General features: G+C 45.9%; 1 protein-coding gene across 3 annotated transcripts; it reads left to right on the plus strand.

Annotated features, from left to right (window-relative positions):
- Positions 1–20494: 20494 nt before the first annotated feature.
- Positions 20495–59347, plus strand: CD82 (CD82 molecule). Of its 3 annotated transcripts, XM_058862440.1 has the most exons (10): positions 32259–32365; positions 39293–39425; positions 39501–39582; positions 44925–44997; positions 48329–48453; positions 49590–49664; positions 54313–54420; positions 56076–56267; positions 56561–56644; positions 57155–59347. In XM_058862440.1, the coding sequence occupies exons 3-10, from the start codon at positions 39520–39522 to the stop codon at positions 57230–57232; spliced, it is 798 nt and encodes a 265-aa protein (XP_058718423.1). In that variant the 5' UTR covers positions 32259–32365; positions 39293–39425; positions 39501–39519; the 3' UTR covers positions 57233–59347. The 3 variants fall into 3 exon arrangements, with proteins under 3 accessions (XP_058718417.1, XP_058718422.1, XP_058718423.1); XM_058862434.1 differs by lacking the exons at positions 32259–32365; positions 39293–39425 and adding an exon at positions 20495–20638; XM_058862439.1 differs by lacking the exon at positions 39293–39425 and having other exon boundaries at positions 32224–32365.
- The last annotated feature ends 4964 nt before the right edge of the window (positions 59348–64311 follow it).

The following is a 64311-nucleotide window of genomic DNA, read 5'->3' on the forward strand; positions in this document are numbered from 1 at the left end:
CTGCCTGATGTCCCTGTCATGTCCCCTGTTCAGCCTTCACACAGACACTGCTCATGTCTGCCCAATGCACTGAGCAGCTGCCCTGTCACCTGGGAAAAGCTGGTCCCTGTCTCCGTCAGGCTACAGAGTAATGTTTTGTTCTTTCTGAACTAATTAGTTTCTGCACCACTAAAACTGGCATTTTAGAGTCACTAAATTGCAGCTGCTTGGCATAGCGCACCCAGACAAGCAAGGAGAAAAGCAAAAAGAGCAAGGCATTAGTGCACACAGTGCCCAGGTCAACAGTGGTTTATTAGGTCCCATTAACCATATGGTCACGATTATAATAAAAGTCTGAGTTATGGCCAGTGACATGTGCAAACCACCCCCCCTCCTCAAAAGCCAATATATATATGATGGGTGTAGATTCAATGTGAACACAGACCTATATCACAGGAGTTTTTTAACCCTTTCTGGTCCCTAGGGGAAAGGAAGAAAGACATGAACACAACCTGGCTATATCTGATAACTTTCGAGGTCAGCAAAGCCTCTCAAAAAATAGAAACTCTCCTGTTACTGCTTTCCTTTCCTTCGAGGGTTTGCTGTAGCTTCTTGGGATGGAAGGCCATTCTTATACCATCAGGCCTCAGAAAGTAGGATAATCTTTCTTTTTGAGTGGGCCTAGCTCCTGCTCCCTCTCCATCTTCCTTGTGAAGAACCTGAGTGGTTCTGAGCTGTGTGAGTGTAATGCTGAGCAGAATTTGCCCCTGCATATTCCTGAGCAGTTTTGTAATGGCATAGCTCAGGGTTGGAACACTTGCATACTGATACTGGCTGATGAGAAAATATTCTTGGTGCTGTGAAGACATCCCATTTCTTTAGTACCACTCATGTAGAGTCCTCACAGTATTCTGCTGGCATGTCATGGTTGGACATGTGAGATGCAAAGGCTCCTCAACTATTTCATGGCTCAAAGAGCCAAGGCAAAAACAGGCACTGGCTAACATAAGTGATAACACTGGTGTCAGAGCTAGAAAGAAAATTCAGAGGTCATGAGTAGGAAGAAGTAGAAAAAATTTCAGAGTTATTTTCCTGGCCAGGCCAGAGAAAGCAACAGTGCAAAAGAAATATGCAATTTGAAAAATTCTTACCATTTTAATCATTGTGGGACTTATTAACCCATGGAATGAAATCTAAATGTGTGACTTTTTGCTTAGGCGGTGTGCCTTTGAAACACAAAGACCGAACTGGCAGCGAAGGGCAGCGGCTCCTCCTCCAGTGCGCTATGCAGCAGCCAGCAGCAGGTCTGCGGCTCCGTCTCCTGCAGCTGTCGGACAAAAGCTGGGACAAAAATCAGTTTTCTGTCAGCCTCCCACAGCTACAGACAAGGGACACAGAGGCTTGGAGGCCCCACAGAGCCCACGGCCAACCCAGCACCATCCCTCCAGCCACTGCTGCTTCCAGGCTCTCTGGAGAGGTGATGGTACCAGCAGATCTGCCGTGTTGAGTCTGGCTCTTTGCATCAAGGTCTCAGAGTCTGTGAGAGCTCCAATGACATCCACACTCTGTCCTGTGTTTCCAAGTAATTAATTTGCTGAAGAGGTTCTCTTCTCTCAGTGCTCCTTCCTTAGCCTGAGTGTTAGCATCTTGTCCTCCTGTGTGAACATACACCAGGCAGATCTCCAGCTCTTCTAAACTGGGACATGTCTGGTGACACCCCACCCTAGTTATGCCCTTTGACCATACACGATATTATAAAATATATTTCCATTTCCTGGCTCTGGGGAGAATCCAAATCTAGCTCTTCATGGTTTGGATACAACATCACTAAGGCACGGAAGGACTCTCCTGCCTCTATGCCACTGTTATAGGGCTCATCTGAAAAGCAACAGAGTTTGTTCCCTGATCAAGGCTTGGAGTGAGGCTGGTGGCAAAGACCAGACAGCAAGGCACAGAAGGTCACTGCAGGCAGAGGAGCAGTGGCTCTTGTGACTGTTGAGCAAGACCTGGAATTTGGGAAAGATTATAACAACATGCAGAAGTGGTTAACATGTGAAGCCCACCGGGGGCAGGTCTATTCTCTCCTCAGGCATCTTAGCAGTCTGAAAAGCAAACACTACAGCCAATCAATTCCCAAAGTGCCTCCATCATGCCTAAACCATGTACTTATCCATCCTCTCTCCCAACGTGGCTGCATGTTCGGCCTCAGCCCAAAGTCACGCAAAATTCAGCTGTTAGCACTTATCTGAGCACCCCCTCCTGACACACAACCTAACCATCCCCTGCCTTCAACAGCTTCCTAAATCTCTGTCCAGAGGAGTGATTTGCCTCAGGGACTTCAGTTCTCTTGGAGAAAAGGCCCTGGTCAGGAGCTCATCTCACCTTTCCATCACTGGGAGCTGGAGAGTTTCAGACAGCAAATCCTAGGACATAAATAAAAGTTTGGTCGAAAATTGGAAAGTGCCGGATGTGCAAAGAAATGGCCTAAAAGGTAAAAGTCAAAGATAAATAAGAACAGTTCGTGTAAACTGTGTGCTCATCTTAACAATAAACAGAGCGGCTGCTGCAGAGAAACTTGAAAGGACTCCACTCTGCAAAGATGAATGGTTTGCTGAGCCTGCTCTGGGCTCCGTTTGAGGGGCTTCAGCATGAGTAATTGGGTGTGAGAAGCACTGGCTCACCAGGGCCGGAGCAGGCGAGCTCCAAGGAGGGGAATGTAATGATCACTGGGGTTATTTATTGTTGCGTTTGCTCATTAGCTTGGCATCACCTTAAGTCTCCAGCCGCAGCACGTGACAGCTTTGAACTGGCGCCCCGGGTGTCGCGGATGCTGTGACATGCGGTTTGATGTGTGCCCCGCAGCTCCCGTAGGATTTCCGCTCTCCGCTCTGCTCAGCCCAGCCATCCAGCCGGGGATAAATCACCCTTCCCTCCCCAGAACAGCTCAGGGCTTTATTGGTATTATCTATCATTGTATAGTCCTCGTCTGGACGCGTGCAAGCTTACTGTCTCTCAACAGTGAGGGCAGGATTTCAGAGCGCTGGGAGAGCTAAAACATAGGGAGCTAAAGCCTTGTGCATTTCCCCGGGCTCACTATTCATCACAGGCAGCATGTGGAACTGGAGACAGGCCTGGGATGGATGTAGCATGGCTGGTTCTGGCTGAAGGCTCTTGCAAGCTCTGCAGAATGCCCATGCACTGCTCCCCAAGAGCGTGGCAGTCAGTTCTGCTCTCTGTGGCTCTTGGCTGGAGACCGGCTGAACTCCCTTTACCCCCTTGGCAAAGGCAAATCTTCCTTGGCACTGAGCAGTGTTGGAGAAGATGCGAAATGTTAAAAGACAAGCTCAAGGAGAAAAGAGGAACTTAAAGAGAAGTTGCCAGTCCAGGGACACGTGCTCCAGTCCAATACAGCTGCAGAAATGCCAGCTGACTGCTTATAAATATAACATATAACTGAGGCTTTGGACTCAGCTATATGTTATATTTAAAAAGCAGTCAGTTGGCATTTAAAAGCGGTCAGCTTTTTACAGGCTTCAGCAGGCCATCTGCACAAAGGAAGGCTGCCAGTATCAACATCTTGTGCCATTAGCCACCTTCATTCCTTTTATGTGGGACCAATTTTTCCCTAACCTAAAGAAAGCCTGTGTTAAAAGTGACAGATAGAGACCACAGGCTTCCTTAAATCACCCTGATGTGACTTGTGATCATGACAATGTGTCATGTGACTACCATGATGAAATACAAGCTCAGCCAAATTACATTGTCAGGACAGTGCCAAGGAAACACCTCTGTGGCTTTAGAAAGGTGAATAAGCTCCCAGACTGCAGTAGCATTTACACTGTCCTTGTTCCCTAGCAGATCTGAGATCTGGCCCACTTGGCTTTCCCTCACTTTTCATTAAGAGGGCTTGACCACGTTCTGTTAATGGCTTGCTAGACCCTGTTGCTTAAGGTGAGCATAAGGAAAGTACTTATGATCAGAAATTGGCACGTCATTGAATGTGGGTAGGCAGATCCACTGCACAACCTCCTTTAACCTAGTGATGAATATCAGTTAATGAACTGAGAACTCAGGGGTAAAGGAAACACAGGAATTCCTCTCTTCCTCCTTTCAGGAAAAACATCTAGTTAGCAAAAGCTGATGTAAACAACTAAATGTTTCAAGATCCAGTAAAAGGCATCAGGCTTTCAGTTCTGCTGGGGTAAAACTCCAAAGTCCTCTGTAAAGAAATTTGTCTACTCAGACAGGGAAAACGGGGGACTACAGGCAAGAGCCTTTTAGAAGCTCCTAGTTGTTGGTAAAGAGCTCAAGAGATCTAACAGAGAACAGCAATAAGCACATGGCTTAGCTATAGGGGCAAGCTCAATGTCAGTAATATGTCCAGGGGGGCGGATGTGAGAGGCGTTAGAAGGCAAAAAGGTGTTTTTGATACTGTGAAGCCACTCACAAATATAAGGTGGTTTTTCTGTGAGTGCCCACCCAGGAGACATCCCCCTAACTTCTCTGGAGGTAGAACTACAATGCTCCCATATGTTGTTCTGAGCATCCATCCTGGCACAAACCACCCTTCAAATACCTCTGTAGTCTTACCAGCAGTTTTCAAGCTTTAGATAATGCTGACAGCTTTTACCCTGATTTCTCCCTAACTGCCTTTCCACCTTCCCATCTCAGCTCGATGCCAGACAAGCAGCAGGTCTCCTTTTCCAGGGCGGTTTTCCCATTTTTTCCTGTGACGCTCTGTTCTGACATGTGCCCCACATATGGGCCAGTGTTTGGCCCCCTGGGGTTGCAGGCAGGGGGGCAGCTGTATGGCATGGATGATACCCTTATTAACACACTTCCTCTCCACATTCTTGAACTGGATGTCTCTAAAATGCTTTGGGTGACAGTCCCAGCTCTCTGCCACACCTTACTGCCACCGGCACAGAGGATTGCTAGGAATGGCAAAGCCAGGTTTTGCAACAGTGGCTCCATTCCCTCCTTTTCAGCTGTAAATGCACAGTGGCTGTGTGTGGGCTTCCTCCACTGTTCGACCTGGAGCCATCCAGGTGAGTGTGGATGCAGTACCCAGGTAAGTGGACCCCAAGGAAGCCCTGGAAGCCTGCAGCAAAAGAGTGCTCCAGCTGAAAACCCAAGTGCACCTCTGTGATGCTGGCTGACAGACACATTAAAGGCATCTATTTCAGCTCCTTGGAGCCAGATGCCTCCTCCTTCCTCTGCTGGGCAGAGAGCCGGCTCAGCATGGAGTTTTCTCTCCCATTTCCTAGGGATGTCAGTCAAAACCAGGCTCTTGGAAGTTCAAGCGTGGCCAAAAGGAAGCAGATTTCAAAACACACCCCTCCCTCCATTCCCCCCTTCCTAGGCCTTTTGTTTCCAGTTCCCCCTCCTCCCATCAAAGAAAGAAACAAGAAAAGATTCTGGAGTCACCAAGCCATGATCTATCATTCTTTCAGGGGAGTTTCTTCTAATATTAATCAACACAAGCCTCTTTCCCCGCCTCCCCTGCCCCAAGGGAACAGTGGGCTTGGAAAGCTCAAGTGGGTTTCGAATGGATCTTGCGGCAAAATTCCTTAGTTCTCAGCTGGAGCGAGATGGTGTCGGTGCAGTTGCCAGGCTTTCTGAAATTCTTGGAAGATAAATGAGATTCACTGCCTATTGCCTAGTGCCATGAAGGAACAGGACACCCAGAAACTCCTCTGTTTTTGGCAAATTAGGCCCAGAGTCCCTGCTTTGCTGCAATTGTCCCCAGCAAAGAACGTAAGGCTCCAGCTGGGAGCTGATGACACCTTCTCTATTTTGCTTTTCAATCCTGAACTGGATTGCAGAAGCATAAAGATTGTCCTACATATATCAGCTGCTGACAGACCTCCGGGGGTGGCTTCAAAATGACACAGAGTGAAAGTACAATTTCTCAGGCCATTTTTTCCCCGTCAGGTTCGTCCCTTTGGTGTCTCAGGGATTTACAGCAGATCAGCACAGGAGTGAGCTGTTTTCCTCCCTGTGCCCTTGGTGACAGGTTTGCACTAGGACATGAGGAAAGTTTGGGCTGTTTGGAGGGTGCAAAGGGACTGAGGAGATGCAGAGAAGTTGCCTTGTCCTGCAGTCTCTGGCCCAAGTACAGCATGAACTCCTCTGGTGTTAAACTCTGCAGATGAGCCAAGGAATGTCCTCAGTGGCTGCCAAGTGGGACACTCTTGTCTGTGCAGTTCAAGATGCTGGCTGGCCTCCCCTCAGGCCAGGGCTTGGGCCCTTAGATCGCAAGAGGCATACAGAGACCTTCCAGCTCATCCTTTCCTGCAGGTAAAGCAGGTGTCCAGTCAGTGGAAATTAAAACCACAACTCCATCACTGCTGATCTGGCTCTTTTGCAGAACGTCATTTGCAAAACTTTGCACCCAGGCTGTTGAAATAATATTGTCACTAGATTTACTCCAGTTCGTTAAAGCCACAGCGGTGGTTCTCTAATCTTTCATGAACCCTTGCCAGCTTTGCTGACTTCACGGATTTTGGCATGACCTCTGCCCACACATCCCTTTGACTTTTTCTTTCTTTTGTTATTTATTTAGTTTAAGCATTAAGAACCACTAATCAACTGTGTTACTAGTCCTCTGGATAGCTCTAAAAACACAATAGATGAGGATGAGGGAGGGCAAAGGAAAATTTTCCAAAATCCTGAAAGAGAACCTGGATGCTGAAGCATAAGTGGACTGCCCCAACCATGAAAGATCTCCTGAGAGAGTCAAACCAAGTCACAGCAGAGGAATTTTCTGAAAAAAATAGTCTGACCTCCTGAATACTTTGTTTAAGACAACAAATTAATCTGACATATAAAGTTGGTAACACGAACCTCCTCCACTACCAAAAGTAGGGACTGAGTCTAAACTTTCAGAAGTCTCCTTCTGATGACACATAATCTGGCAACAATCCCTTCAGTACATGCTACCAGCAACAAAGGTGTCCTCTCTAGAACGTGATCTCCAGAATACTCCAGATATATTTTATTCACTTTTTATCTCAGCCTAAAGGGAGATGATTTCATACTCCCTGATTTCTGATTTTCCTTCCCATAGAAAAATACTTCATATTAGATTTTTATTTTCCTGGCTGTAATAATAATTGTGCTGGAGTTTCAGAAATACTACATAATTTTATTTGCTTTATGATTTCATTTATTTGTATGTTTTTCTTGCTTGCACTATTTCTTTGCACTTCACCATAAACACATGCTGGACATACACTTGGAAGCAGTGTAAAAAGGATAGCAAATATAATGTAGAAATGAAGGAAGACAAAATGATATTTGGAAATTTGACACATTTCCAAAACCAGAAGCAGTATTTTCCTGAAAGAAAGACTTTTATAAATGTCTGAAATTATTAAATTATTAAAATTCTACTTCACTGAAAATTATAAACATATTAGTTTTCATTTTTAGTTTAGACAGAAGGAAAACTCATCGGTAACGACATCTCCTGTACAAGTAGCATTCAGAGGCTGAAGCAGCCCTCAGACTGTGTCTTTAAGAAGGAGGGATGACAAGGGGCTGGCGTGCAGTGGCTGTTAGCATTTCCAAGATGCTTTGTATTATGGCAGGGCTGAAGAGTTGACAGTCTCTTCTCAGTTCTGTGGTTAGCTGGCTACAGGCATGCAGTCATTACTTTATATTAATGTGAGATGTGAACATTGTTTTGCTGGTTGTAATTATTCTCCAAGTGGTACAACCTTAAAAATTACAGTGCTGGAGGATCTCTTCCTCTGTAGTTCTTCCTGGGAGACGCTGCCTGGGTCGGTTCCCAATAATGAGATTTTCTAAGGAGGCTGGGAATGTATTGATTGATTTATTTGCTTTTGGATGCTAATTAACTTTGATGTTCAGCAGCCATGCTGCTGGCTGCCATACTCATGCAGGGGAACAGCAGAGCTGGGCGTCTGTTTAGGAACAGGACCACTGTGGGGGTTAGTGAGGAAAAAGTGTCACTGGTTTGTGTAGTATTTAATTCCTGAGCCAGAAGCAGAAATCCTTTTGAAGGGCCCTTCTTTTCACAGGACATGCCAGAGGACAGGAGCAGGAGAGTCCCTGCACACCAGGCTTTTCTAGAATGGGCACGACAGAAGGAGATGTCCCAGTGTGGGGCTGCCTTCCAGGGAACTGGGAGTGAGAACTGTCCACCCCCAACCAGGGAGCTGTACCTTCTGGCAAAGGTTGTCCTGCAGCCACTAGAGCCTCCAACTTCCACCCTGACCAGAACAAAAGCAAGGCAAAGACATCGGAAACAATTGCTTAAGCAGTGATGAAAGGGACCAGCCTCTCTTTATCTCCACAAAAGACACTGTGTCATCAGTCCTTGCACCATATTTCAGCACTATTCTCTCCACCGAGCCTGCCAGCGAGGGGCTGTGCAGCTGTGCAAGCAGATGTGGTGATGGGTTCAGTGTTGTTGAGTCTAAGGTTTGGATGAAGCCCAAGTGGCTTCTCTCATACAGGCAAGAGCCATCAGCAGTGATGACCTCTGGTAACACTCAGCTCTCAACGGGGTCATAACCAGAGCCTTCACCATAACCACTCAGTACACATTGAAATGAGGTGCTGGAAAGCCAAGAAGCACATATGAGCCTTGCTAGCCTTTGGGATCATGTTGCTGTGGTGCACTAATCCTCAGGCCAGCAGAGGGAATTAAGGAGTATAGTTGGCTAATGCCACACACTGATGTTTCCTCCTCAGCCCAACACTGACAAACACACCGAGGTGTCCGGCCTTCAGCTGTGTGCACAGTGCACTTCAAAGTCCATGTGAAACTGCAATGCTCAAACTCTTCACATGCTGGAAGTGCAAACACATTTTTCCTCTTTACTGCCTCCCTCTCCTCTCCTAGTTTTGTCTTAGTGTACATTAGGGCAAATAGGAGTGGAGTTGCACTTATTTCTTCTGGTACTGCCAAAGAGAGACGCGTCTTTTACAGGTACAGGGGAAACAACCCTGTACTTACAGAATACCATTTTAAGAGCTGTAACTCTTAAATGTTTTTACATGATGCTGCATCTACAACAGCAACACATGTGATACCCACATTTCTGGTAGCAGCCTCCTCAGCCATCATTTTGCCACACACATAAGTCAGCAAGACCTCCTGCATATTGCTCTTGGATCTCTGGCTTTGTGCCTCTCCCCCAACCAATTTATACCACACTCATATTATTTTGCAGCTCGCCACTGTGCCAGAGCCAAACCATAAATCCTTATGGGGAGTTGTGCTATAAATGTCCACTTGGACCTCTACACTGCCAGGATGAATCAGGCCATCCCCTGGGGCCACCAAGAAGTGGCCCCTTCCCTTCTCCTAGTCACACACTCACCCTTAGGGTGGAAAGGGCCAGGTACCTTCTGCTGCTGCTTAGGAAGGACCCAATCTGCTGGAGCATGGTGGTGTTGTTCAGCCACGTGATAGAATGTGCTGCCTGTCCTTCCAGTTGTATACAAGTCTGGGTAGTGGCCCCAGTTAGCAATAGGTGACATAAGGGTTTGAGATCTGGACACATCTTGGTAGCTGCCTTTTTATGTCATATCTTAAAAGTCAGTCTACAAATAATGCTACAGAAAAGGTGAGTGAGGAGAACCCCAGTTAACCTGGACAATTGACTCCTGAGCAGGATGCAGAGAGCCTCACTGAACTTCAAGTGAGACAACTGAAGCTCTGCTCTCTGGGGAGGAATCTAGCACAGACAGAGCAAAGTCAAACAGCTTTCACGTTGCAGCAAGAGGTGGTGAGATGAGAACAGGCAAGAAAAGCTGTGAAGACAATTGTTCCTGCTCCTGACATGGAAGCAACAGAGAGCTGGTGCTGCTCATCAGCAGGTTGGGTGCAATTATCCCTCTAGAGAGTAGGCAAGTAGTAAGGTGTAATCACTCATTCACAGTTAACTGATCTTTTGTCTCCTGCCTCCTCTCTCTTTTTAACCCTGGCCCTGATCCCCCATGATTATTCAGATATCAAACTCCTCTTTAGCTGCCATGATGTGCACCAGAAATCCAACCATGGGCCAACAGTCTGAGCTTAGAAACATATCAGTGGGTGCTGTGGGATCATTCGTTGAGCTCTCAGACAATGGAAGGACAGTTTTTTTCCAAACCTTCTTACTGACTGCCAAATTTAATGAAGATACATATTGGGACAGTCAGCACTTTAGGTGGTGAGACCATCAGTTGTCTTCTGCAATGAAAAGGGCATTTTTTTTCACCCCTCTAGTTACTGAAACTTAATGAGAGACACTGCAAGAGATTAATTACCCAGCTGAAAAGTCTGGGCCTGCTACATCTTGTAGGGTGGCTAGCTGGGCAGCACTATTGCAACACGAAGATGACTCAGCCACATAGCATCTTTGTTGGCATCCCATTAACTGCTGTGGAGACGATTATTCCTTTATTGCTAAACCAAGTCTGTCAGTGGCTTGGGGCATTTCTATGAAAAATGTAACAGAGGAATAATAATTCAAAACATGTCAGACCAGAAAGCCATGGCTCATCATATCAGGCTCCTTCCGCCTGAAAATCAAGCAGCTCAGATTGTTCAGAGTGGGTGAACCAACGCCACAGATGCCCATGACTTCACCGAAGGCAGCGCATCCTTCCAGGAAAGCAGGATCCTCTTCTTATACCAGTGCCCTTACAAATATAGAAACAGAGAAGAGCAGAGTAATTCTCAGAGTAGAAGCTACATCAGCAGAACTGACTCAGAAGAGAAATTTGCTTTTCAAAGTTTTCCAAGAGGCGTCAGCTGCTCCTGGGTGAAGTGATGCTAGCAGGCAGCGTCCAAGTTACTTTCCCACTGTGGGAACCAAACCCTTTTAAAACTGTTTTGACTGTAACCAAGGAATTAGAGAGATGGATGAAGCCAGCCGAAAGTGTGACAATCTCCTAAAGGCACACAGATGGTGAGCAGACTCTGCAAACTGATTCACTTTGAGCGATCACTTTCCTGAAGCACATTTTGGATGGTTTTCAACCTCTCTGAGGACCTGAGGAAACCCGTAATTTCTCCAAGGCAAAATGAGGGGCAGGAAGGGAGAAGGAAAAAAAGCATGATTTTCCTTGAAACTCACATTCACACATAGTTAGTTATTTATTTGCCCTTTGACATTGAGAGAAGCTCATCTCCAAGAATGATCACCCGTGGCTCAGCCCAGATGGAGGTGGGCTACAAATTTCATTGCTAGTGCTAACCATGAAAAGATTTTCTCATTTTACTAGAAACCACAATGTCCCATCGTTCCCATACTGTTCAAGTGATGTATAGCTTGGTAATTGTCCTGAAAGATAAGGGAAAGCCTCCTCTGTGGTTGCATTTGATATTGGTCTGATGTATGGGATTGCTCAGTGGAGGGTGTCTAGAGACAGTGTGGAATATGCTTCTCTGCCTCTTCTCGCTGGGGAAACTCTGCTGGTGGCAAGCAGGATCCTGAGGGTTGAAAATTGCTTTCCCACATCTAACAACCCTTTCATAGCAGCCTTAGTCAGTTTTTGGCATGAGGACTAGAATTAAAGAGTTGTTTATAGCTGCTCCAGAGCCTCCTCTGCGGTGCTACCACCCCTGTGGTACCCCTGCACCAGGGACTAAGTGGAGCTGCTGAGACAGCTCAGAAGGGTAGGAGTGAAATGGGGCATGGCAGGGAAAGTCCTGCAAGTGGAAGAGAGCAACATCTTCTAGAGAGGGAAACCTCTACCCACAGCAAGTGATAGAAGCAACTTCCTTGTGTCAGAGGAAGGGTGGACAAACCCTTGACTGATTATTAGAAACACTGATTGCTGAAAATCCAGCTAACCAGATGAAGCCTGATACAGAAATCTTCCAGCTTGGTGCTACAGGGAAGCAATGGACCAGTTAAGATTTTCAGATAAAACTCTGTGATGTATATTTTTTCACTTTCCAGAGACAGACGGGGGATCCTGCTAATTACTTGTGGTAAGATTGTCCAAGCAGTCGGGATAAGCAGCCGCTAGATGGCATGTCCATCCTCATCCAAACTCGGTGTTTCATAGCGATGAAAGTCCAGGACACCCCGCTCATCCCACACAAGCACAGCAAAAGCATGATATACTATCTCAGATCTTCTCTAAGAAAACGCTGGCACAATTTGCAGTTATTTTGCATCAGGGATCTGCAATCTGATGAACATTCCTCTGTGATTTTAAAAGGATTTAAAAATAAGCTGCACACAGATTTTGCCAGCTTGCTCCCACTGGTTTCAGTGAAGATGTACTAGGCCTGCAAGGAGCATTTATGTGCAAAACAGCTTGTAAAAAGAAATATACAGTGCTTTGTTCTCCCTCAGGAGGGCTAGTGAATTATTTGGATAGAACCCACATGAAGTAAGATGTTATTGGTAGATACTATTTTCCAGATCCTCAGCTGCTGTTATGTGGTATACTTCCCTCATTTATACTAGCTGAGAGTCTAGTCTCTAGGTCTCCAGATCAGAATTAAGCAAGACACCGAGCAGTCTTTGGAGAAAGCAGCTTTTATTTGAGGGGACTGCCAAACACATTAGATTTGGACAACTTTCTCTCAGAGATTTAATCTCAGAGGAACTGGCAGAACAGAAAAGGCCCAGAAACAGGAGTGAATCAAGCACATTAGCACATTCATGCCGTGAGCCACAGTGTTTTCCATGTAGCTGCAAATATCTGAAGTCTTTAAAGCAGAAACTCCCAGTGTAGCTTTAGTCACTGAAAAACTGGCTTGCACTATACATAAATTGAAAAGGAATCCAAATTTACAGATTTCCCTACCAAGTAATTCTTATATACCATAAAAAAATACCATATTAAAAAAAAATATTAAATCACCTCCCCTGCTTAATTTTTTCCACTACAATATGAAGAAAGTTTAAAAGTATCCCTTGCCTTTTCTGGTTTTGCACAAGGGCAAAGAGTGTGCTCTTATTTGGTGTTATTTGAAATCATCCTTTTAAAAAATATTGTTTTATTAATCCAGTGAACTAACACTTTACGTTTCTCTTGCATGCCTGTGACTTCTCTAACACTTATTAAAGGGTGAGTCAAACTAGCCTCTAGATCTCTGTAACAAATATTAGATCAAATTAGACAATAAATGTATTTCTTTCTCAAAGACAAACAGCAACCAAAAATAAATATTTGAATTTCTTAAACACATTTAAAACTGCTGGGAAGCAAGTACAGCTGGGAGAGGAGTCTTACATTTTGTGAGTTCTCTATGTTGCTAATCACGGGGGAGTCGTGGTGCACCACTGAAACTCTGGGGTGCTTTATATGGTGCAAATAATAAATACACGTCCCCAGGAGAGCACTATTGGAGATCCAGCCTCAGATTTGAGACTAAAGGGAGACACCAAGTGGAAGAAAGACTCATGGCTAATTGCAAGTTGCCAGCGGCCCTCAGGGATTTAATTCCTTTGTGTGGTTTGCTGCAGCTAAATGTGCTTAAGCAGGTGATGCAGGGGTGCATGTGGGCACCTCGCTGGCCATGTGGCCATTGCAGCGTGCATCTGTGTGAGAAAAGAGAGACAGGCAAAGGCAGAAAAGAAATTCTTTCCAATGCATGATTTAAAATGGCTTAACATAGCAAGGAGGTACTTGGATGCCTTCATAAATGAAATTGAAGGGAATTAAGTCTCTAAATACTTTTGTGGATCTGAGCTTATGTAAGGGGTATTAGTGTCATAGGATTGGTTGTTCCACTCACTTGCTCCTTGAGGCAAATTGTGCCAGTGTTGCACACAATTCCCTGGGAAAATACCCAGCCTGCCAGCACCATCTCCCAGATGCTCTCATTTACTTTGGCAGACCTTGAACTGGGTTCTCCTTCCTCGGGTGTTCTGAGGTGTTTATGTTAATTGGACTCGAAGGGACGAATTCTCACCAGTCTCTGGAGCTGTGGGGTGTGGAAATAATACTGCCTAGACAAGAGCATCTCTCCTAGCACACACCCCTCTCAGGTCAACGGGGATCAGCAATGTTCATTCCTCTCAATCCAATGTGAAAGAAAGTTAAAAGAAATTTCATTATATAGATGAGTATTTAAAAACATTTACTCAGTCTTCTATCAGATGAAGCTGGTCCAGGTCAAGGTGGGTGCCAGAAATGAATCATGTATGACATCTGCCCAGGTGTGCCCATGTTTCTCTAGTGCCAATTCTCTTCATATTTTGAAAGACAAGGGCATTCCACTTTGCATTCAAGCTATGAACTTAGGAAGAAAGCAATCTTACCAGCACTCTGACTCCTTCTTCCTACCATGCAGAAAAATGCATATATTTAACCAGGCAGCCCAGCGTCAGAAATACTGTTATGGAAAGATATTAAGCAAAACAGCTCAAATGCTGTGGGAGGCGACTAATCCCACAGTGCTTTGGCATTTTGTAACCTCACGGTGCAAACCTGCACATAAAACCCAGAATATCACTTCAGTCTGTAAATATTAGATCAAAAGAAGTTTATAGGTGAAACTTACTGTGCTCCAGCAATCTGCCTTTAGAAACAAGATTGTACTTGGTTCCTGGAAAAACAGTGGACATTCTTGTTGCTCTCTGAACAGGAGGTTGGGGTTCAAAGTAACCCCAGAGAGCAACAAAGCCCTGCGCAGATGCTTGCTTACTCCTCACCATCAGGATCAGGGGGAGAATTGAAAAGGTAAAAACTGGAAAACTCAGGGTTTAAGACAGTTTATTAAAAAAAAAAAAAGGAAACAAAGCCAGGCACACAAACAAATCAAAACAAGGAATTAGTTCAGCTCTTCCCATGGACAGGCAGGTGTTCAGCCACCTCTAGGAGAGCAAGGCCTCATCACATGATGTGGTTACTAAGGAAGATAAATGCCATCATTCCAAATGTCCCCTCCTCTTCCTTTTCCCCCACAGTTTATTTACTGAGCATGATGCCACATGGTCTGGAACATCCCTTTGGTCACTTTGGGCCACTTGTCCTGGCTGGGTCTCCTCCCAACCTCCTGTGCATCCCCAGCTTCCTCACCAGTGTGGTATCATGGAAGCAGAAGAGGCCTTGGCTCTGGGTGAGCTCTGCTCAGCAATAACAAAAACATCTCTGTATTATCAACCCTGTGCTCAGCACAAATCCAAAACACAGCCCTACACCAGACAACGTGAAGGAAATTAGCACTATCCCAGCCAAAATCAGCATGCCTGCAAAAGACACAAACAAAACACCTTGTATCTCCAAGGAAAGAGAACACACCTGAAAAAGCAGGATACTGCTGTGTAAGAGGAAGAGAAAAAAATTTGATGTCTACTATAGAAGCCTCAGGAATACAGCCAGATTCTTCAGGTGTTCATCCATGTCTACAGGTGTTTAAAAGGACTGAGCCTGAATGCTACCTCTTTGAAATTAATTTCTTATTAATTAATAAGAAATGTTAATAGTTACCAAAAATGACTGCAAAAGACACAAGGAGGATTGTAAAATTTGGTTTAAGTACTATATCCACTTAGTTTCCCAAAGTCCCACTTTGTGGATGTTGTTAGCCCAGGCATGTCTATGAGCTCAGCAATAACTAACTAGCAATAACAATAACTAGCAATAGCTCCATAGTGAGTGGGATGCATTTCTGAAACCCTTCTAGTCATTTTCTGTCTTATCTGCCTCAAACAAGCAAGCCTGTGGCAACTGTCATGGACTGTTCTCAATCCAGACATCTGTGACCTGCTCACAGACCTTTTGAGTTTTGTTTCTATAAGGAATTTTTTTTAAAAGGAAAAAATTATGGAAAGCACAGGATGGTAAATCCTGATGATTTGTTCCAGCCAATTTCTCATCTGAAGGGTCAGAGAGATAAAGTGTATGGAGGAACATGCTTCCATTCTTGCTACTGCTTAACAGATCACAAAAATGTAGAGTTCAATAGCTCCAAATCTAGTGCCTAGGAGGACACATCCCTGTGTGCTGGATTTTCCAGCACTTTTTGAGGGGAGATCAACATTTTCTCACAAAATACCAGGTTTGGGAGTGCAGTCACCTCTGTAATAGCCAGCTGTGAGTGACCCATACCCATACCAGCATCCAAAATAACACAGCTGTCGACAAATCTGCTTCCCAGTTGTATGGTGCCTCTGGCAGAACAGTTTACATTTAGCTTATCCGAGTCCAACCCCTGGAAACTTCAATTGCCTGCATTTCTCATTTCAGCCAGGGGAGGGCAACTGGTCATCAGGAAAATAAGATCAGTTTTCTAGAGCTGCCGTGTGCTTCAAAGTTCTAAAACACAGAATATTAAAAATATTTTAGTCCTGAAAACTTACCTTTCGATAAACATGTCTTCAACTAATATAAATTAAAATAGTCCCCTCTTGCCCTCCAAGCTTCGGCAACCACTGCACTTTTATTGTTGTTCACTCTGACCATTATTCTTTCTATATAGTTAATCTGATAGTAAATCACAGCTTGGGGCAAATAAAAGAGGATTCCAGTTACGGTGCCATGAACACACTTCAAATTAGACTTGAAAAAAAATCTGTAATTTTGAATTGTGCTTTGAATTCTGTCTATTTTATACTGTGCTATCAAACAGACATTAACCATGAACTTTGCATTGTTTGGTCATTTTTTTTCTAACTTGGAGTTTCAACAAAAACACCTCCCCCCCCCCCCCCCCAGCAATTCTTTGCTCTATTTTTGAAGTCTCTTCTCCTTGTCAAAGCAACTTTGAAAGAACTTTTTTTTATATTTTTTTTTTTAAGTTAGAATTTAGGCAGTTTGTACTGATAATTACAGTCCTCGTCACCACATCAACCTGGACCACTCAATGTTTCGGCCCTATCCGAAAAGAAATCCTTCCTCTCTTAGAGTCACAGTAATGTGAGGTCAATTCAAAGACTTTTTAAGGGAAATAGATATGCAAACATTAGAAATCCACGTGCCTTCCTGTTTCTCTGTTCTCCCTAGTGCCAAAGACTAATTTCCTCCTCCTGGTGCATGCAACGCAGGGCAGCAATCTGTGCCAGCTGCAACTCAAACCCTTTATTCTCAGAGATCCTCTAAGACTAAAGAAAAGAAGTTTGGTGCCTTCCACTCTGCAGCCTGCAGCCAAACAACCCTGAGACCTTTCATCCCAGCTTCAGAGAGACATGAAGAGCTGTCCATACATAAAATGGTGGAAAATTTCTTGCTTGCATCCAGCTGTTCCAGGATGGCCCCTGCCCAGCCTGACATGGGTTTACCAACAGGGAATGAGGGCCCCCCTGCCCCACCGTAGCTCCCTCCATCATTATCAGCCACCCATAATTAGCAGCCATCCATGCCATATTTGTGTTTTTCATTGCAAAGCAGTGGGGACTGTGCAGCTTCTCACAACGCTGGGCAAGGCTGTAAGCAGCCATAAAAGCACAGCCAGCCAGCTCACTGCAGGGCATAAGTATTCCCCTGTGCCCAAGGAAACAGACCGTGTGTACAAATGAATCAGAACCTGCATGAAGCTGCACCACAGGGACTGGGACTCCTGTGCAGACTTCCCTTGTTTACCCACAGAATAGGCCATGACTTGATTTGGTACAGAGATTAATTCCTCCTGAAAATAAAGTATTCATTTGACAGGGAATGGTTGAAATGGTTGTGTTTGAAATGAAGATGGCCCAAGGCAAAAACAGATTGCTTGGCTCAATGACCCATTGGCTGGTCTCTCGCTGTCTTTGAAATGGTATTCAGTTTTCGGCCTTACATGCCACATAATGGTGGGTTTCTCCAGCCTGGGTGTTTTCTTACAAGCACTTTTGTCTAATCACTAGCTGAGAATCCAGCCTGATGTGTACATTGTAAAAGATGCTGTTTATACTTGGGCTTTTAGTCTGCCATCTGTGCACAGCTTAGCTGCAACATCTCAGTAGATCTGTTTCTCCTCTGCTGCCAAGTCCCTGTTGCATGAAGAGTATGATTCACGTCAGACTTTCTAATAAAATTCAGGCACTTTGGAAGCTCTCTTTTAAAACCTATTCCCTTCCCTCAGCAAATGCAGTGAGATTTAATGCTTTTTCTAGACTCACTGGTTCATATCGGAGTGGCACTCGAGCATAACCAGTTATGCATGCAATCACTGATGCATATGTACTCCCACACTGTCCTTGCTAACATGTATCCCGTTCTCAAAGCCTCTGACACAAATGAATTCGGGCATTCGGGCTTCATTCGGAGCAAATGAAGAGCTGCTGGCACAATCCATTTGCACTGCACCTTGTAATCACTTTTTATTTAAAACCCATTTTCTTTAAGAAACAGCCTTTGCACTAATCCTCAGGGGAAATATTTTAAGCCCAGGCTTCCTTCCTCAAAGTAGGACAATTTTTGTAAGAATCAGAAACAAGCTACACGCTCAGTACCTGTAGGCTTGGATAATCTGTCAACACAGAGATAAGGAAGACTAAATATAAGAACAGGCAGATGTTATTTCACCTGCCCCACCAACCCTTGTGTCTTTATAGGTAAGCATTCTGGCTTACAGAGCACAGGCATAAGCTTGAGCAGATGGTTGAATTAAAGAGAGAGAAAAGGGGTAAAGAAAAAGTACTTTTAATTTTGATAAAATAAGTATTTTTTATGAAGGTTAATTCTGCTTGAAAAGAGATGCTAGAGTGCTGCTGATTTCCAGAAAGACACAGTCCCCAAAACTGGTTGTAAATGAGTTTTCAAATATTGCCCCAAATAATTCTCATGCATAATTTGTCCTTGTTTTAGACACTAACAACTGGCTTTACAAATTTTTGGTATGAGAAGAGAGTCTGAGAGAAATTAGACCATTTGTAGGCCATGCATAGCCTGGTATTGCTGTGAGCAGCTGCAGAAATAGGGGTGGTGAGACCACACCCACAAAAACCCCTTTGCAGAGCGAGTCATTTCACTTCCACTTTAATGTCCCTCTTCTGCCTCAGCACCTGCATTTCCATCCCCTCTCCCCAGCCGAGCCTTCATGCCGGCTGATGAGCCTGCAGTTACCTGCTGGTGGCACGCAGGAGGATGTGGAGCCCAGGGTGCCGCACACAACGTGTGTGGCACTCAGCAAGTGACACCTGCTCTCCATGTACAGCCTCCTCCCATGGCCCCTCCTGCTCACGCTATCTATGCATGAAGGAGGACTTGTTATGCGGCTTGGCTTTCACATGACCACATGCTTATCCTGACAAAAAAATATGTCTACAGGATAAAATACAGGCTAGTGGGAAGGTTGCTGAACACCACTGCTGGGAAAGGGACAAAGGATGTGTTTAATCTGGGTACCAGAGGAAATGCTTGGGAGCTGCAGGGAAAGGTTTGGACTGGATAGGGCTCTACATACCAGAATGAAAGTCAAGTAAATGCAATGAATAAAGGACAGCCCAGAAAAGGACCTTCTAAATTGTTTTCTTTGAAGCCTGGTAGCAGGGTAAGCAATCAGCCTTCAGACACAGAAAGACGACCAAGAGGCATCTTGTTAGGAGAGAGTAAGGTGGCCATTATACACCTGTCTCAGTACAAAAGCAGAACCGGTTTTTGCTGCCCCCAGGAGTGAGGATTGGGACCTTGAGATGCATGAGTTGGCTGGTCCTCCTCCTGCCAGGACAGCAGAATACATGAAAGTGAGGAGTGCTGTTCCTCAGAAGGGTGAGGGACCTCCTGATCTTCCTTCATTTTAGGATTGGCTTGATAGATTTCGTTTCAGAATCTCTGAAATGAGGATTTACAGAGGATCACTTTTATTTTTATTTATCACTTCTATTTCTTTCTACCAGCAGAGAAGAGGCAGGATCCCATTGGGCTAATTATGCCACGTGCCAAGAACAAAGAGCTGGTGGTTTGAGCTTGCTGCCTGCTGCGCAGAGCGGATACACTGCACAAAACAGAGAAGCCCCTGGAAACAATGCAGTGGCACTGGTCAGCAGAGCAAACAGCAGCCACAGCATGCGAACACCTCACCATCTTCACAGTGCTGGAGGCACTGGGGCAAACAAGAGCTTAACGGGGTTTGGAGGGGGAACAATGTGCAGCACGGGTGATGTTTACAGGATTCATCGGGGCAGCGAAATTGCCCACTGGAAAAATCTTTCGGTGGGTCATCAGGCTTGCTTTCACTGGGCAGGGAGCCACAGAGCGCGTCTCGCAGCACCAGCCAAGCTGTGCGAGTGGCTTTAAAGGGCTTTAAGGGGCGATGGTGTGTGTGCGCTTGTTGCACCTACTTGACGGGCCAGGCAGGGGGCTCGCGGGAGGAGACGGGCTCACGGCAAGTGGAGCGAGCGGGGCAAAGGTCCCCGGGCCCTGCCTGGCCACCTGCCCGAGCGGAGCCGGGTGCTTCGGTCCCGGGTGGAGAGGGGGAGGCAGCGGCCGAGGCCTCACGGGTGGGCAGCGGAAAACGCGTGACTCGGTGCGAGGAGCGGCTCGGAGCGGGCCGTGCCGGGCGCTGCGCGGAGCCCCGGGCGGGCACGGCGGGGCTCGGGCGAGGCACCGGCTCCGAGCAGGGCCGGGGGCGGTGGCCGGGCAGGGCTGGGGGCGGTGGCCGAGCAGGGCCGGGGGCGGTGGCCGAGCAGGGCTGGGGGCGGTGGCCCGCCCCGGGGCCGGCTCAGTGCAGCAGCCGGCTCCGCCCCGGGGGCACATCGGCGAGCAGAGAGCGCTCCGCCGAGCTCAGCCGTGCCCAGCCCGCCGAGCAGAGCAGGTAGGCGCTGCGCCCCGAGGGGCGGAGGAGCGGGGCGGCTCGGGAGGGGGCGGCCGGGCCGGGACACCCCGCTCCCCTCGGCCCGGGGGTCTCGGCGTGCCGGGCCGGGGGCCGTGCCAGGCGGGGACTTCGCGGGGGTTTTCTGCGGAGCTTTCTGGTGGCCGCGGCGGGAGTCCCCAGTGCGGCTCGGCAGCCCCCGGCGGCTGCATGCGGGGCCGGGGGGCCTCTCGGGGCGCCGGTCCCCGCTGCTGGACGCTCTCAGCCCCTCCACACTCGAGTCGGGGGCTGAGCCGTAATCCCTGGCGTGTGAGCTGACAGGGAGCGTGGCCAGCTGCAGCGGACGCGGTGGCCGCAGGAGCGGGTCCCGCCGGCCCGGCGGGCTGCTGCTGTGCGGGGATACCGGGCGAGTGCCTCTGCTGCCTGCTGATGAGACTGGGCATACAGCTGGCTTCAGTCGGCTCTGTCTTGATTGATTTCCAAGATGTGGATTAGATGCTTCTGTAGCGATCTTACCGTATTACAACTAGAGAAATCTGGTGCTGGCCCGGCCTGTTGTGTCCCTTTTTCGCCCTTCCTTTCTGAGATCGCTGTGAGGAGTTCAGAGTAGTGCTTGCAGTTCAACAGCTGGGTAGATGTTGGGAATGAAAATTGCATTTGCAGTGTGACTGGTAACAAATCTGTCGATAAGGGGGATAAGGGGATTGCAGCTTGTTGCACCCCAGGCATGCTGATTCTGCCCCAAAGCATTAAAAATCTGCTGTGTATGCTTTCAATGTAAAATGGGGTGTTTGGTACAAAAGAAAAAACAAACTAAAAATCCAAACCAAACCATCCTGAAATCTAAACATTGGCTTTAGTAAAGCTAGTTTAGGATGAAGTGTTCCTATGTCTTGGACAAGCTCTGGCATATTGTGTGAAAGATGAGAGCTTGACACTTATTAGCTGTGCAAGGGAGAGACAGTGTCCTATTGCAGTGCTCTCAGAGGTAGTGGCTGGGGAGAAGAGCTGCCCTTGGAGATGTTTGAGCTGCTGTTGAGGGTAGAGGCTCACAGGGATGTAACAAATCCCACCACTTGTGAGGCCTCTGGGTTGTTAGCTTCTGACAACACTCGTGCTTTTGTGCAAGCGAGGGTGAACAGCTGGAGAGTGCTGTCTTGAAATCTGCCATCGCTGATACTTCCTCTCCATGTTTTGGGTTTTTTTGGGTTTTTTTGTTTGTTTTTTTTTTTGCTTTCTCAGACATCTTGGGCTTAAGAAAAATCCCCTTTGAAGCCTGAGATGTGAACCTGCTGCTGTGGAGCTTGCTCACTGCATGAGAACTGTCAAGCAGAAGCCTGTGGCTAGAATAATTTTGGTGGTCCACAAGGTCAAAGTATAGAAACACTGTTCTGAAAATCTAGATGGAGGTGTCTAGTGAGGGGAGCACTCTCAGTAATGTGCTGCTGTATGCTGATGTGAAGCATATGACAAGCTGTAAAAATGACAAATTACTCAGCTCTTACTAAATACTTCATGAGCTAAATGAATGAACTAAATGGGAAGAAAGTGTTAATGAGGCAGAAGGGCACTGGGTGGTACAGTTAGTGAGTGTCCTGTTCTGCAGTGTCACTGCTCGGGCGTCAGAAGACCTGCCAGTGTTCCACAGCAGAACCTCCTGCAACAGTGAGGTGTTTTTTAACATTTCCATTTAGTTTTGGTCATTTGGCTGGAGCAGGAACTCCTAGAGCTGCAGTTGTGCTTCTTTACAAAAAAGAAAAAAATCCATGGGTGCTTGTTCGTGCTGGGCAGCCCACACAGATGAGAACCTTTGCCAACTGCTCTGCAAGTCTATGTGTGGATTTGGAGTGGCTCAGAGAAGTAAGTAGCCTCTCTTCACTCCTAACATTGTATTATTTAACACCCCTTTCAGAGAAATATCTTGCTGCCAAAATATCTTTGATTGGTGTAGCCTCTTTGGACCTAAACCCCTCTTTGGCTGGGGTTTCTCCACCCTTGTCAAGGGCTCTGGGGACCACTGAGATGACATTCTCATCGCTGTGCTGCAGGGCTGGGTGAAGCCTTGCAGTGTTTGTTCAGCTTCTTACCTGCGTGTGACAGAAATAGAGCAAGCCTCAGGCTGAGAGCCTGGAGAAAGCCCTCCCTGTGGGCAATCTCTGTCCTGCTGCATGGAAGCTCCTCCCTTAAGAGGATTTAGCAGCTTTAATGATGTGGCTCATCTGGACTCTCTTCGTTACTGTTATTGTCTCTATTTAATTCTCGGGTGACAGGTAGGTGTAGTGTGACCTACAACTGTAAGCTGGTGCAGGAAATGCTCTGATGAGGCCTTCCCACAGCTCCGTGGAGGTTTTTTGTCCCTGCTACTCAGACCACTCTGCTTCAAGCTCTTTGAAGTGCAAGGAGGGGTTTCACATGAAATTTCTCGTCTGACCGTAACCAAGGAAAGGTTTTATCACTCCTCTGTTACTTTGTGTCCTGCTCTCACAGCTGTACAGCAGGAGGGGTCTACCCAGGCCTGCAGGTGTTCATCCAGCAGATGTTTAAGTCAGAGGGATGCCGGTGGGAGTTTTGCAAACCTCTGGTAGCCACAGGCTCCAGGGCACTTTTCAAACCATAGCTGTGGTTCTTGGTGCCTGCTGGCATTGTTCCAGCAGGAAGCACACAGCACAGGCAAAAGGGCATTGCCACAAAGACCTTTGGGCACTGATGGGATAGGGTCTGTTACGGGAGTGCCAGGGAGATGCTGGGATTTGAATCATGCCCCATGCTTTCTGAAGCAGTAATTATTGCTCCACTTTAAAGGTGCCTATGGCACGGCAGACACTTTTTTCCTGGTTCCTCTTGGCTGGTGAGTGGGAGGTGCTAGAGGAGGTGGGTCTGCCGGGGCTCAGGCTCTGTTTGTGCATCTTGGAAGGCTGGAGGAGGTAGCAATATTTCCAGTGGGGCTGTGTACAAGGGGTGATGGGAGGCACAGCCTTCTTGTGCTAACTCCTCAGTTTCCATTGTGGAAAAACTTACGTGCAACAAAACGAACTTGCTACTGCCAGGAATTGTGGTAGTAATTCAGAGGTATAGTTATGGTAGAATGATATATTATAATATAATGGTATATTATGGTAGTACTGCTCAGGAATTCACCCTAGAGTGCCTTAACTTCACCTCTCAAAAATAGGAGCATGACATCTGTATCCCATTCTTCTCCTTCCCTCCCTTCATTTGTCTCTGAACATGGATCATGACATCCAGAGTCCTTTTATGCAGCAAAGGGGTAGCTGGACCTAGTAGCTTGCCCTCCACCATGTGGTTGTCAGTTTTAATGGCGAAAGAAATGAACTGTGTCCTTGAACTAATGCATCTGTTGGAGGAACGTGGGATTGGAGCTTTCTACAGGCTACTGATTAATGACATACGTGTGAAGGGATAGCTGAGTGAGCCACCTTTCCTTTAGCAACTGCCTGATGAGATGCAATCATTACCTAACCACCTCTGTCTCTTTTTGGCTCTTCTGTATTCTTAGAGGGAATGAAATGGAGGAAAAGCTAAAAATTACAGCCTCTCTTGGCATGGTAAAAGGAATAATACAGGAGGCACAGTCAGTGCCAACAGTTCCTTGACGGCTGGTTGGCTGTGGCAGAGCCTGTTTGCTGAAAGCTCTCTGGGCTATCAAGGATTGGAAACACTGAAGCAGTTAATGGCTGACTTCAGTCTAGATGGGGTGATAAGTGAACCAAAGGAACTGCGTAGTGGAGATTGCTTAAATCACTTCTTGTGTGCTCTGTCAGATTCAGAGCTAGCTAATTTTCTGGAAGAAGGATGAGGCGTTACTGTGAGCAGCTCTGCAGAAGGGACTGCCTGGCTGATCATGGAAGAAAAAGGGAATAAAACAGTAGCCTGTGGGGATGAGAACAGGGATTGAAGACTGCCAGCTCTGAACCCAAGCATGTGTCTTTTTGAACACCACAGAGCCGGGGAAGCTGGGTGGTTTGTGGCTCATCCAAAGTAAATACAGGGGAGAAAGAGAAGGAGACTAAGCTGGGGACAGGCTTTGTCCTGTGGGAAGAGGTGCGTGCACAGGCTGTCTGGCTGACTGCTCTAGTTTTTTGTCTCCTTGATGGAGCTTCAGAACTGGGACACCACCTACTGGGACACCACCATTTGAAAGCAAGTCAAACCAAAGTCCAGTGCATGTACTTCATTCCTGAAAGCTGCTGGTGTGGTAAGTGTCCTGTCTGTCTTTAGGGAGCTCAGGAAGAACCAGAGGAAGAGCCTTGCACATAAGCGAAGTACTGGTGGAATTTGTTAAGGATGCTGCTGGGCTGCTGATTTTAGTTGCTTTGCTGCAAACACAGCCTTGAGACAGGTGCATGATGAAAGCACTTTACTACAAAATTGTTACTGAGCTGTAAGCAGATTGCTGATCTCTTCCAGTATGATGATAATCCCATGGCCATGTGTACTGGAGAATCACTGATCTGGAACGAACTGTATACATTAGGATATCCAGCAGCCTGAAGATTTGAAGTTACATAACAGGGAGTTCCCTTTGTAGGCAAACCAAGTCTGCTTCAGTCTCTCATACACAAGCAAAAGAGCAAATGAGCTGTCAGAGCTGCAGCCATGCATCTCCATCTCTGCATCTTGAGCTGATCTTCCCACAGCTGGAGCTGGGAGCTGCCCTTTGTCCCTCCTGCTCCCCATCCATTGCCAAGTAGGTAGCTTGGGAAAGGAACTACTCTTGGAGGAGTTTGCACAGCAGGGACTGAACATGCTGTAAAGTAGCTTTACCTGTTGGTAAATGAATGAAGGAATGAAGGAAGCTGTTTCCCAGAGTTGTTCTGGAAGAAGGGTTTCAGTCAGTGGATCTGACCATACTCTTCTTCAGCACCTTGCTTTGGACACTGCCTCTGCTCCATGAGGTTTCTGTGCCCTCACCAGGATGGGTTCAAGGGACTACACAGGAATTTGATACCCTCAGCTCCTGCCTCTACAGGAGAGGCTTCATGCAGCACCTTGTCTGTCTAGTTTTAAAAGCAGCCTGCTCCAGGATGCTGGTTTTGCCTGGGCTGGTGCACCAGACTGGCACAGGTTCAAGTGAGCTGCCTCTGGGGTTTTGTGCATTGGGTTGCTGTGGGGCCATGACTTGAGCTGTATTGGTGCAGGGCTTCTGGAACATGCATGCAGGGCAGGTGTGGATAGGGCATCTTGGCACTTCACTAGGATTTCAAGGGCTTCTACTGTCATCCCAAAATATAAGAATTTGCAAATCCTAGACACAAAACTGATATGTCTCCTGTGATAGATGGTTAACAGTTATGCTGGGAATCAATTGCAAAGTCTAAATTAACGAGATGATCTCTACTGCTGCACAAAATGCCTCAGTGCTCTAGTTAGACCTTTCCAGGGAAGCTTATACCTTTTGTGGCATTTCAGTTTCTAACTGTTCTAGTAATAGAGGAAAAAATATTTGTGTTGGGAGTGTCTTATACCCTTCCTACATGATTTTTTTTTCTGATTTCTCCTTGGTCCTGCAAATGGCTTACTTAATATTACTTAGAATGTGTGTGGAAAGAAATTGATAATAAGTTCTATATTCAGTGGTGGCAGTATCAAGGGGTTTTTTGGATTTTGGTCCCCAGAACTAGTATACCTGATTTCAAAAGTCACCAGACTGCTCTGCTCCTCTCCTGTCAGCTTGTAATCAATTAATTTGTAGAGTACTCTTTGCATAAAAGGGTGCTGTTCTGGCTGATGTGGTGACAGGACACCATCTCTAGGGCTGCATTGGTTCTGGGGCTTCTTTCACATGGTGCTGTGGCACAAAGCATCCTCTTGCCTGCTGTGGAACCGGTCATGTGTCTGTCGTGGACTGAAGTTGCTGGTGATGAGTCAGTCCTGAGTGGCTTTGCTGGAATGTCCTCAACTTCCCAGCATGCTTTCTTGGCCTCCTGTCCCCTCATTCCCTTTCTTCTGTGTTGTGTTCCTTTCTTCTTCTAGCCTGTGTCTAGGCTCCCTGTAAAACACAGAAGCAGAGCAGGACTTGGATTAAGGAGACAGACTGCTGACCTGCAGGTTAGCAAGGCTGTTTTCCCCTGCTGCTGCCCTGTATTTTGCACTGACCAAACGTCTATGCTGCATGCTAGAAGAAACGGGGGCTTAAAAGGCAGGCAGGAGTTCTAATTATGCTCACCTCTGAAGTCTTTTGGGGGAGGGAGGAATCCAAACCAGATAAAACTCCAGCTGCCTAAATGTACTTTCCCAGCAGCATAAGAAGCTGCTGGACTCTTCTTTGCATTCAGATCCCTTTCTAATGCTGGCTTGCAGCTATGCACATGGAATAACTAAAGAGTGCTCCGAGTTGTGCAGTAGATCTGCCTATTCCCCAAGGAAGCTCTTTTAATTAGAGAAGACTTCTGCTCGGCAGCTGCTGTGTGGAACTGTGCTACACCACAGCTGTGTGGAGAGGCCCTGGTGAGCCCTGTGAAACAAGGTAAAGGCACAGCCCTTCCCTGCTTCCCAGGGCTCTGCTGCACTTCTCAGGGGAAACTGCACAGGAGTGGGGGGAGAGGCTGCGGGTACGGGAGTAGTTCCTGCAGACTGCTGGTGTGGGGGAGTGATCAGCCTTGCAGGTGAACCCCAGCCCCTCCGTGGGACTTGCTGCAGGGGTGGCTGCTCCCCATGCACAGCTCCTTCACCCCTGATCCTCCAAGGGTGAGAACACTTTAGCTGCGAGTGCAGCTAAAATGGGGGTGGTCCTGGCAACTCCTGAGGGGTTGGAGGTGATGCCCACAGCTGCTGGTGCTTCTCCTGCCTGATGTGAGAGGGCCTGAAATGTCAGTGTTTTCCTCTCACCCTTTTTCCCCCGGGGGAGGTGTTGTGACTCATGGCTTCCTGGAATGAAACTGAGGTGACAAAAAATGCAGTTGCCAAAACTTCATGGGAATTTTTAAATGTCAAAAACTTCATCAAACTGGCTGTTGCTTTGGCAGAAGAGACTATTTCAAGGAAGGGCTATTTTGAGGAATGGCAAGCTGCTTTAATTCCCAAGTCCAAGACCTCCAAGGCTTCTTTGATTTGATGCTGCAGTCCTGCTGGTGGCCTCAGAGCCTGAGTGTTACCAGTCCATCATGTTGAAGCTTTGGAGGCTGTTGTGGCAGTGATTTAGACTTGATCCTAGAAACACTAGGTTCCTGCATTGTGCAGCTTCAGGCAGAGAAGAAACCTCTTCCTATCCCGGCTGCCAGCCACTGGCAAGACCCACTGGTGTGTGTACAAGTAGATGGCTGGTGCTATCCCATGGGAACCTGAGCAGTTGCTCCTTGTTTGCCCAAAAGAGAGACAGCCTCTGCCACAGGATGTTTGCTGTCAGGAAGAACAGCCTGTGGAGTCATGTGTGAGCTGAGCCAGGTCAGCAGCTGTTACTGTGGTGCTGTCTGATGGTTATTCCTGTGCCCAGGATGTCAGTGGAGAGCTCTGGTGCCCTGTGATGGGTGGATCTCCTGCTGGCAGCCTCCTGTCAGAGGAGGAGCAGGCAATGGGTTTTTGTTGGGCTGGGTTTCAAGCTGCTGCACTAGTGAGGGGTGGACAGGTGTGCTGGGGGCAGAGGGAGCTGTGTGTGGCAACCATAACCTGCCCAGGTAGAATGCATGAGACCTCTTGCTGCAGTTTCAGGTGACTGGTGAGTTTGGCTTGATTAAAACTTGTGGAGCTGATGTGAAGTAAAACTGTGAGGGGAAAGACAATGCGGTGGGACAGAGACAAGTAAGAAAAAATTGTGTCTGTAATCCTATTAGAAAGTAGTATTAGCCTCAATCATGATTTACTGATTAAAGATGGAACAGCATGCTTTTTTTTTTCCTCTGAAATGGGAGCATTTATGTCTGCACTGAGGCTCATCGGATTATTTGTAAATTAGTTACTCTGGGTTCTTTCTTATTTTAAAGTAAATACCTCTGAACTACTTTTTTCCATCTTATTCTTTTAGCATTCCTCCATCAAGTAGTCTTCTGAAATATTTATGCTCTAAATATAGAAAAGGAGACCTTTTCAGGAAAGAAAAGGCCACCCAGCCTCTCTTGGTTCAGGTTCAGCTGAACCCATTTTCCAGACCACTGTGCATAGGTCTGCAGACTCCAAGGCGGCCCCTCTTTTTCCCAAAACAGACCTAGCTTTTCAAACTCTTGCTGTCTTTTTTAACTGCCAAATTCCTAGGGAACCTATCCCATATGTCTGTTCTTCTTGGCTTGAAGCAGTTCTGTCCAGAACCTACACACGTTTTGCTCTGAAGGATTGATTGATTTTTTTTTTTTTTGTTTTTTTTTTGCAATGGTGTTATAGGAGTGATCTTAACTGCAGGTGGCAGGTCTATCACTAATCAATATTCTTGTGTTGCTCCAATTAACTCTGCTGGGATTACCTGCATGGTAATGTAGCAATCGTCAGGGTAGCAGAACACCTCTGTGTATTGCAGCCTGCCTTGGAGTTCAGGGCCATCTTCATAGAAGGGCAACAAAAGGTTTTTGGGTATCTCTTCCAGCTGACTAAGTGTTTTCTAGAGGACCCCTTTGTTTTCCAGCCTTGTCCTCTGAGATTTCTTATTGTGGCATTTCACTTCCTAAAATGCTTCTACGGGGAACAAAGCAGCTTCACTGCAGCTTCTGTAACAGCTCATGCTGTGTTATTCTTGCTCCTTACAGCGTTGCTCTTTACTGCTGTACAATGTTGCTTTCTTTTCCACTTTCTGTCTCTTGTCAGAAGAGCTTGGCATGAGGAGAGTGTTCTGTAAAGGTGAAAGGAAAAAGTGCTAGACAATGCTGCTCCACGTCTGAGAGACTGTACAGCAGCCCCTGTTGGGACTGGCTGTTCCAAAGAAAGGTTTGAAATAGCTTCTGAGTTGCCTCCTCAGAGTGATCAGGGCAGCAAGGGTTTTGGCCAGGTGCTGCCAGTTACAAGTGTGAAACTATTCGTATTATTTACTGTGATGTTGGAAAGGGAAAATGTGGTTGAGGTGAATGTTTTTGAATAGCAGAAAATTACTCAAAGTATCTGTGGTTTAAAGTCCTGCACTTTATGGCTTTTCTTGCCCTCCTGCCCTCTGTATGTCATCATTTTGGAAACAGGGGCTGCTTGAGACAGAATCCCTTCCTCAGGAGCTTTTTATAGTTCTGTCTTTCTCTTTCCACTCGTACCCTTTGGTAGTGTCAAGAGGCATCTGTGGCATGAAACTCAGGATGTTGTGAAATGTTCATCCTCAGACTGTCTGTGACGATGCTCCCCTCGTCAGCAGGGCAGACTATGCTCCAGCAGGGCACAAGGTCTCGTGTGACCCTGGCATGGTCTGGTGGAAGTACAGCTTCTTCTGGGGCAGAGGCTGGGACCAGGAGTAACCTTCTGTGGCTGTGTCACTACTGCCACTGTGTGTGATTCTGTGCAGAGTTTGGAGACCCCAGGCTCAGCTGGCCCTGTCTGCTTGTAACAAATGGTTTGGCTGAGTTGCCTCCCTTGTCTTCCCTGGTATGAAAATCTGGGAGAGATCACGAGGTACTTTGTGTGACAATCTAGTAGGAATCCTGTACTTCTGATTCCTATACTGTCAGCCTGCAGAGGGGGCCTTCAGATTGGAGGCCCATGGTGATGGTAGGGCAAACCTTGCTGAACAGGGGAGATTGTTAACACCTGCTGGTCTGTGCTCTTCTGCTCTAGCATCCCATGTAGCAGGGGCACAGGAGTGGTTCAGGTATTTGCAGATGGTCTATTTGGCAAAACCAAAGTTTCCTAAAATTACAAACAATAAAGGGACAACTGATAACAAGCCACATGTTTTCTGATATGTTTCTGATAACAAGCCAAAAGATGTATCCCCTTGTGGCCTGAGGCACTTTTCACTTTCTAGTCATGGTGGGTTTGCTGTACTCTTCCAGCTCTCCTTGATCTGTGGGCTAAAGGGTTAAAGCCTCAGCTTCTTTAGATCAGTGCCTTGCTAACAGTGAAGGATGTGGTACAAAGCATGTGATACGATTAAAGTAGACTACTAGCCTGTCTCTTCTGTTGTTCAGGGAAGATTACTTCACTCTAAAGCTTCACAGTCATTTGGAACAACAAAGCCAGAGGCATCTTCTGTTTGCTTTGTGGTGGGTTTTGGGTTTGTTTGTTGTTTTTTTTTCCTTTCTGCCACTTGAGACCATGTGCATGTACTACTCTAGGGGGAGAAGTCTTAGGGATAATCCTGGTGGTAGAAGACACTTCCATTCTCCAGTGGGCTGTCAGCTGCAAGGGACTTCATTGCTCTGGTGAGTCAGATAGTTTGGCAGGGTGTCTGAGCTCCTCTGGAGGTTTAACCTGAGAAGGACAACGAAGTGCTTATTGCCCTATGCCCTTCTGAACAGACAATCTCTAGTGCTTTGATTTCTAGAAGTGTCTGGTTTAAGCTATGAAATGAACTCCAGGAGAACCTGCAATTACTGGGGGTGATGCTGGGTGAGCTCAGCTTTCTTCCTATGCCAGGTGCTGGTGCCCAGGCTCTGCTCAGCCCCGTCCACCTGTCTGTGGAGGTGTGTGGTCTGAAGACTCAGTTAGCAAAGGGGAGGTGGAGAGAAGTTGTTTGTTCAAGTGCTGTGCAAATTGCTAAGCTGTGGAAAACTTCCTGCCCTTGAAGTAAAACTACTTTCTTTGCTAATTCCTGAAAAGAACCAAGAGAGTAGGAAACCTCATTTCCTGGGTCAAGCAGATGCTGTAACTTCTCAGAAACATGTTTGTCATGGGTGTGCTGTATCTAATCACCCACTAGTTACTTGCCCTAGCATCTGAGAAAATGGAAGTAACTGAAAACTTTCCAGTTTGTTTGGAAAGGGAACTTTACAGTAAAAAGTCCTTGACCTCTTGCATTTTATGGGAGGAGGTGGCAGGAAAGGTAAAAACCACTTCTACTACCTGGCTCCTACCTATGTCTCACAATCTCTGTTGCTGTTTCATAAAATAGAAAAAAGGGCTTTCTTCCTGGCTGGATTGTGGTAACTTTTGGGAGCTCTGGCAGGCAGAAAAAGCTGCTGAGTTTGAGGAAGGTATCTCCAAGCCGAGGGGTATTGTGCAACTCCTTGGAAGAGATTTGTTGACCTCCCAAGGCATTGCTTGCATGAGAGGGAAGGTAGGGGAGCCTGTCCTGTGCATGTACTTGCACCTGGGGTTTCCAGGCTGATGACTGGCACAGAGAAGCACTTTGAAGCATCCCCTGTGCTGCAGAACTGTGCTGGGGAGAAGCTTACCTGAGCACAAGCAGAATGCTCCTTGTCTGTGCTGGTCTCCCTGCTGCAGTTTGGAGTGCAGGTCCTGCTCGCAGGTTTTGCTCCTCTGTGGGGAGATGTGCGGCAGACCAGAGCAGGGGGACTGCTTTTGACACACTGGTGCCACTGACAGGTGTGGGAGCTGGTGGGCACATCCATTTCAGAGGTTAGGTTTGCAGCCTGGCAGCTCCAAGTGCAGTAAACAAAGCTGAGCTGGTCTCGTTGTTGAAGCGATTAAAGAGCCAATGTAGTCAAGTGACAGAGTTGCCCAACCAGTTTTGTGAAAACTCTGCATTTTTACTGCATTGTGTGCTGGCTTTAGTCAGTGTGGAGACCTCTTTCTGGACCTGACCTGCAGAGCTTGTTGCACAACTAACGCTCTAATATGTGGTAATTAAAAAGAGAAAGTCCACTAAACTGTACTTTTGGCTATTTCTTCTGTCTGCTATTTTTGGTAAGTTGATTAATTTCTTCTACCTTTTTTTTTTTTTTTTTTTCAGGGGGAGAGGAGAATCAAATGACGTCTGAGACAGTGGGGTTTGGGGTTGGTTTTTTCCTCCCATTTTTTGGCAGAGTTCTATCTCTGGTCTTTATGTATGGAAAGTTTTGCTTAAATCGGAGAAATGCTGTCCTACAAATACTGTCATGCTGTGCAAGCATGAGTGTGTAGGCTGAAAATAGCAAAGAACTTTCTCAATTTGCCAGTTGTAGGGACTGAAGAACTACTTAAATGTTGGCTTTCAAACTGAAGTGTGAAGGCCAGATGTTCTCAAAATGTGTTACACTGCTTGTAAACATAGAGATTAAAACACACTTCTAAAACCTCTGCTGCTCTTTGATACTGAACTATGGGCTTGGTTTCTTTCTAACGATACGATAGTGGTTTATAAATATCTGATCACTTCCCGCTGAGCATCAGAAGTACATTTCTAAAATACGCATTTCCTTTTTACAAAATACACAACATGTGCTTGCTGTGATAAAACATACAGAAAAATCTGTGCCATTGTAGGAAGTCCTGGGGGTGCTTTCTAATCCAGGATCTTGCTGGAGAATGCAGTTGCTAGTCAGAAAATTCACACAGAATTTTAGTAACTACAGAATAATAGTAACTACAGAAGTCAGACAGAAAAGCTGAATGTCTTACCAGGTACACCAGGAACAAATCTACCTTTGCAATGTGAGCTACTAAGTTCCCTCAGAAACTATTCCTGAGAAATCTGTTCTTTCCAGTGGTATTTCTGCAGTACTTGAAGACAGCTGTTGCCTTGCTCTAGTCTGCTCCCTTTGCCCTAGGAGTGCATGCACATTTGAGTCTCTATCCTGCAGATGTCTTGCAGGTGCTGTTAGGGTCTCATAGTACATGTATGTGCAGGTAGTTCGAAGTTTGCAGGTAATTAAGTGTGATGCTGCAGTTTGCAGGCTGATGTAGCTGTGCTTGTCTTCTCTTGAGGAGAAGACAATTACTTCTACTTAAGAAGAAACTGTCTCTTGTAGAAGATGGAATAAGATAGGGTCTGGTTTGTTCTGTTTTCAAAATTTGCAATATGCAGAAATACTTTTCTGCCTTCTGCTGACACTTTCCTTCAAAAAGAAACTGTACCTGTATCACTGAGATACACACACATATATATAAAATACATACTTATATATACCTTAATTTTTAACATCCAGCTTCTCCTTCAGTCCTTCCATTGTAACTTGTGAAGAGATGCTATTTGGACAATCTCCATGACAAATATAATCTTGTTTATGTTTTCAAGGTCGTTACACAGCTGGTATTATCTCAGTGAAGCTTAAAGGAAAGTTCAATGAATTCAGGCTTGGGTCATTCATCAGCTCTGTGGTTATTTGCTTGCCAGAGACAAGATGTACCTCCCAGGTGTACCGAAAGTCCAAGGCCTTTATATATTAATGTCAACAAGATGAACTCTTTAGGATATTCTTTGTATGTTAATGGAGCTGTAACTTACAGTCCCTGCCCTGAGGACAGTGGTGTACCTGGTTAACAGGAGACTTAGTAACTCTGTCATTGTTCATTAACTGGTACTGCTGTGTGAAGCTGTCCTGTCTCATCAGTCACGATCAGGAGACTTTCTGATTACCAGATGTCTGTTCTGCATGTGCATGGATAGAGAAGCAGCTGAGCTTTGTGCTGCAAGGGCTCAGAATCCTGCAAAGAATAACCTGTTTCCTCCTCTGCCCCACAACTTTCTGAGCTGTCCCTTCCCCAGTCTCTCCTGCATGGGGATGGCTGCCTTGGAGCTGAAAAGTGGCCATTTAGTGACCAACTTTTGTGTGCTGGCTTCTGTAGGTCTCTATGCAGCTATATTTCCAGTCTGCTTCTGAATTGGGATAATGCAAAAAGTAACTACACTAGCCTTCAAAATGGCCTCAGCCTCATGCAAATTACCATGCAGATAAACATCTTTATGGAACCAGCAGCATGCTGATCCCTGCCTGGGGACACCTGCTAGTTACTTTGGGCAGAGGGAGCCAGTTACACAACCAGAGTACAGAAGTGGGAGCACCTCCATCTCCACGATTTCTTGGTCAATCTGTCTGCAAATGAACCCATCTGACTTTGGTCCATGTTGTGGTGGAGAAAGAAACGACAGGAGACCAGATCAGGGACAGCTTTAGATATTTTAAGTGTCCAGCCTTGTGATATCTTGAGGGGAATGACCTGTTGCAATGTGTAAGACTTAGGTAGGTGAGGAAGGTGATGCTTGCTTGTTGTGTCAAGAAAACACCTGCAATGCTTGAGATCAGTTGAGGCTGCATTGGAGGTTGCTTCAGTGGACCAGCTGGACTTTCACCCAAAGATTCCACCTTCCACATCAGATGCAAGAGGTGAAGGAGGATCAGGAGCCTTAGGGTATGCTGCAGAACCTTAGTTCATGGTGCTGGCTGCTGCATCTCTGCATCTGTCAAACTGTAAGTTTCTCCTTGAGTAGGAAGGAGGGATAGTAGAACTGAGCCAGAGTTGCCAGCCTTAACAGGGCATTTGGGGTGTTTGTGGGGGCAAGGGAAATAGCAACTTGTGAAAGCCAAATCTGATGTTGGTTTGACCTCATCCTAGCCTGAGAGAAGCTGGTAGTAGAGCATCCTATAGCGTCTGCCTTTGTCTTAGGTCCCTTGGTGTTAGAGCCTGCAGGATGGTTATGGGGAGCAACTGGTCAAAGTACACAGGAGTAACCTGCAGCTTCTTTGTAACCAGTCATTTCCTGTCCTTAAGCAAGAGGATCTGGAGGAGAGGGGACAGCATCCTCAGGCCATGTCGATGCAGTCAAATGTGAGCCCTCTTTACCTGAGTTGGAGTATTGGGACTGACTTTCAGAGCTCAGTGCTCTTGGGAATGTGTGCTGTCCTTTAAGGGTTTGCATGAACTTTGCACTTCTTTATAAATCTACCGAGATGGTGATTTCCACAGCTGCTCTGCTCTGGTTTGTTTTGTGGTTCTTCCTTTTCTTTCATTGCACTCATAAATGAGCCCCTTATTTGTGCTGTGCAATAACTTGGCAGCTGAGGTGTTTCAGCTGCCAGAACTCATCAGGGAGAAACCTGCAGAGAAGGGCTGAGCCCTTCCCAGCAGAGCTGCGTGGCCCAGGCTTGTACAGCACTAGCCTGGGCCAAATATCATAAACTTCACTGAGCACCAAGCATGCAGTGCTTGCTGGGTGGAGGCAGTACAGGATCTAATAGGGTAGAGCAGAATTGCAATTAAAAATTAACTTAGCCTCTCTGCCCCTTGACTGATGTGCTTATAATGTCTGTGCATGAATTTTCCCCTTCCTGCCTCTGTTCCCAGTGGTGGGGTTAGGAGGCAGAGGTATTCAGCTTTTCATGTCACCTGTCCTCCTCTGGGGTCACCTTTTACAGGAGGGGGACTGGGAGTTTCACAGGTTCCTGTGACAAAAATAAGTAAATCTCTGAGCTGTGATGGGACTCCTATGCAGTTGCTAACAAAGCAGGCCTCTGTCTGCATCTCCTCAGGCACACGTCCTGGATTTTATGTTCCTGCTCCACATATAGGTCTTGCTGTCATTGCTGTTGCTGGGAGAACGACAGGCCTGAGAGCTGGATGTCATGGAGGGGGCAGGAAGCCATCCCCTGATGCCAGTCTAGCCTGTGAAGACCCGTTCCATCCCTTCCTGGTAGGAAACCCTTGAGTTCTGAATCAGTTGATGCCTTCCTGGAATTATTTCTCCCTTCAGGTCCTGGGACTGAACCTGTGCTAAGAAACACCCTGGATGAACTACACAGCAGCTGACCAGGCTGTGTTGGCAACCCAGTTTTTATGGCAGTAGTGCCTCAAAGCAACATGCTGCATAAATAATCCTGCATATCTTTACAAGATGGAGACTGAGATATTGGAAGAAATGCCATTCTGCACACTGATGGTTTCTTATGAAATCCTCTGCAGAGCTGGCATCAATCTGGAGAATGACAGGGAAAATTTGGATGTGCACGTACAGGATTGTTGAAAAGAGTGGGAGTTGCTGCTTGGGGATGAAAATTCAAATGGTCAAAGCAATAGGAGTGTAGAGGGAGAGGAAAAAAACAAATAACTGTGGACAACTAGTGGAATTTGAAAGCTGCAGACTTCATGTATTTAACTTCTGCATGCATTGCTGCAAGACATTAAGGCTCAAAACTTGACCAACTTCAGAAGGCAAACTTCAGCTTTTACTACAGCACTAGCTATGATACTTAAGTTGGCTTTTTGCTGCCGAGTGGCCTGTGGATATGCCTGGTTGTAATAACCAGGTTTATCTGCTTTCAGACCTGACCTATCTCAAATTTTGTAGAGGTTCTACTGTTTGACAGCGTTGCCAATCTTATGACTGCAATTTCAGAAGATGGAGTTTTGAGGACTTTTACTGATGTAGTAGACAAAAGTAAGTTAATTTGCAAAGAATGGAAAATTGGGAAATCTGTAATGTTTCAGTGGAGCTCTAAAGTATCTTAAAAGCTCAAAGCAAAACCCTAAGACCCTTTTTCTCCTCTGACATGAAAACTGTACTTTGAATTACTTTATGGGTAGAAGCAATGAAAGAGATACATTGCCATGTGGCAAGAGGAGAATGATGCATAATGCTGTAATGCACAGTTGGGGTTTGTTGTTTGTTTTGGGTTTGTTTTGTTTTTAATAAACTTTGAAGATGGTATGTCTTTAACAAACAGCTAGGCGTAGAAGAGCCCTGAAAGCAATATTTTACTCTTGTTACCTCAGGCGTATCTTCCATGGTAAACTTGCCTTGCTGCTTAATTAGCTGAAATAACTTCTATAAAGATCCTAACAGCTTTGCAAATATGTTTTCCTGACAAATCAAAACAGTGTGGGCAGAGTTTAAATAGGCAGCATACAGCTTTCAGTGCTAGGAAGCAAGTCAGTGGGTACTGGGACTTGCCCCTCTGGTTTGAAAATTAGGAGGACTGCACCTGGGATCAGATGTATTAAGGTAAGAAGTCCAGTGCATTGTGCAGGAAGTTGTTACCTAACTTAGTTCTTGGCTAGGTTAAAGAAAAGAAAAATATTTGTAACTCCCACAACAGAAATTCATCATCACGTAGGGATCTGTCTGCCTTTGCATTCTGGTTAGATTGCCAGGCTCCAGTTTGTGATCCTGTTAAGAGGAGATATGTTTGTGGTGAAGCCAGGAAGCAAGCCAGCTGGATGGGAACATTTGCATCTTAGTTATCCTCTCCAAGTGCAACCTTAGGTGTTGGTACCTTCCAGTGTAGTGGCCTCAGAGAAGGTTTCTCCTGCAGGGAAAGGAGGAATTCTGCTGACAGAGAGCCTTCATTCACTTTTCCTCGGTTGGTAGTGATGCAGCTGTTGTGCATCTTTTCTGGAACAGAACCAATTCATGGTGATGGCTGTACCTGGGGGTGCATCCTGAAAATGGGAATGCTGTGTGTTTGATATTTGGTGTACATATGGACCAGAAACTATTACAGGACTTTTCATGGCTCATTTGAAGGACCTACTTTTGGGTGCAGCTGGCTTTATGGCCTCTGAGCTGAGGAGTAAAATGAAGAAAAACTAACTGAGATATTGCTGACCTGGCTGTGCAGTAAAGAGCTCCTTAGGTGCAATGACTGCCATACACACGAGATTTGAGATCAGCCTGTATCACAGCTGGCTGACATTTTATATCTCTGCTGCTTCCCATCTTAATAACATCTTGCTAGCTGCTGTGCAGTGATGGTCTTAGCACAGTCTCTAGCTATGGCATTCCTTGGAGTTACAGCAGCAACTTGAGATACAGAGTTCGGACTTGTGCTCTCTCCTGGTAGTTTGAGGGTGACAGTTGCTTGTTGGGAAGGCTAGCCAGTTATAACAAGGCCCACATACCAGTTTAGCTCCAGAGTTAACCTAAATATTTAATAGGATTAAGCAAAAGCCTTTGATTGAAACAAAAGAACGGAGTGGGCTCCAGTGATCCTTGGTACACCCAGGCTGACAGCAGAGAACTTTGCTGACCTTGCTCTCTCTTGGGGCTATTTCTTCCCAGGCCAGGCTGGTGACCCCAGCCTGGTATTGCTCTTCCTCTGGCTGGTGATTCTTAAAGTGGCATGGTGTGTTTGGAGCAAGGAGCTTGGTAGAACAAATTTTAAGGAACTTAAAAGTTCTCTGTTGTTTATGTGGGAAACAACTGAGTCTGGGGCAGGAAAGAGAAGCAGGAAAGCTGACAGAACCACGGAATGGATCAGGTTGGAAGAGACCACAGTGGTCATCTGGTCCAACCTCCCTGTTCAAGCAGGGTCATCCAAGAGCATATGACACAGGATTGCATCAAGATGGTTCTTGAATATCTCCAGTGAGGGAGGCTCCACACCCTCTCTGGGAAAATCTGTTCTGGTGTGTGGTCACATGCACAGGGAAGAAGTTCTTCCTCATGTTCAGGTGGACCTTCCTGTGCATCAGTTTCTGCCTGTTGACTCTTGTCCTGTTGCTTGGCACTGCAGGCAAGCTCTGATGCCTGTGGTGCAAAGGCTGCATCCTGGCTTCATCCTCTGACACCTCCCTTCAGATACTGGTAGACATTGATGAGGTCCCCTCTCAGTCATCTCGTCTCTAGGATGAACAGGTCCTACTCTCACAGCCTGTCCTTATAGGCGAGATGCTTCAGCCCCTTAATAACTTCTGTTGCCTTTAATAAGCTGTGGTGCTCCAGAAGCTCCATATGTCTCTTTTACTGCTGTCAGGGAATTGAGTAGCTTGCATCACTTTTCACCACCAGGAGTAGTAGCTAGGGTTGGTATTTTGGTTGATGCTACTACTGCAAAGTCCATATAAATAGTGATGGAATTAGCAGTGCATTTGTGATTAAATCTCTTCTGTAACTGCTGATAGCTCTGTGTCACTCTCCAGGAGATCTTGGCAGCAGTGACTGTACTGTGATGTGGATGTCCTGTTTTACTGTCCTGAAAAGGCAACTCTGGTATTCTGTGCTGTCTGTGCATGTGCTCTGAGGCCTACCAGATGATCCAGAGCTCTGCACAGGGTAAGGCTGTTGCTCTGAAGCTGCCCAGAGGACCTGTCTGTAACATAACTCATTGTCTGTCTGCTTTCCCCTTAGGTCCCGTAAGTGAAAGAAGATGGGGTCTGGCTGCCTAAAAGTCACAAAGTACTTCCTCTTCCTTTTCAATCTCCTGTTCCTTGTAAGTATTTTGGGCATCTGTGGAGTAAGAAGGAAGGTCTGGACCAAAGTTAGCTAGAGGATTTTTTTATTTTTTTTTTTCCTGGGTGTTGGCCCAGTGTGTTAATTCAATAAAATGGCCACAGTTTCGGAAGGAGGGAGGGGACCCCTGAAGTGGAGGGATGTCAGAGCTGCTGTGTGTATCTCAGGTATGCCAAGCAGCTCCACTCCCAGTAGCCACCTGCCGCCTCCAGTGCACACAGCTCCATTCCTGCATTGGGAATGGAAAGCAGGAATTACGGGTTCTTTCTAGAAGGAGAGTAGTTGTAACTACTTTCTCTGACACATCTGGAGCAGCAGCTGAACTGTCCCCGAGCAGCAAAGCTACAAAACCTGCCAAGTAATGCCAGTGCCCTCCTAAATAGGCCAGCCAGGCTTCAAAGAACAACTCTAATTTTGTTTGAGTCCCAGCGGCTGGTTTTGATTTGTGACAAGATGAATTAGTCCAAGTCTCCTGTTTGAAATGGAGTTGGGAGCTGGGGGAGACTGGGACAGGCTTGTCTGGGGAAATAAAAGAGCCCACTGAGTGCAGTTATTTTCAAGTGTAAGGCTTAGCAAAAGATGAACTCCTTTTGGAACGGATTGGATGTGGGAGGGCCACACACATGCTTTCTGATGCCTAGATATTGTGTGCCCTGTGGGCAGTGATAGTACTGTTGGTGATGCCTTGCAATGGAATGGTGTAGTGGGGAAGTGCAAGCTTTCAGATTTCCACATGTCAGCAAGAAAGTAGCCTGTCTGATATCATTATCATTTGTGCAGTGTGTAAGGAAAAGGAAAGGTCAGGCTGGGAGAGAAGGGAGGGAAGTGAATCATGATAAGGTGAGCACTGCTTTCTGGTCTCTGTCTCTGCACACAGTTTCACTCCTGCTTCCTGCATGGCTGCACTGTGCTGGTAGCACACAGGATGAACTTGAGATGCATCTGGATCTGGTTTCCCTTGGCTTACTGTGTTCACTTTTTGCTCTCTGTATTTACTTCCATCCTAAGAGTAGTAACTGTAGTCTAATGGTCTGAAGTCAGGGTGCTCAGAGCATCCATGGGCAAGGTTCTCTGGAGGGAGAGGAGAGGTATTTCAAATGCCACTAGGTCTTTCTGAGTATGATTTTAGTCCTTTAAAGATAGGAAAAATCATCTGAGTTCAGGCCTGTCTTCCTACTAGTGCAGGACTCCTCTGCAGATATCAGCATCCAGTCTCTCTCCTCTTTTGAAGGACTGATAAATTTTAAGCAGAATATAACAAACAGTCTTTGCCCTGGGAAGCAGAGCTGTATTTATTAAGACAGTGTTTGAGTCTTGCTGAAGCCCAGTATCTGGCCACTGTCTAGTTTTCCTTAATGTCCGAACCTTGGTCTGGGTTCATTAGCTAACCTCTGTGTAGGGAAAGTTCTCTTTCAAGAAAGCCAGCCTAGCACATAGAAAAGGAGGAAGATGACAGCCTGAAACACTGCAGAACTTTACAACACTGTCACTGTTTTTGCTGTATGCTGTCAGTGGTCATTGCAGCATCTTTATTCCAGGTTGTCTTTCTCTCCCTGCTCTGCTGAGCCAGTCATGGTTGCAGGCAGCCTGTGGGGATAGATGTGCTCTCAGGAGGCAGAGTTGAACTGCTTTCTTGGGCTGACCCACATCCATGTATGCACTTTCCCATATTTACAAGACTGTGAGGATGGCAGGCTCTGAATCCCTCTCTGGGCTCTGGAGAGGTTTGAGAACTCCTGTCTGGGTGGCAAGTGATTTGAAGTAGCTGTTCTTTCTCTTGTGCACACCCTACTCCAAGCCAAATCCTCTGGTGTAGCACCCAGCCCCCCTCCCTCTTGTGGAAGGCTGATCTGATTCACTGAGCTGGCCCTGGAGAGTAAGAACTTTAGAGTAGGATGTATTGTGAGAAGGTCTGTGCTGACTAAAGGGAGAAGCTGCTTTAAATGAGCTCTTTAACCCTGCTGCGCAGCACAGGCATTGTCTTCCCCTCAGACTTCTCTGTCAGAGTGAGGTCTCTAAAGCCACTGTGTTCTGGCTGAGCTTGATACTTCTCTAGGGTGAAGATTTTGAGCATGCTTCTGTCTTGACTGAGGGCAGGCTTTTTGCACATGCCAGATGTTGAGGAAGGTGGTGTACATTACTCCCTCCTTCTCATAGAAAGTAGTTGACCTGAGACATTTTTCTGTTCTTGTTGTTCAAGGTCGGAATTGGGGAGGGTAGTTGGTAATTCTTGAGCTTACACAGTGTGGTAGAGCTGTATTAATTTAGCAGAGGTACTGCTTGTTTTGAGTTGCTGTGAGCTGTCAGCACAGACAGGTTTTGAATGCCTTGCACTGGTTTTCTGAAGCTGCTGAGCTTTGTGAGGAGAGTGCTTGAGCAAAGGTGAGCACCAATACTGCTGACAGAGCCCGGTGTGTGCTCTGAGCTGAGCCTGTGTGATTGCACCCTGTGCAGGCCAGCCCTTGCTGGCTAAAAGCATCAGCTGGCCTTGCTGATGATTGAAGTCTTTAGAGACATGGTGGTGACTCTTTTTAGAAGTTAGTCATTGAAATAGCACCTCTCTACAGTTCGAGGTCTGTGAGAAGGTCACTTGCTGTAGCTGAAGTAGTTCAGGGACTTAGTGGTATTTTGCAGTCTTGGAGCTTTACTTCAGGGAAGGGTTTGACCTGCTTTGGTTAAAGGGAAGAAGGTTACTTGGACTGCCTGCCTGCTTGCTTGCTAGAAAAGATACCAGATAAGCTTGGAGTATAATCTTAGTTTCCTAATCAGAATTTAACATGTCTGCCTTCTTGGTTAGCAGACACGTGCTGCAGCACATGCTTCTCCTTAAAGGGAAAAGAGCTTTGCAAGGCAAGTTTAACAGTCTCTGGAAACTATTTGTTTGGAACATATAACTGTCTGTCCTCCTTCTAACCCTTCAGTAAATGCAGCAGAAGGCTGCTACCTCAAGCAAATCCTGGAGTTTTAGAGCCTTTCTGTTGGCCCCTGTGCCAGCAGGTTCAGTGTTACATCACACAGTCTGAGCATGAAGGAAAGCAGTGCTGGGAAGGAAAGCTGGGAACCCCCAGGAGCTCTTTCCAGCAAGATGAGTCAGCTTGGTTTTTCCAAGCCCCTCTTGACCAGCTGTCTGTGGGAAACTGCTGGCCCTGTATTGAGGGATCTGCAGCCTTCTGGCTTGTGTGTAGAAGGACATTTTGCTGAACCTGGGGGTGAAACCTCCACCCCCCAGGGAGGAGAGGAGACATCTGTTCCCCACTTCAGGAGTTTACAGCAGTGGAGCAGAGGAATTAAACTCCATGGAAAGCAGATGTGATTTCTTCTCTGGAGGGTCTGAAGCCAAGCCAGCGGCAGAAGCAGCCTTACTATGTGATGCAAACTCCTGAAGATGCTGAGCAGAGCTACTATCCTGCTAGGAAGTAAATACACTCTTGTTAATGGGACAGTGTTTTCTCCCTGCCTGTAGTTATTGTCTCCCTGCCTTCCCCTTGTAGTGTTTTCCACAGCAGCTCTTGGCAAATGCACAAGTTGTGGACTGGAGCAAAGATCAGAGTGAAAACAGGCCTTGGATAGTCTGAGCACCTCATAACAAATAACTTCCCAGGAACTCTGCTCAGCAGCCCTTCTGTGTTTTGTCAGCAACAGCAAAACTTAGGTGACATTTCAGGGTCAGTGAGCCAAAAGGGATGTCACGTACAGCCCGGTTTGCATCTTTGCTAAGACAAATGTTTATTAAAACTATAGTTTAAACATGAGACTTAAATTGTTAATTCAACAATTCGTGATACTGCCAAGTTTGAGAGGAATTTTTTAGGTGTCCCAGCTGTTGCATGTTCAAGGGGACTTTCTAGCTTGATCAGTGGACTGAGCATTGTGGGTGCAGCATGTTGGGACATATGGCAAGGGGGAATTCTTTTTTTCTGCAATGCAACAGCTATATGCTTTCTGAAGCTGAGTCAGTATGCTTTGTAGGTGGGAACTTTCTTGATGACTTTCTGATGCTGTCACCAGAGCTAACTACAATGATGCACCTTCTGCCAAGACAGGGATGCTTGCAAGCAGCTTATTTCAGACTGTGCCTTTATCTTTTTTCAGAAAAGCTTCTTTGTATGAGAAGCTGAAGCCTAGCATAAACTTTCAAATTGTGGAGCCAATGCCTGTCTGTACAACCCTTTCTGCCAGCTTGCCAGGGTGATGGTTTGGCATTTTCCATGTCTCTCAAGTATTAAAACATTATCTAATGAAGCACACAATTGCAGTCTCTCTTTAGCCCTGTTAGTTTATTTCACTTCATCCTGTCTTGAAATCCTGCTGATGTGGGAACAGCTGCTTGCAGTTCACTTGCAGTTCTTGTCCACTCCTTGTTTCTTCAAAGCCTGTTTTGGACCTTTGCACGAGTGTTTTCCAGTCCTAGTTGGCTGAACAGCACAAGTTTTAGCTTCTTATCAAACCTGAAGACTTGCTGATATAGGAAGACTGAAACAGAGCATGCTTCCCCCCCACCCTTTGAAAGTGAGATGGGAAAATGTATGTGTCTCTTGGCTACTGAATTCAGTGGCTGGATTCAGCTGAGTTCTCGCAGGGATGTATTGCTCTACTAATCCTTGCCCTACATAAGACCATGTGGTGGGTGAGCAAGGCAGAGGCCACAGCTAATGTTTCATAACTCTTGTTGGGGCTCAGGTATTCTGCCATAAAGTAGGGGCCAAGCCAAAATGCCTAGGCTTGGCTTTGGAAGGGGTGAAGAAGCACTTTGCTCAAGGGAACCTGCTGCTGGATTTTTGTCTTTGTGGTTTGAGGCCATAACATTGTAATAGAGCCTGACAAGCCAAAGATTTCCTGCCTGGAGAGGTTCCAGCTGCCAGATATCTAATCCTTTGTCAGCTATCTTCCAGCCTTGCCCTTATAGTCATGGGTTTCTCTATTTAATGAAAAATATTTAAAATCGTGTGTTTGTCTTTCCTTGGTTCTTTACAGAGGCAGTGCATTTACCTTTCGCTTCTGACAACAATGTTCTAGCAGCAGGGTGTCTCTTCCTCAGAGTGTTTTGAATGGTCCTCCTATACAACATTATGTGCTATTAAAATACTGTGTGAAAAACTGCCAAGCAGATCTTGGGGCTCCTGTGCAGTTGGCTGAGGCATTCTTCCTGGAGTTGTGCTAATCCTGTTTACTGTGGGAGGAGTACCGTAGGGGAGATGGGTGGGAACAGCAAAGGAATGATTGTTTTTAAACTGGAAGTATGGATAATAGTGGCTGCCTCTTCTTATTTATCTAAGCTTATAACTTACACAAGTTGTGTATGTTTTGTTCTTGCTCTTTCAGATTCTGGGTGCTGTGATCCTGGGGTTTGGAATATGGATTCTGGCCGACAAAACAAGTTTCATTGCAGTTCTACGTAAGACTGTGTTTCTTCATCTTCCTTCTTTTACTAAATTGACTCTGTTCTGGGGCTGTGCTTGACCATGGTGTAATCTAGGAATAGCAATACTTTTGTGCACAGTCTGTGGCCTGAGCAGTAACATGGTGTTTAGCAAGATGGGATTGTTATCAGGGACACAGTGGAAGGAAACAACCCTGGAGACATAGCATTCCTCTTAGTCTTGTGGATTGAAACACCAAGACCAGACTGAGTGAGACCACTGCCTCTTCAACCAACAATCTAAATGTGCCATCTTAAACACAGGGGCTAGTATTTCATCCTATTTTCACTGCATGCTCTGTGTTTGCACAATGATTTCCTTATTACAATCATGTGAAAAGGCCCCAGTGCCTTAATGCAGTTCTGCTGTGCGAGTTCTCCACTGCTTTCTTCCTGTAATGATCTATTTCAATTTAAATGGTTTAAATGCCAAAGAAAGCAAGTACCTGGTTTTACTGATGCTTCATTTACATTGGAAGGAGATGGTATGTTTGTTCCTAAGCAGTAGAAGATGCAGATTTGGGGGGTGTAGGTGTGTGAAGTGCTTTGACTTCTAAAACATGCTTTTGTATACACTTGATGAGACTTACCCTGGGTGTCAGAGTTGTTCTGTATTGTGCAAGGGACTTAGCTTCCTTTCCCTAAAGCCAGCCACAAACTTTGGCTCGAGTCTTAACAGAAGGTCTGCTTTCTGCAAAAAACAAAAAAAAATGAGCTGTCTCAGTAGAGTCTGGGCTTCAGAGGACTGTAGGTGGACTTTCACCAAATGGGTATCTCAGTTCCATCTTTCACAAGCTCTGCTTCCTTTGAGCTTTTTCTTAGAACCACTTCAAACTTTTCTGCTTGGTGGCTCTGGTTGTCACTACCTCCAGAATTGCTGGGTTGGGCACCAGCCTCAGACACTGCAGGAGGGCTGTGTGCATGTGGGGAATGAGCACTAATGGCATTCATAGCCCTGTTCCCAGCTACGCTGATTCTGCAAAGGGCTTTATCTCACAAGTCCTGCTGAGCACTCTGGCCTGGTTTGAAAGGTGCTGGATGGAGAAGACAGCCCTGCTAATACCACACATGCAGATGCTGCTCCTTACTCTGCTTTTGTGCTTGCTACTGCAGTACTAGAAGGTCAAGAAGCACAGCAAGGGATGTTGGTTAATAAGGTGGGGGCATAAGCAGAAACAATACATGCAGCCTAAAAGGAGCCTATCATGGCCTGGCTGTTTGCAATACCCCTCACAGTCTGAGGTGTGCTTGAGTACCAGTGGTCAGCAGCTGATTCCCTCAGGTTGATGGGTGTTAAAGCCACTTTTGGCGGGAGAACTTGGCTCTGCTTATTCCCATTTACTTGGAATCTCTGCTAACAGAGCATTTAAGAGTTTAGTTTCCTTCCTGGAGATTTCCAGTATCAGCTCTCTCCCTGCCCCCTCACTTCCTTTCCCATGCCTTGCCCCTCTTTCCCTCTGCTTTAGTAACCTAGGCATCAGGGAGGGCACCCCAGCTGCTGCCAAAGGAGCCTGTTGTACTTGCTTGGCTGCCTGCCCAGCGCAGGGAAAAACACGGAGTGACGGCAAACAAGCAGGAGTTGAATGCCCTCAGAGCCTTCTCTTGCAAGACAACACTATTGCAGATGAGAACTGCAAGTGTGGCTCCTGTCTCCTGACACTGTCAGTTCTCCAAGGGGCTTTTGAATTGGAAGTACCTTTTCTTTCTTCTGATGGGAATTTGATGATGCAACTGCTTTCTGGCACTGTGGAGGTGCTGCAGCCTGGGCACTCGAGCACTGACTTGCATGATAGCTGAGCTGATCTTGAGGGAGGGAACAGGGTAGATTTGTGGAGATCATTCCCGTAAGGCTGCTGCTTCAGTAAATGCTTTGCGGTATCAGTACGTAACTTGCACAGCAAGAGTCACAGGACTGGTGAGGAAGCAGGATCCTGGGGTTTGTGGCATGTGTCCAGTCAGGGAGAGTCTGGCCTGGAAATTAATCAAGGCTGAAGTGACCTGTGTGGCAAATGGACCTGCTTCACTTCTTGATAATTGAACTTTCCCTCTGTTCAGCATGTTTTAGGGAAAAAAGTTTGGAAGCTGGTGGCTTGTGCCAGGTATCAGAAGCAGGGGGAAGTATATATTAGTGGGGAGAGTATCAGTCTGGGCTTGATTATTCTCTTTAACATATTTCAGAAAGAGCTCAGAGGAAGTTTGTCTCCTGAGACTTGCTTAGTTCAGGAAACAAAATGCTGAGCTCTAAAAATGTTACTTTCATTAATCACTGGGCATCCAGAATTCCCCTACAGTCTGTAGCTAGCAGATAAAGGAATGTCTCTTAATGATAAATGAGGTTTCTAGTTATTGTTTCTAGATAGAGTATATCTTCAACTTTTGTGCTATAATGATTGCCCTCTCCAATCCTATTCTGCAAGAAATAGTCTGCTGACCAACTCAAATGTAAGAGTTTTTCTTCTGTTGCTTGCAGTACTGAATGCTATGGGGAGAGGGCTGACATCACCAGCATGTCTGAAATAATCTGACCTAAACTTGGTTGAAAAACTATTGAGCATTCAAAAGTGCAGACCTTAAAAACAATAAAAGGGGAGATCTAGGAAGATTTGTAAAGATTTGTTAGCTTTTTGGGTATTATATCGTTTTTTTATGGAATAGCATCTGTTTGCAGGGGGTGGGCAGGTGCTGCAACAGCCTGTGGTAAGTGCCTGGGCACAAGCCATTCAATCCAGATTTGCTGAGTAACCTGCCACATCATCTGTGCTCAGCACTAGCTGTAGCTTATTTGCATGTTTCACTCCACAGAGTTAGTTTGTCCCAGTGTTGACTGTAAGTGGATAAGTGGAAAACAGAATGGTTACGTCAAGAAATATTGCGTTAAAGTGAAAAGGCTATCCAAAAAGGGGGTTCAGACTTGGAAGAAAGCTTCCCTGAAGATAACAAAGGAAATTGAAGCAAATAGACAGTAGTTATCGAGTAGATCATCTTTTATATTACTGTTACTTGAAGTACATTCATGAGGGAGTAAAATTCCAGTAAGGAGATAACTCTCTCCAAACAAGGTTCATTTGTTTGGAGTCACCTTGAGTCCTTCAGACTCTGGAGACCTGCAGGATGGCTTTTAAGTCTGCCTTCATCAAAAGACAACCAGAAGCATCTATCTGTGGCCAACTTCAGCACACATCTGTGCAGTCCCTTTGGAGCAGACAAAGACAATTATCAGTAGATATGGGGACAGCTCTATAAATGGTGATGGCAGACATATTTTTTTGTCAGTAGCTAATGTTGTTCCCTCTGCTGGCTCCTACAGAGATGTCATCTCCCTCCCTGAAGACTGGTGCATACGTCCTCATTGGTGTTGGGGCGCTCACCATGCTAATGGGGTTCCTGGGCTGTCTTGGAGCTGTCAATGAAATCCGATGTCTCTTGGGTCTGGTGAGAGTATTCATGCCTGTTTTAGAGCCAACCTTTAATACCTCTCCTGCAAAATATCTGTTGGATTGTAGATGGGGCTTCGGTCTCCTGGGGATATTATTTCTGCTAGGTCAACTTAGATCTAGTTCTTAATTTGTACACATTAAATTCTCCAGTAGTCAGCAGACTGCAGCAGAGCTCCTCAGACATTACTGATAATGAGCTCAGAACTGTGAATGAGAGAGGATGTCACAGACACTTTCTGCACACAGTGAGTGGAGGACTGCCAACTGAGAGGTGTACCCTGTCCCTCTCACCCTGACTTCCCAGTTGGTACTGTGCTCCCAATGGTGGAAGACCAAGTTCCAAGGGCAGTGAAAGAAAAGAGTGTGACAGTGTCCTGTTGTGTCACATCTGTGGAAAGTGCAAGAGTGGAGAGAGACCCAGCTAGGAATGTCCTGTATGTCAGGACCTCTCTTCAGACAATTCATCTATAGGAAGCTTTCTGTCCATGATGGGTGAGATGATCCCAGCTTCATATACCTCAGCCTGCTACTTGACTCTTCTTATTCAGAACACATATGTATTGGAAACCAAACGTGGCACACATTGTGTGTCCTGGTATTAGGAGCATCTCCTCATTTAGCAGCAGTAGCTGCAACCATTTAAAAGTAACCTCAGCAGTTTGCTGGTGAATCTTAAATTTAGATCCTCAAACAAATTAAATAGCATTTTTTAAAAAGGTAATTGATAAAAAAAAAAATATTAAAAATTAGGTTTGTAAAATTGACTTATTTTTCTGTTGAGGCTAGGAGTAGGTAGAGTCCAACCGATTGACTGAGGCCAGAATGGCCTGGGAATGGAGTTGGATGTTGGGGAGAGAGTCCCATTTGGGACAACACATGGAGAGAGTGCTTGTAAACCCTTTTCCCCCTGAAGTCTTTCAGTTGGCCTAATGGAAGAATTGCTGAGGTGCACTGGTCTGATGTTGGTCCCAGCCTTTACCTGGGAAAGCATTGTTGATAGCAGAGTTTGTCTGCAGGCAAAAAGATGTTAGCTCAACATTGTGATTTCTCTTGTATATGAAATTTTATTAACTTTTATGTACTGACCTTTCTAAAGACCAACAGTGATCACCCATTGTTTTTTGTTTCCAGTACTTCACCTGCCTGATGATAATCCTCTTAGCTCAGATTGCTGCTGCACTGGTCATCTACTTCCAGAAAGAAACGGTACGTCTTTATTATGTGCGTCTTTTCCTTGGTCTTGGCTTGGGAGAAGAGTGATACTTAGAAATTCTTCCAAACTGAGCTATACTGTTAGCAGGCATAATTCAATTCTCCTTTTCTCTACCCAAGCTCAATAGCTTTGCTGTTTGATTTTTCTGTATCTGCCTCAATAGTGCTGCTTTCTCTAGGATTATGAAGCTTTATTTGGTATGCAGGCTTTATTTTTGAGTAATGGGAACAGCGACAAGTCCTAAAATGCTTTAGACTACACCTGCTCTTGATCCTGCTGTAGATAGCTATTTGGGCATGTAGTAGTGGTGGTTACTATCATGTTGCCATCACTGGTGCCTTGGGGAGTTACCAGCCTGAGAGCTTTTCTGACTGGTCTTCCTCCTTGTGCCATCTTGTTCTGTCCTTTCAGTCTTTCTGCATCTGTGTGTAGAACTCTTCTTGGAAGAGCTGTCCTCTTTCCCCAGGGGCAAGCCCAAGTATCTGATGGTTCCTGTTCTACAGCTGGAGTTTAAAGCCAAGTGGCTGAATATTTTGAAGTGGATCCCTCTGTCAGGAAGGCAGTTTCACAGTGCATGCTTCTAGAGCTCCACTATGCTTTGTAGTGTACAAGGGAATAATTTTTGAACTACTTAAGTGCATTGCAACAATTGATCATGGCTATAGGTTCCCTGGCCAAGGCAGTCCCTAATCAGGCACTAATTGACAGCTAAACTGGGAGCCACATTTATGCAGTGGGAACAAGTTTTAGCTGTGGGGTCACTAGTGGCTTCTGGTACAAGTTCTGGGTAACCCTGTCCTCTGCTGCATGACTGTATGTACCACCGTATGGCTGTGCTCGCCTCTCCTAAGCCAACTCTTTAGCTAGATGGTTACAGAAAGCAGAAACGTTGAGGAAGCTATGGATGGAGGCTGATAGAGAAGTTTGGGGGCAGGGGGAAGGTGCCTGCCACCAGCATAACTGATGTGAGCTTTGTGCTGTGGTGGCTGTGAGCAGCTGTTGGCTGGGTTCCTTGCCAAATGTGGTGGGACTGTAGCTTGCAGAACCTGAAGGAGAAACTAAAACAGTGACTAAAACTGGTGTGTAAAGATGATTCTCAACAAACAGCTCTGACTAATGCAGATAAGGAGGTGTGGGGATGGGCATTCCCCTGTGATGGGGAAATGTGACTTCAGATCAGGAAATTCTGTACCTCTGTTAGCATTTCTCCTCCAGCTGCCAATTTAGTCTAGCTTTTAAGCTGTAGCTCTTCATTTAAACCTCATCAGACCAGGGAGCAGGGAGAGTTTAAAAGTGCTGGGGGTTGTTTTGCACAGCTGCTGGAGCCAGTGTGACTGAGATCATCACTTTTAGAGATCTGGGAGAATGGTCAGGGAAGCTGGGCTTTGAGCAGATGCTCCTGTTCAGTCCCTAATGAACAAAATTAATGGAAAAGCTTTTCTAGAACTGTTCTGTTTCAGGGATCCTCCAAAGTACCTGCCCTAGAGCACAAAGAAAAACTGTTTGAGGAAGGTCTTGGCTGAAACCTCCAGCACAGTGGTTTGGGGCTGCGCTTCAGTGCTGCTGTGCAAGTCGCTCTGCTTCGCTGGCTGTACGTCATCCCAGGGCAGCCTGGAGCACAGTGAGGCACACTGAAACTGCTCAACAGCCAGTCCCTAGATATCTATTGTGTTCTTTGTGTTTATTTCTTTCTGACTTCAGGAACTTGGTTAGATATAAAACAAGGAATGACAAGAGTGAAGGAAAGGATTTTGGATCCAGAATGTAGCAAGGTGATACTCACTCCTTCACTTGTAACTGAAGTATTTATTTCTTGAAGTTATTGTTGGCATATCTGTTCCTTTTTGGTGTCAAAATCCTCCCCCACACTGACAAATGGAAGTATACTGAAATAGAGTTAGTATAACTGGAATAGGCTGAGCCTCTGACAAGAAGGCTGCTGCTTTGCCTCTCCCATGGGCATTGTTAGAGGAATGCCCCTTCAGACTGGAATTGCCCAGTACTTTTTGGGAGGATGTTGATGCAACATTTGTTTCCCTACATTTGTTGGTGACTGAAACTGTGGGGTGGTTTTTTTTTACGGACAACAAAATAATATCATAAATGCTCCAAATTATATTCTGCTTTCTGAACTGAATGTTCACTAACCTACATCTGGTGGATCACAAGCCCCTAAAAATGTGAGAGCCTGGGCAAGTTCGCTCTTGGCCTAGTTCACACAGTTCTGTGCAGCTTGGCTCTAAAGTGCCTTGAATAAAGGAGAATGGTGGTGTTTTGGGAATAGCCCTACTTGCTAGCTATTGTTTGCAGCAAACAGGCCTGTGTGATTGTGTGCAGTGACTTGTCTGGGCTATGGACTATGCATTAGTTGCAGAATCTGAAGTGACAAGGCAGAGGAGAGCTCCCTCCTAGTTTTTTGAGCCTGCTTTTGTGTGCAGGCTAGATGCTAATAAATGCTGAAGGAAGGATCTAGCTTGCATCTGACATGGACAGGATAGATGACTGACAGTGTCTGATAGGGGAAGAAGCCTGCACAATCCATTGTGTGATCAAAGACCTGCTCTTGCCTCTGGCATTCAGCTTTCCCCATCTCCCTTTTCAGTGGCCCATGTGATGGGGAGACTGACAGCCTTGCTGGCACTGAGATGTGGCTTTGGTGCCTGGGATCTAAGTGCCCCTGCTTTGAGGTGGTGGGATTGTGCCTTCCGACACTGGGCTTGCTAGAGCTGGGAAGGAGCAAGAAGCCCTGAAAGCAAGGGTATCAATTTCCCGAAGCATTCATGTCTCACACAGTACTAAGTCCTGATAGCTTTAAATGGGTGAAGATGGTTAGGATGTTGAAAGCCTACATGTTCCATGTGCCTTTCTAGCTTGTTGCTCTTTCAGTTTTCCTCTGGCAGCTGCTTAAGGGTGAGCAGCTGCAGGTGCCCATGTTTTCCCTTTGGGCTGCTCTGTGGGTTAAACCCACAAGCAAGCTGCCTGTGTGGCTCCAGAGCTGTGCCACTGTTTGTATAATATTCCCCCGTTCTCAGATTGCTTGCTGAAACACCTAGGAATGCCTGATTTTTTTCCTGTAATTTGAAATGCCTCACTTTTTGAAACAATAACTGTTTGCAAGACTTCTTGCCTATTCTTTTGTAAGAATAAGGGCAGAGCAGATATACAGTTACCCTATGTAGCTGACTGGGGACATGAGCTTCGAGTCCTGTCTGCTTGTGGTGGGATCCTGGGATTCTTGCAGAAGTGACACTAGGCTCCATCTGACCCAATAGCTAAGGGGCTAGATTGGCCCAGGGTAGGAAAACAAGCCCAACTCTCCCTGCCTCCCTCTGCATGTGGAGCAGCAGTGTGCAGGAGGGGTCAGGGTGGGAACGCAGAGGTTCAGTAACTGATAAGGCTTATGGCAGCAGCCAAGGCCAATCCCATTAGTGAGAACCAGGTCAGGTTGCCTTGATTTGAAGGGAAGGAAAAGGGGAAGTGAAGTAATTAAAAGGGGAAGAGATAGACATCATGAGAAGAAAGATCATGCAGCTCCCATCTGTCTGGCCTGACATAGCTGATCCCAGTGAACTTAGCTGCAGTTTTCCTAGGAAGAAAAGTTGCTGATGTAGAGAAGCTTCTCTCAACAGGAGTCAATGCTTCCCCTTGCTGAGTGTCCTGGTATTTGCCATGGTCATTGAAAGTGCTTGATAGGAGTAGAAAAGACAAAACCCATTTCCACTGATTTGAAATATGCTGTAGCACCACAGTCAAAAAGGCAATATGTGGGATGGGAACATCCTAGTGCTTAGGCTGATGTAACTCTATCCTATCCCTCGGGCAGTCTGATGGTACTTTTCTCCAACCTCTTGTGAATCCTGTTTGTCCTTAGCAGTCCTCATGTACAGGCTGGTTAAAAAGAGCTTTGGAAGGAGGTGGGAGGAAGAAGCTGAAGGAGTCTGCCAGGTGGTAGCTTGCACCTCTCATCAAACTGAAGGGTGTTGTAAATATCTCTGGAAAAAGAATGGTGGTGAAGGGATGATTTGATACACCTGAACTTTGTGATAAGACTGTTAATGAGCAGTTTAGGTAGTTGTAATACTTCCTGTTTTAATATAGGAAAAGCAGTTGTGGGAGTTTGGGGAGAGGTAGATCAACACCTTGTGAAAAAGGCAAGTTTCCATCTGCTGTATATCAGAAAACCCGTCTGCATTCATGAGGAGAGTGGCTCACACGTTCCCTGAGCAGTGGGGATCTGCAATGGCAGAGATTCTGGACCAGGGTCTCACCTGCAGTACCAAGTTAGAAACACATAACCTGTGAGTTCTTAAGGCAATGTTATCCTTCAGCTTGCACTTTCCTTGCACATCTGACTTGTCTGGGACAGGCAGTTAGCTGTCCAGCCTGTACCTTAGCAGGGTAACCACACTCAATTCTGTTTCCTTGTTTCTCATCAGGTTTGTAGGCTTTCCCTGTGTCTGGGCAAGGACTTGCTGGTGCTTTGGCTGTTGCATCAGAAAAGCTGCTGTCCTTATTTGTACTTGTTAACTGTTTGCAGTCAGCTTTTATGAGAGACTGTAGCTTTATATATGTATCTGAAACACCAAAGAGAAGGCTACAAGAATTGACAATCTAACTCTTCTGCCTTTTTTTTCGTGACAGTTGAAGGTTGAGTTGTCTGACATAGTCGTAGATCTGATTGAAAATTATGACCCTTCGGATGAAGATAAGAGGAACTTGCAAGATGCCTGGGACTATGTGCAGACACAGGTGAGTTGTGGGGGGCAACAAGAGGCAGATGATGCTGTTTGTCAGTGCAGGCAATGACCTTTAAATCTAGGCTGAGGACAGAGAAACAGCTATTGCACATCGATCTGGCTGATCTACAAAGTGACCTGTGAAGTTTGGTGCCTGCAGATTAGAAAATGGTCTTGCTTGCTGCTTCTACATCAGACCCTGTACCATTCCTGTATCCTGGGTGTTAGAACTAGCTAGTGGCTACATGGCCTAACGTATCCAGCCTATTAAATGGCACTCCAACACTTCTCCTTGTCTGTTGGGCCTCCTGAATACTAACATGTGTGAAAAACATTTTGCACATGATTTTTGTAGCAAAAAGTCCATAGTTTATTGCCAGACAAGTCAGCAGCACCATCTGCCTTACTACTGGGTGCATGTTGCTTGCTTATTGTGATGGTTCTTCTGCAAGTATCAGCGTTCTTGGGAGCCATCCAACTGCCCATGGTTTCTGTTTTAGCATCAGGGTCAGCACTTGAGCAGCTAGAGAGTATTCAAGCACACTGCAGTCATGACAGCTGTTTACTGCCAAACCACAAGCTTGAGAGCTGGCTGGCTGTTGTGGTTAAATACATGCCCTGCATGGGACTGATGTGTAGTAAGTACAAGTAACAGCATTTGTCTTCTGTCTGTTCTTTGGTCTGCAGAACACTGACCTGCAGTATTTCTCCTCCTTGGAGAATGATTTATGTATGTTTTGTCACTCTAGTTGTGACTCCTTCGTAGTGAACTCGAGCCTAATTCTATTGTGGAGAGAGGCTACTGCTTGAGCCATTGTTTTATGTAGGGATAGAAGAAAAAGGTTTTGCAGAGATGGAGAAATTGAGTGTTAGGAGTCTACTTTATCTCACACACTGGAGTTAGCGTTTGAAAGAGGGTGGGGTTCTGTAAATGGGAGTTAAAGTCCAAACCTCTTGTGAGGGAGATGTAGTTCCTTCTGGAGCCTGGGTCTTCACAGCACTCTTTTGGAAGCCAAATGCTTGTCCTGATGTGGATGTTCAGCTGTTTGTAGCTCCTGTCTATTATAGCAGAAACATTACTTTTCCTTTCTGAGCAGAGAAGGATTTTCCCTAAACTTCGACCTTGACATAGACAGCTTTTCTGCTCTGTACTGCTGGGCAAGCACTGGGATCCATGCTTAGGCTCTTACTCCTTGCTAAACTTCCCGATGTGCTTTTCCCTTCAGCAAATACAGTTTTATCACGTGGCACTATAGGAATGTAAAGGCTTCTTTGGATGGAAATTTTTCCGTATCCCGTGTTCCGGCTGGTCCGTGCTGCACCCAGGCGGGGCTGGCGCACAGTGGTGTGCTGGGGCTTGGCGGCATGGGGACGCCACCGTGCGGTGGCTGCTGCTGTCCCTGGGGCCACAGCTGGCATCCAGGGCCCTTTAACTCCTTGTTTTGCTAGCAGAGTGGCTCTTTAGTAGGAAATAATGTCCCTGTCTTCTGGACAGCTCTATCCGTAAGTAACCAGGGTGGCGTTTAGTGTGGGTAATTCATGCAAGCTGTATGGCCTGACTGTTGTTGATGCACAGAAAGCACCCGAGTACTTCTACCTGCCTATTTTCATGTGCAGTTATCTTGACAGCGCAGTGTAAGAATGTAATGATCTCTCTCCCGTTATTAGATTGCCTGCTGTGGCTGGACTGGAGCAAAGGAATGGGAAAATAATGAGATTCTTAGGAACAAAAGCAATACTGAGTATCCATGCTCCTGCTCCAATAGGACTAAGGACTTAGTGGAAGGAAGAGGTTTCTGTAATCTGGAAGAGCCTGTTAATGGCACTGCAACATATGCTGACTGGCCTGTTCATGAGCAGGTGAGTGGGTATGTCAGGGCCCTGTGAAGCCTCCACTAAAGCTGCCTTGTCTTTGTTCCCCTGAAAATTTAGAGCACTTCTTTCACATCCTTATTGCTTGAAGTACCTGTGGAATTTGGGACAAGGGGGGACAGGGTGACAGGGATCCTGCCCTTTTCTGCAAAAGCTTCCATGAAACATGGTAGGGCATGTACCTGTGATAATTCCTGCATGCAAAGATATAATACCAGGTTTTCAGTTTTGAGATACTTAGATTCATGCTTCGCTTCTTTGTGGCCATATTTTCTCTTTAGGGATGCATGGATGGTGTAGAGCAGTGGCTGAAGGACAACCTGGGTATCATTCTTGGGGTTTGCACTGGCGTTGCTGTTATAGAGGTAAGTAATTTCCTGACATGAACCTATACTTTCTTATCATGGAGACTTTTTTTAAAGGCAAAGCTGTTTTCTCAAGTAATAGACATCTGGCTTAATAGCAGTGCAGTTCTAGGTCTTGGTTGTGTCTGCCTGGACCTTTGAATTGCGGCTTTTGTTGATGGGCTTACAAATCAAACAAAGCCTTGTCTACTTGAGGTTCTGCCTGCTGTATCTGATTTTTGGCAATTCCATCACCAGAATACTGAGGCAAGCAAAATCCCTCTTTAATGAAATCCCACTTGTTGCCTTAAGAAGCCCATAACATAGTTTCCAGATGAAGTTACATCTTTATGAAGCCAAATTTTTTATAATTTCAGTTACTGAATTTGCCTTGCATTGTGGACTAACTCTGTTCACCTGTATGGTGTCATTAAAAGATGTTCACTGTATTCTGCTCCCCTGTATCACTTGTTCTTCCCACCTTATCTATCTGGTTGCTGATTTTGTTCCCATTCTTCATACTTATTCCAGCTGCTGGGGATGATACTGGCCATTTCGCTTTGCAAGAACATACACAGCGAAGACTACACCAAAGTGCCCAAGTCTTGAGTTGGCTGACTCCAGAGCTACAGCACCACAGAGAAAGGAGCAAACAGAACATTCCTGCCTCATACCCAGACTGTCCAACCATTGACCATTATTCCTGTGACATCCCATTTCTGATACCACTCTGCTAAGAACTGTTAGAACTGCAACACAGCCTGATCTTCTGACAGTAGGGCCCTTGGGCCACCTGCATCCTGCCTCTGGATTATTTCTACTTCAAGAAACAGAACTTAAACTGTCTCGTGTCACATGAGACACTGATTAACCTGAGGGGACAATGCTTTTGCTGCCTGCTCCATGTTAAACAATGCTATTCATATCTTCATTCTACAACCCACTGGGCCTAACGTACAATAAGTTTTCTCATCGTTCTTCTCCTGCACAGCTTTTCACCTCCCCCTCTGAAGTCCCATGAGCCATGCATTCTGTTGAGATTCCAGTGCTTTGGTAGCTTCACTGACTTGTGGTGGTAACTAGTCATGCTTTATAGGCCTTCTCATCCCTTGCAGTTAACCTGATTCAGCTCTTACTATGCATCTTCCAGCCTAGGCGCTCATCTGAAATGCAGAGTACTGCTGTCACATTTGCTTCTCCTGTTTCTGGAGTCAGCTATGCCTTGCCTTCAGTGGAGCTCTTCCCTTTGAGCATGATGAGAAGCCACCAGGAGGGAGCCAAGCCTACCTATTTATTCCTAGTGTGGCCTGGCAGATTGTGGTGCTGGTGCTCAGCTACTTCTGGAACGGATCCCTTGGGTTTTGGATTTGACACTTACATGTTTCTCCCATTTGCCTCTTTATCTTTTCCTCTCCCCCTAGCTCTGCTTTGCTGGCTCCTGTCAGCTTCGAGGTTACTTCAGAGACTGCTGCATACTGTGGACTCAGCCCCAGGCTGGCTCTGCTGTTTGCATTCTTGGGTTGCCAACTTCATAGAGGTCACAATTAATTTGATTCTTCCCCTGCTCCTTTATGAACACAAAATTTGTTAGCTGTGGATTTAGATATGAGTATGGAGGGATCTGACTGGATTGCTGATGCTGTGTATTGGGAATATCACTGCTATCAGTGCCCAGTGTAGGTTCTGTACCTGGGATGCAAAGATAAGTTGCTTTTATTTCAGTTGTCCATTCTTCTGACTCCACTGTGATCTGGAGCCATGGCTGCATCCTGAGTTCTGCCTCAAGTGCCATCACTGCAGCAGATAAGTAGCAGGTTCTGCAGTTGTTGCAGTTTGGAGGTTTTCTCCCAGATTTACCCTGAACCAGGACAGCAGGCTGCAGGTTTCTGTGCTAATGGCTAGGCTGTTTGCACTATTGAGCCAGTGGCCAGTGGCAAGAAGTGGTGTAGACCAGAAGAAGGTAGGAAATGCACATGAAAACGCTGCCCCTACTGCTTACATAAGAGAGCTGGGTGCAGATCCTCACTTTTAGAGGTGTCTTGGGCACAGCAGATTTCCTGCTGTTACACGTGGTACAGTGACTGTGACATCAGGAAGCTGTATGGGAGGTAAGTGGATGGTCCTTGCCAGGGACCCCTTACAAGGTACTTGGTAAGAGAGCCTTTGCCTTACAGAGGTGGTTCCAGGACTGTCCCCTGTCAAGGGTGGGGCAGGTAGTAATAACCCCACTAGGATGGGGTAACCCCAAGGGATGGTTTCACTACCTACTTGTTTTTCCTTCTGGGAAGAAAGGCTGGTGCAGGGGATCAGGGCCCCAGCAGTGGGTTCCTGCTTTGTTCTCATCTTTGGACAGAGCAATGACTAGGGAGAGTGGCTGGGCAACTGGTTTTTATGGAGGTCTAATAAGGTTTTTCAGTTTTGAGATATCTACCCCTTCCTGCACAGATCCTTCAAGCTGACCTTTGCTATAGCAGAAGGCACCCTTAGCAGTAAAGCTTGCTGGCTTTTGTAACACAAACTCTATTCTCTGATGTGTTCTTCTAAGATCATTGTTCAGTTACAGATGCCAATGCTGAGCAGCAAGTAAAAAGGAGCCCATTCTGGATTTCCTTTTTTGTTTTTGTCTGTTTTTAGCAACATCTTCCTACTGGAAGAAATGCATGTACAGATATAAAAGTTTAGAGGGTGAATATTTCTGTAATAAAGACTTTGCTAAAAAATATATATCTCTGCCTATGACTTATGCATTGAAGTGTTTTCCCCTTGCTTCCTCTCCACCCCTTTCTGCTTTACATGCAGATCACTCACTGTTCATTCAAAGTATCAAAAGGTCTGAGACACATATGTGAGATCAGTGTGGACTGAAAAGATCCTGCCCAGTAGGGGGAGGTGACAATTTTTCTGGGCTGTATTTTAAAGTAAACCTTGTCTTGTTTTATGAAGTATGTCTCTTTTGGGCTGAGCTGACTGAGTGGTAGTTCTTGAATTACTTGCTATCTCCTAAGCTAAGTATTTGAAGATGTTGCTTCAAATCTGCACAGTCTGCACTGTTTGAAGTCATAAGCCTTGGGGACTAATTCTGATAAAATACAAGCTTGCTGATATGCCCACAATGCATACAGCTCTTGCAAGCTCAACTCTATCATTTTTCCTACTCTCCTTCAGTAGGATTCCTCAGCCCCTGCCCTGCCACTGTGAGAAGGAAGAAAGCTAGATGGCCATTTTTTGTGGTTTATGTCACCACATGCTGGCCTCGATTGAAAAGCTCTTCAGAAGTAGATAGATCAAATATATAAATCTTCTTGCTTTTCTCAGCTAAGCAGCTGAGAAGTGGATATGGTCTCAAAATTCCTTCAGATCCTGCACCATATTGGTGCACCTGTACATTTGAAATGGCTTAGAAGAACCTGAGGCAGTGTGCTCAGGAATTTTACCACTCTTGCTTTAGGAAGTAATAAGCATGACCGAAGTCCTCATACATGTTTGAAGAAACAGAATGAAGTTTGCAGAGAAGGTACTGGGGTGCTACCAGCAAACACTGGTGGCAACTGGTCTAAGTCAAGATTTCAGGAACCCTGACCAGATGAGTGCAGAGCAAGAGGGGCTTAAATGGATCCTGGAGCCACAGCAGGGTGCAGTGACCTGTCTCACCGGTGAGCATGACTTGTTCCTTTAGGCTGTCCCGGGCTGTGCTTGAGGACGGCTTGATTCTTGGTCATATGGAGTCTCCCCTTCCTGGTTGGTTTCCCAGAGCACCCTGCTTTAATCGGGTGGTAATTCTTTCCCCGGACCCCACGATTCAGAGGGCTACACTTCCTGGCAAAACTGCCAACCCTGACCAGATGGCTCCTGGCTTGGGAAGGGCGCTGCTGGTTTCCATTCAGCCTGTTATGGAGCTGGGAGGAGAAAGGGCAATTGCTTGTCCTCAGCTCGGGTCCCCAGCTGCCCGAGCTCTGTGGAAACCACTTGCCTTTGACCACTGGAGGGAGGTGTTCCACCAAGAAAACCCAGCCCGGGCTGGTCCCAGGGGAATGAGAAGATGGCACTGATCGCTTCCTTCTGCTCCCAGTTATTCCTGGCAGCTGGGTAGCTAAATTAACTTGTAATTACAAATGTATTCTCCTCCTAAACGATTTGTGCTATATGCTTGGCATTTCTTCGGATAATTTTCCCTTCCATTTCTTGGAGAAGCACAGAGTCGGATATTTTGTTGCATGTCTTCCACTACTGTGAGAGTTGTTTCCTTCTTGCGTTGCTGCCCTACCTAGCTCGGGAAGTTAAGCATGAGGACATTCCCATGCTTCTTGTCCCCATTTTTTTCCTGTTTCCCTCCATCCTCAGTTCCTTTGAGTTGTCAGTCTGCAGGGAAGGAGAGAGCATTGAACACTTATAAATTTGATCTAAAAAAAATTCCAGGAAGAAAGTCCTCTGACCTTCAGAGATTAAGAAATCTGCTGCTGCTCCTTGGGCCAGGCTCCCAGCTCCTCTCCAGAGGTGAAGGTTTGCTGCTGGAACTAGAAATCAGCCTAGCACTCAGACTTCTTGGGAGCTGCGGTGTTTGTCTAGCAAAGCCCACAGCGCCAGCCTCTGCAGCAGCTCAGCACATGGAAGCATTTTGTGCATAGCCAATAAGCGGCTCTGTAGCTGTCCCAGGCCAATAATTAATATTGCAAGAGCAGAGTTGTGACCACCCTGTGGCCAGAAGCAAGGCCCCTAGTAATGAACTGGTGACGTTTCTTGTTCTGTGTGATGAAGCACTCACGAGCTGCTAAAATTCTTTCCATGAGGTGTTTTTTTCTTCTGGAGAGGGAAGATGAATTGCATTAGTTAGAGTGGCTATGGGTAAGTGTATAGGTTGCAATGCATCTTGTTTTCTGTATGGCACATACTCAAATTTAACATGTGGCAGCTGTTCTTTTCCCTATAATTCTCCCATGTGTGGTGGTGTGGCTGGTCCCTGCCAGCTTTGTTCAGGATTTAGGCTGAATGTGGTAGACTTCAGAAAAGCCTGGTTTCTGGCTGCCAAAGGACAGACTGCAAGTGGTGGTGTCAGACTCTGTGACATTGTTGTGGAAAGTGAGGAACAGGCAGCCACAGGGGCTCGCTGCTGAAAAGCCAAAGGACCCTGGGATTGCCACAAATGCTACCACTCAATGCCATAAATGGAGAGCATACCCTCAATTATTCATGGGCTGGCTCTATCCCATTAGCCTCTGAGACTCTGCTCTAGCCTTGGCCTTTTATTACTTATAAACCTCAGTTAGCAGCCAGGATTTCTAAATGACATCTTAAACCAGGTTGATACTAAAAGCTTGTCAGAATAAAAATCTACTAGCATGGAAGTCTTCAAACACTTGTAAATTGGCAAAAGGCCCTTAGCAAAAAATGTGCAATAAGTGAACCAAAGCTATTAGTAAAACACTGCTAGTAAAGCTACTAAGTGTGCTTTAGACATTATAAACAATTTCTAGCAGGTGTGTGCTGGCAGAGTTCATGCAAGTTTTTTGCCTCGTGGCAGGAATCTTCTCTGCCAAATATGGGAAATTACCTTCTCCTTAGTAAATTCTGTAACCCTGGCCACGAATTCTTTCTTCTCACTTATAAATTCATAAATTGTCTGGTTTCTCTCCTCTAAGGTACTAATAATACAATTGACTGGGGTTTGCATGCTGGTTTGGCTTTTGTGGGGAAGGGTTAGGGGAATACTGGATGCTGTGTACCTGGAGAAAAGATATTCTCAGCTCTCCAGGCAAAAATATTACTTCCATCTAAAATAGGGGCTTAAGAGAAGGATTATGCTCCAAGTGGTATATAGATGCTCTATGAGCAATGGGATCTGAGGGGGGAAATCCTGCTTTAGGCCCAAAGGATGGTATTTTCATGTATTCAGTTACATTTCTCTCTGGTATCTGCTTTCCTATAACTCTCTCACTGATGAGTGGCATCATGGAGTAGTTCCTCTGTCCTCAACAGTCCAGAGTTTAGGAGAAAGTATGGAAACCTACTTCTGTAACTACAACAGGCCCTATCTTCAGGAAACAAGAGAGCATTTTCCTTCCTATAAGGTCCAGGTGTTAGTAACTTCCATTCCTTTACAATGTTTCTTTGAAAAATGGCAGCAGCTCAGGGTTTATCCTGATATTGCTATTTGTTCTAAGTGTTCACCAGGATAGGAACTATACTGACATCAGACCTAGGCCTCCTGCAGGACCCCAGATCCTCACTGTGTCACCAGAATGCCAGACCTTTTCCATCATGTGTCTCTGGCCAGTGATATCTGCTATTCATTACTTTAAATCTTCTCCATGTTGTCTCTTCTTGTCCGAACAATTTTCCTGGAGGTCGTAGGTCTGCAGTTCTTCTGAAATGTGTCTGCCACCATCAGGTCACCAGCTCCAAAGCAACAGCTGTGACAGTGCAGGAGATAACAGGATTCTGCACCAGACTAACTTGTTCCTTCTTTTTGCCCTCCTTAGAGTTACAGACTGGACATATGGAAGTTCTTCAGAGACAGCAAGAATCCCAGAGCATGTGATCATCTGAACGGCTTACCCAGCGTGCTTCCTGGGTATTTTCTACATAGCACTTCTGGAAACTATTTAGGGTTTACTAGAGTGGAAATGTGAGGTCCTGTCATGTTATAGTACAGGCATGTGCTTTGTGCACTGAACTTGCAAAATGATGTCAGAATAGTATAACTCATGCAGTGATGTCTGCAGACAGCCTGGAACAATAGCCCAGCACAGTGCAGACCTTTAATTTTGGCAGGGTTTTTTTCATGGTACTCTTAAGTATTCAAAAAAAGTTGTTCTTTTAATGTGATATTGTAATTAACTCTGGTAAGCACTGACTGGGAATTCTTTTGGCAAAACCATTTTTCCCTAGAGGGTGTAAGTTCCTATAAAACAAAGTGTGTTTTTGTTGTTTTTTTTTTTCCTTCTGCATAAACAGACTGAAAATAATTGAATAACTACTGATTGAGGGATTTCTTCTGCTTTATCAGTGGTTACCTCATAGTAAACATTATGTAAAAGACTTGGAATTGAACAAAATAGGATTATAAAGCTATATTCTAAACTTGTGACCTAAAACCAGGGTGTATTGGTCTTCTGAGGTGGGATAGATTCAGGAATGTTTGCCAACTCTTTTAGTGAAGAATTTTTGCTAGTATTCAATCTAATCCCCATTCTTCCCCACGCCTCAGTGCTACTTGAGGCTGTTTCCTCTCATTCTGTCATTTTTCACTTGGGCAAAGAGACTGACACCTGAGCACTTTGTATTTTGGAGAGGCTTCTCTAGACCGCTCTGGGCAATTCTTCAGAGTTGCAGAACAAGGCAGGGCAGAGCAGAAGTGGGGTGGGCTCCATGTGATGTATGAGAAGCCACCTGGAGAAATCAATGGATGCCCTTCCTCAAAACCAGTTCACTCCCAGTCACCTGGGAGCTGAGTACAGTTTTGCACAGGATTTGACTTCAGTGCCTGCATGGCAGCAGGTGTGTCACTGGTATCACCTTGGTGGAAGCTAATGTGTCTCCTTGCGTGCTGTGAGGCTGGGGAGAGGCTGGTGGAAAAACTGAAATGACGCAGCCACTGCTCCTGTTGTGTGTGGTTTGGTGGGTTTTTTTGAAGGGTTTTTTGGGGTTTTTTTTTGTTTGGTTTGGTTTTTAAGTGGAAATGCGTGAGTACC

Source organism: Poecile atricapillus, chromosome 1 (assembly GCF_030490865.1).
Source record: "Poecile atricapillus isolate bPoeAtr1 chromosome 1, bPoeAtr1.hap1, whole genome shotgun sequence".
Taxonomy (NCBI): Eukaryota; Metazoa; Chordata; class Aves; order Passeriformes; family Paridae; genus Poecile; species Poecile atricapillus.

Excerpts from the sequence above, each read along its gene's own strand:
- CD82 (XM_058862434.1), top strand. The coding sequence starts at position 39,520 with ATGGGGTCTGGCTGCCTAAAAGTCACAAAGTACTTCCTCTTCCTTTTC. Across the intron at positions 44,998-48,328 it reads AAGTTTCATTGCAGTTCTAC|AGATGTCATCTCCCTCCCTG; the intron begins GTAAGACTGTGT and ends TGGCTCCTACAG. Across the intron at positions 48,454-49,589 it reads TCCGATGTCTCTTGGGTCTG|TACTTCACCTGCCTGATGAT; the intron begins GTGAGAGTATTC and ends TTTTGTTTCCAG.